The sequence below is a fragment of the Pelophylax lessonae genome (assembly GCF_965119305.1).
Source record: "Pelophylax lessonae genome assembly, chromosome: 9".
NCBI classification, from domain to species: Eukaryota; Metazoa; Chordata; class Amphibia; order Anura; family Ranidae; genus Pelophylax; species Pelophylax lessonae.
This window is the reverse complement of record NC_138776.1, coordinates 233,217,608-233,289,696: the sequence shown is the minus strand read 5'-3', so window position 1 is coordinate 233,289,696 and position 72,089 is coordinate 233,217,608. Positions and strand designations below refer to the sequence as shown.

At 43.6% G+C, this 72,089-nt stretch overlaps 1 long non-coding RNA gene across 1 annotated transcript; it reads right to left on the bottom strand.

The window, feature by feature from the left end:
* Nucleotides 1–16,265: 16,265 nt before the first annotated feature.
* Nucleotides 16,266–63,073, bottom strand: LOC309563653. The gene is made up of 3 exons (XR_014225724.1): nt 62,991–63,073; nt 31,974–32,026; nt 16,266–16,898 (listed from the first exon to the last, which is right to left on the bottom strand). It is a non-coding gene; the product is annotated as an uncharacterized lncRNA (long non-coding RNA).
* Nucleotides 63,074–72,089: the final 9,016 nt, after the last annotated feature.

The window sequence follows — 72,089 nt, the reverse complement described above, 5'->3', positions numbered from 1 at the left end:
CCACTGCAGAGTGCATTAACATCATGGGAAATGTAGTCCCAAAACATCTGGGGTGTCAAGGTTCACCATCACTGGCCTAGGCCATCTTTTTTCAGATCCTCAGAGTTCTTTGCCATGAGGTGCCATGTTGAACTTCCAGTGAAATTTAACACACCTGCTCCCAATTCTCACCTGAGACCTTGTAACACTAATAAGTCACAAAACGGCTAACTGGGCCCAATTTAGACCTTTCCATTTAGGGGTATACTCCCATTTGTTGCCAGTGGTTTAGACATTAATGGCTGTGTGTTCAGTTATATTGAGGGGACAGCAAATTTACACTGTTATACAAGCTGTACACTCACTACTTTTACTTTACATTTTTGCACACTCACTACTTTTACTTTACATTGTAGCACACTCACTACTTTTACATTGTAGCACACTCACTACTTTTACATTGTAGCACACTCACTACTTTTACATTGTAGCACACTCACTACTTTTTACTTTACATTGTAGCAACGTGTCATTTGTTCAGTGTTGTCACATGAAAGGATATAATAAAATCTTTACAAAAATGTGAGGGATGTACTCACTTTTGTGAGATACCGTGTGTGTGTGCCTGTGTGTGTGTGTATACAAATATATATTAGTGTGTGTGTGTGTGTGTGTGTGTGTGTGTGTGTGTGTGTGTGTGTGTAAATTTGAATGGAATGGCCTTCTTGCTCAACAAAATTGGAGTTTCTCTTAACTAGATTGGGGATGGTGAATTTTATAATTCTTTTTGCTATATTATATTGCCCTTTACCTTACTGCATAGGCCCAAAAGGCTACAGGGATTACACAATGCATCAGCCAGCAACCAGGCCCAGCCAAGCAGCTTTTTTTTTAACTTTTAGGTATACAGAATGCAACACTCAGGGAAATAACCGACTGCTTTACTTCGCAGTATTATTACCATTAACCTATTACAGAGAGTTTATTACAAACTCACCACCAAGTCGTTTCTTTATTTCCTAATATGTTAAAGAACATGGACTCTAGTTTAACTAAATATCACGATTTTGTTTTGTCTGAAGTGATGCAGATGACTAAATGCAACCAGATTATTATTTTACTTTCGCTAGAGTAGAAAAAAAAAAACTAAAATGCAGTCCTGTACCCAACATACATACAATCTGTGACTTCCCCACTACTCCACGCCATACTGGATGAGGGCATACCTCATGCAAAAGTGTAGGGAAAACCACTTTGCATCATGAGCATCAAAAGCATATTCTTGTTGGGTAGCCAAACAAGTTATGCAAAATATACCTCTCACTTATTTATTTTTCTGTTATCTTTAAATTATTTTAGTCATAAGCTAGAACATTTATTAAGCAAATATGTTACCTATTGCTCTTTATTCCTGCGTTCAGGAAAAAAAAATTACATATTTGAGTTTACGAAATGCATAACACAAAGCTTATTAAGGGCTCATTCACTCAAGCCCCTTTGGGCAGCATTGCCCTACACAGTCCCAATGCAAAAGCAAGAAAGAAAAAGCCTTGTTTTTTTTATAGGGCTTGTTTACATCAATGCATCAGAGCCGGTTCACATAGGGGCAACCCGACTTGCCGGGGCGACCTGTGAAGTCGCGGTGCACAGCGCGCACCGCGACCTCGGAGCGACATGCACGGACTTCATATCATTGAAGTCAATGCAGGTCGCTCCAGGTCACCTCAAAGTAGTACAGGACCCTTTTTCTAAGTCGGAGCGACTTGTGTCGCTCCTATTAGAACGGGTCCTGTGCTAATCTATGGCAGGCGACTTGTCAGGCGACCAGGTCGCCTGACAAGTCGCCCCAGTGTGAACCGGCTCTTAAAGTGATGCAGGTATGGATGTTATCACAACGTAGTGTGTTATAACACACGGAAATGTATTGCAGTGGAGTCACTTAAATCTTATTTAAATAAAGTTTACAGAAAAATGCAAGCACTGGGATGCGTTATAACATCACACATGTGCCCAACTTACACCAGTGCCTACATGGTATGAATGGGGCCATACAGTATTTCAGGTAATAAAGATGTTTAGTTATGAATAAGAAAAAGCTGTTCTGTGCCCATGCAGGGCAAGGGAATGTTTGTGTTAGTGCCGGTTTACACTAATACGACTTGGTCAGCCTGGCAAGTCGTGCACCTTCGCGGTCATTGAGTAGTACAGGATCGGTTCTAATAGGAGCGACACAAGTCGCTCCGACTTAGAAAAAGGGTCCTGTACTACTTCGGGGCGACCTTGAGGCGACTTGCACTTCACAGTTTGCCCCCTAAGTCGGAGCGACCTAGTGTGAACCGGCACTTAAGTCCCCCCCCCCCAAACCCCTGTTGCTTCCCTCTCTGCTCCTACCTCTATCGCAGTTTTGCGTTAAAATACCTTGTGCTAGCTGAGGTCAGGGGCTAAGGGAAGCGGTGATGTCACTTCCTCGGTCATTTGTCAGCGCATGGGATTATTGATTCATTATGGAAGGAGGTCACATGCTCCCCCCCAAAGGTAGAAGCACCAGCTAATGTCACCAGCTGCAACAGAGGCATCTAAAGCATCTCTTTACACTTTAGGACCTTTAACATACAAAAATTCCTAAATATTAACCATGTTCAATTATGCAGATTTTTTTTTTTTTGTAAGCAGAGTGCCAAGAAAATCTAAATTCCTAGAATACAATTATGTATTTACTAAAATAAAAATATTGTACAGTGCTGAAGGAGAAGTTTACAGTAGGAGAGTGCAGAGAGAACCTCAGCTGTGTTATTTCATTTTCATGTTCTTGCAAATCTGTAATGCTAAAACAGAGCTCTCACCGACCACTAATCTACATTGTTTTAAAAATGTCAGGTACAAGCAACTCCCACAGTTGAAGCTTGGGTTTTGTAGGTCAAGCCAAGTGTCAGATATACAGGTTTTTACAATAGAAGGGGACCTTGTGCTTATGGGTGACCCTACCACTATTTCACTTAATACACTGGTGAACACCTACCTAAAATCCCATACAGGAAAAGGATAATGTCGATGTGTTTATAATCGTGCAGCGCTGAGAAACAGAAGGTGAAAGAACTCTTATCAATATTATACCATTAAGTGCAAATTATGTAAATAAATGCATGTATATCACTTAAAATCACATCCCATAAAGTGATTCTTAATTCAATTCTAATTTAATGAATAAAGTGCTGACAACTATGTCTGAATGATATTTGTGCCACAAAAAACAGCATTCAAAACTTGGATTCTAAAGTGCTCGTAGTGCAATGTCCATTTATTGTGTTCTAATCATGCCATGTAGAGGTCATCCTAATCTACATGCCAAAAGCATTATACAACAATCCCTTCTAGCGCCATCTTGTAGATCAGGGGTGTCAAACTTGATCGCGGGCCGCATCAGCATTATGATTGCCCTCAAAAGGGCCAGTTGTATCTGTAAGACTAGAGGTCGAGAGCATCCCCTACCCTTACACAAGACGTCAAGAGCCTCTCCACCATCAAAAGTTGAGTCCCCCACCCTCCCTTACATCAAAGTGCACCTCCCTTACTTTGTGGTGCCGCTGGGAAGAAGCTGGAGGCATTTCTGGAAAGCAGAAAGTATAAGGTCTGGAAGAGGACTGGAGCTCTCCTGCAGCTACAGGAGAGGTGCGAGGGCCACATAAAATGGCCTGGAGGGCCGGATTCGGCCCGCGGGCCTTGTGTTTGATACCTGTGTTGTAGATGAATAATATATTACATTTTTAGTTTGTGCATTAAATATAGTATATTAATCATCTACAAGACGGCACTAGAGCATGATTTTGGAAAATTCCCATAAGGATCATTTTAAGGCGGAAACCTGGTAGAGTGGGGGTGTATAATATAAAGCCTTTGGGACCTTCTTAGTCACGTGTCAAGAGGTCACATAAAATCTGGGGAGTGTAACTCACACAAGGTGAAATGAGTAACACCTAGATACATGGACACTCATTTTATTAGTGGAAAGCACCTTTGAGTGGCTCTTTATTGCACATGAAAAAAAGGTTTGTTGGGTGCCTCCACTGGAAAAATCAGTCCTCCAATATAACGTCTTGGTGGGGGGAAGGAAAACCAGACTGGTGGTTGGTGCATAAATGTACCACGCTGACTCTTAAGGGCAGCTCTTGAGAGGCAGAAGCAAATCCAACCATTATTTCAGGTTAGTCTATACATTCCATACACATAAAGGGACATTTTATTTTAAAAAAGGAAGGACCATTAATGTAAACTGATGGTAATATGTCATACAATATATGAAGTCCACATAAGGAGGCACTAGAATCAGTAGCTTCTCCTGTTGGTCCGGAGGAAACACAAGAACTCTTTATTGCACATTTTGCACAGGAAGATTTGTATGATTACTCTGTGGACTATAACAAAGGTAATGGAGATCGCAGTGGGAGCACTTTAGAGTCACAGTTTTTAATGTTTTTTTGTGGCACAAATATCATTTAGACATAGTTGTCAGAACTTAATTTATCAAATTAGAATTGTTTTTAGAATCTTTTTGAGAATTACTTTATGGGTTGTGATTTTAGGTGTATATATGCATTTATTTATTTACAGATAGAAATGGCACCTTTATCCTATAATGCAATGGCACCTTATCCTATAATGCTAACAGTTCATTTATCTTATGTGTCTTAGCACTGCATCAATATAAACACATATATACACTCAGATTTTTACTGAGCTGCCAGCAGTGAATAGAAATAATAGACATAGAGAAGCCCGAAAATGGGATTTGAGATGAAAAATCTGAAGTTTACACACTATAGTCAACTGTGGAAATAGTATTGAGATGTCATTTTTGGAAAGGATAGAAAGAAAGCAATACTGACCGCTCCCCCGTTTTCTGTTTCCCAGCTGTTGAACAGCAGGATACAAGATTTAGCCTGCTTTGGAAATCTGTAGGCCTTTGTAGGGAGGCCAAGATCACCGATGAAAGCAAAGCAGTGTCAAAGTTAGGCTTCTTTCACACGGTCCGCCTCCGCAGGCGGATCCGTGTTGCTCAGCGGGGATCGATCCGCGATCCCCGCTGAGCCCGGCAGATGACAGCTCCGTCTCCGCTTGCAGAGTGGAGAGGGAGGTGTCTCAGCACCCGCTGCCCTCTATGGGGGATCGGAGGAGAGCGGACATCAGATCCGCTCCGCTCCGATTACTGAACGGATGGAAAAATAGGGTTTCCATCCGTCCAGATTTCAGCACAGGATCGGATGCGGATGGCAGCGGGTGTCAGCGGAGGTGACCTCCGCTGACACCCGCTGCCCCATAGAGCTGCATGGAGGATCCGATCAGATCCGCCTAAAAAACTGACAGGCGGATCTGATCGGACCGCCCGTGTGAAAGAGCCCTTACAGTGGCAGTTGGGTTGCTCATCAGAGCAGTGCTTTAAGTGGCCCAAAAGAGGTGCCGGTACTCTATTATAGCCTATAAATTCCCCCCACCCCACCCCACATCAGGGTCCCCATAGAGCACCCACCCTGGCTTGGGCTGGGATTCCGGAGCAGGGGGACTCACTGGTGGTGACTGGTCTGGCTCTGGAGTGGGAAATATTCTTGGGGGGGGGGCAATTGAGGGCGCAGATGTCCAAAATGAGCGTACTGGTACGCTAAGGTGCAAGGAGAGGTGGCGGTATGCTCAAGAGCCATATTTGGAAGTGGCGGTACTGAGTACCAGTGCATACCGGACCACTTAAAGCACTGCATCAGAGCCAATAAATCAGCTGATTGGGTTCCAAGTGGGGTGTCTCAGCAGAACATTTGTGAACTAGCAGTGAGAGGGGCACTGAAAATTAAACACTTTTCATGTGACCCAACTAAAGATATCTACTTTGGAACTAAACTACATAGTATGCATTTGTTTTCAGGCTGTATGTGACTGTTAATACAGACTTTAAAAACTGACACTGGTTTTAATAATCTCCTTCAAATTTGTTACTGGCATGATGAAGTGTTGTGTATGTATATGAAAGCAAATAAAGTTGCACAAAAGAGGAACGATCATCTCTTGAGTTTTTATTAAATGTGGGTGAATTGGAATGCGTAATACACGTTTAATTTATGCCTGGCTGTTTTTTTTTTTTTTTCTTGTATATATTGGTTGATGGAACATGGAATTTCACTTTTTTGCTTATTTAAAGCAGAGTTGAACTAAAAAAAAAAAAAGAAAAGAAACTCGCAGGAAGGGTTTATATGACAGACGAGACCCTTTTGGTCCCAATTGTCATAAATGCTTTTCCCTGCCCATCAGCATTAACCACTTGCCGACTGCCTAAAGACTATCTACGTCGGCAGTCAGCCCCTCACAGGCAAAGTGATGTAGATCTACGTCGCTAGCCTGTGAGGCTCTGGGGAGCGAGCGCGTGCCGCCTGGAGGTGCGCTACTGCTCGCTCACAGACCCCCCCCCCCCGTGCCTGTGAGCGGCGGACCCGATGTCACTCACTCGTGATCGTCGGTTACACCGGGAGAAAGGCAGGCGGCTAATGTAAACAAAGCCGCCTGTCAATCTCCCCAGTATAACTGCAGAGATCATACGGTCCTGCTATGTAGAACCGTAGATCTCTGCTGTTGCATCACAAGCCACATCCAATCACAGTTAGAATCACACCCCTAGGGACACACTTAACCCCTCCTTCTCAAATAAAGTTAACCCATTCCCTGCCAGTGTCATTTTTACAGTAACAGTGCATATGTATAGCACTGATTACTGTAGTAATGTCACTGGTACTCCCAAAAGTGTCAAAAATGTCAGTCAAGGGTCGGATCTGTCCGACGTAATGTCGCAGTCCCGCAAAAAAAAATCGCAGATCACCGCCATTACTCGTTAAAAAAAAAAAAAAAAACAGTAAAAATGACAAAAATCTTTCCCTTAGTTAGTAAACGCAATAACTTTTGCGCAAACCAATCAAAATACGCTTTTTGCGTTTTTTTTTTTTTTAACCAAACATATGTAGCAGAAAACAAATTGGTCTAAAATGTTAAATTTAGATTTTTAAATTTTTTTGGGGGGGAATTTCATATAAAAAAAATGTGAAAAATATTGTTATTTTTGCAAAATTGTTACTCCTTTTTTTTGTTTATAGCGCATGATCAAAAAATCGCACAGGTGATCAAATACCACCAAAAGAAAGCTCTGTTTGTGGGAAAAAAAAGGACGTCAATTTAATTTGGGTACAGCGTCGCACCTGAAAGAGGAAAGTGACCGCTTTTTAATGCGCTTTTCAGGTGCTCTCCATGGGGCCAAAAATCAATGATTTTGCCCCAATTAAATTTCATGTACTTTTTTGAGTTTACGTAATAAGTGACCTATGTCTCAGATGTGAATGGGCCCATTGAGAATAGTTTTCGATTCTCTATCTTGAGCACTGGCATGCTTCAGGACTTGTGTGACAAGCTCAGGCATTGAATAGGGTCTCAGGAAGCTGAGCATTTCCATACATGTGACAGTGCTTAGATAAACACAGTTCTTCTAGTTTTACTGGAGCCTATTAGGAGTTTATCCTGTCCAACCATGCTTCCGATTACTAGATTACATTAATGGTGTCATTAGGGGACAGGGTCTAGGAATAGAAAGCATTGTTTCACAGAGACACTCTGAAAAAGTGGAGATGGGCAAAAGAGCAGCTTATTGTAAGTGCGAGGATAAGTGTGCCAGAAAATACAGTGGGGTTAATTTTACTAAAACTGCAGAGTGCAAAATATGGTGCAGCTGTGCATGGTAGCCAATCAGCTTTTAACTTCAGCTTTTTCAAATAAACTTTTAACCACTTAAGCCCCGGAAGATTTTACCCCCTTCCTGACCAGGGCCTATTTTGCGATTCGGCACTGCGTGACTTTAACGGACAATTGCGCGGTCGTGCAACGCTGTACCTAAACAAATTTTACGTCCTTTTTTTCCCACAAACAGAGCTTTCTTTTGGTGGTATTTGATCACCTGTGCGATTTTTTGATCATGCGTTATAAACAAAAAAAAGGAGCGACAATTTTGCAAAAATAACTATTTTTCACATTTTTTTATATGAAATTCCCCCCCAAAAAAATGGAAAAATCAAAATTTAACATTTTAGGCCAATTTGTTTTCTGCTACATATGTTTTTTTTTTTTTTTATTGCGGTACTGCGACATTGCGGTGGACAGATCGGACCCTTGACTGATATTTTTGACACTTTTGGGGTTACCAGTGACATTACTACAGTAATCGATGCTATACATATGCACTGTTACTGTAAAAATGACATTGCAGTGAAGGGGTTAACTTTTTTTGAGAGAGAGGGGTTTAGTGTGTCCCTAGGGGCGTGCTTCTAACTGTGATTGGCTGTGGCTTGAGGTGTAGGAACAGTGATCTCGGTCCTACATAGTAGAACCATGTGATCACTATTCTTACACAGGGGAGAATGACAGGCGGCTTGTTTACATTAGCCGCCTGCCTTTTTCCCACTCTAACGGACGATCGCAAGTGACCGGCGGACGGGGGGTTGGGGGGGGTCTGTGACCGAGCGGGAGCGCGCATCCGGTGGCATGCGCTCGCTCCCCAGAGCCTCACAGGCTAGTGGCGTACCCCTACGTCACTTTGCCTGTGAGGGGCTGACCGCCGCAGCATATGTATTTGCGGCGGTCGGCAAGTGGTAAAAAAAAAAACCTGGAAGCTTATTGGTTTGTATGCAGAGCTGCACCAGATGTTACACTCTCCAGTTTTAGTAAATCAAACCCACTATGTCCACTTTAAAAGATAACTGATTTTTAAAACTTTTTTGCCGTAAAGCTTGCACTGAGAGCAGAGAAGCCCAAATTTACTCTCCTTTCGAAAATGCCAGCTGCTGAGGTGCCAGGCTAATCCCAATAAATTCCAAAGTTTAAATCACTGAAAAACTACTACCCACGGTAGACCTTTTTTCTGCATCCTTGTTTTGTGTAAATTAAATAGAAAGTATTGAAGCCAGGTAACTGGCTTTTTTGGGAAGTAGACTGTCTTCTTTTCCCGGTTTCCTGTAACGGGTGCTTATTCATATAGGTTAAATTGTAAGTTATCATTTGTTTTAAGTTAAAAAAACAAATTTGTCTTTTAGTTTAAAAAAAAATGGTATTAGTGGCTTGCTCTAATAAATTCTAACATGAAAAATGATACCTCACATATTTTTACTGTTGGCTGCAGATGTCACTCATCAGGAATAAGGTGCACAAGAGCGTGGGGGTGCCTGCATTTCATTCATTTTGGCACTTTGTAACGCTCCTGCGTTTTATGTATGATGTGGATTTACAGCTGCAGAAATATTCCACTTCAGTAGTCATGTAGAGAAACGCTGAGACACCAATCCCAACTCCCAAAGATTCATCATGTGTGGATGATCTCAATTCAGCAAGTAAATACACACACTCAATAAGATGTTTCCTAGAGTGACTTATGTATATAGTAACACAGTGATGATAGGCTGAAGAGACAGGTTGGGTAGAGATGGTAGATGACAGACACTTGAAAGGAAATGTTCTTGAAAGTAAGATAGTAGCAGATGGGATGCAGATAGGTTAGCAATCATGTATGGTAGCAGATGATAGAGTAGCAGGTGAACATACAGGAGAGACCAACCCAGTGCAAGAGCAGATGGTAGTAGGCTCAAGAGCTAGCAATCTTAGATAATGCAGATGTAATAATAGTCCTTAGTATGCAGAGCTAGATAGTGTAAGCTTTAGTATGAAGGTTATAGAGGTTTCCCCTGTGGGGTACTTATCACTAATAGCAATGTAGCCGAGGAGAGGTTCGGCAAGAGCGGATGATCCGGTAGCGGGATACAGGGATCAGCGCAGCGTGGTTCCGACAGCGAGGTATGCTTGCAAGTATGAGAGCTTCAAGACAGGTTAGCATCAAGGCACAAAGCAGGTTGAACGAACACATGTGAGTGAAAGCCGGCGATTTAAACAGCTGCTCAGTCCGGCGCCCTTATGATGATGTCAGCACTCTTAGATGAAGCACATATAGGTGTGTTTCCCTTTATCTAGGTAGATGCAACGCACCCGGAAATGATGTGATAGGAGGCACTGAGAGTGCCAGAACCTTACACACTTAAGTGTCCCTGTTGCTTCCTTTTTTAAATAAAAATAAAAGTATCCAGCAAAAGAAGAAGAGGAATAATCCACTCTCCAACAGGGGGCGTGTTAGCATTTTGCTGTAGTTTGTTGTAAGTTTGTTGTAAGTCTCGGATCCCCAAATCCTCAGAATTCACAAATAACTCCTTGTCACAATGGGGGGGGGGGGGCAAAAGTGGAGTCAGAGTAGTGAGCTACCTCAGGACATTTTATATTTTTGGGTCCAGAATTATGTATTATTAGGTCTCGGTTTCTTGCTGACAGGCATGCTATCATCCCCTTAAAGATTGTAAGAGAAATCTCTATGCTGCACCATCACAGCTTCTCTTACAAGGAGTCCTAGCCATTGTTGTTTTTTTTTTTAAAGAAAAGACTTTAGAGTTTCCATTTAAACCTGCTCACTCTCTGCCAAATGGGGCATCTGCCCTATACTGGATCCTAAGATTATCAACATTTTCCCCTGGCTAAAAAAAATTCCACATGGAATAAACCAGGTCGGTCATTGCTTCCCTCCATGCTGGGGACTTTCCTGGCCTCTGTGGACATCAAGGATGCCTACTTGTATGTCCCCATCTTCCTAGCACATAAATGAGACCTGTATTTCGCTGTGGGCTTATCAACGTTACCAATTTATTAATCTTACAAAAAATAGTGCGCTGTCCCTCTAAATTATTACATAATACCCAGAATTATAAACAAAATATGTGTAAGAAAACAAATTAAAAATTGCATAAAATATGTATCAACTGAATAATAATGTGAAAATTACGAAGTGCAAAAAGGTTTACTAAGTACAATTCCTATTCCATAAAGATGCTATGTGCAATGATAGTACATTTGCTGAATATACAGTGAAAAGGTGCTTTCTGTGCACTCCATTTCCAAAGTGCAGAGTGAGCAAAGGTGCTCCTTTTTTAAAAAAGTGAGTCGCTTACGTGGATCCCAAATTACAGGGATCATATAAGCCTGCATTCCATCCAACAATGCGTGTCACCAATACAACAAAGCCATCCTGAATCACATACACCATATATACAAATGACAAGGAATGGCTCTGTCTTCCTTCAGGTGCTCATTATAAGTTTTTACACAAAACAAACACGGAGAATCTCATAGTGTAAAACAGCATATATAGTTATTTATCTTAGATATCTTGATACTTTGCATTTATTTGTGATATGTACATACCTGTCGGATCCTGAAGAAGCTTTACCAGCGAAACGCGTCAGTGAACCACATTGTATATATTCCAATTATTTGATGTTTTTGTGCGTATGTATCAACAATCCGGTTGTATGTGTTTTATTGATTTAAACATAATTTTTTGTACAAATAAAATATTGTTTTTTTATTAAATCCTTTCTAGTGGATATGTGGCACACTCAAATCCCCATTGCCCAGGTTTGGTAGATTATATCCCCAACAGTGCCCCCACTCCCCTTTTTCCTTGTTTCTCACTACCATTCCTGGACCCTTTTTTACCTCCCATTTTCATTTCGGGGACGGCGCCTGTGGTTGCCTAGCCTACTGTTCTCTATACAATTTCCATTCACACGCTCAGAGTTCAACGCAGGAGGACCCAAAAGCCACTCCTTGGGGTTGGAGGTGAAGGCTGTCGGCTTCTTGCAGCGGCAATCCAAGAGAGGGATACAGATTTACATTCCACACTCTTTAAATGCTCAATTTGTACTTCTAAATGTGGGTTGTATTTTAACAAGCTTCCTGCTTCTTCTTAATAAAAATAGTATTATGCTAGGGTGGCCGTGCGCTCGTCTCTCTTTTTACCTTGTACAGATCTTCTTGTGCGCCGCCCAGTGGAGATTTAGGAGTGCTGCAACCCTCCCTCTTAAAGGACTATCGGCCTATTGTGATGTGAATTATGGATCAGCGCGTGAACTGGTGATTTTTATTGTTTTTGATCTCCCAGGTCTGCCCACCTGCCATGGCAGTTATAAAGGAATTCTCCTCCTTTCTCTGTTGGATTTTTTTTCATTTAAAAAAATGTATATGCAGGTGGAGTAGGAACACATGGAGGAACTTCTTCTGTCCTCAGAAAACATTAGAAATCAAAGGGTAACTTGGTCCACCAGACTTTAAACCGTAACTAAATGTATACAATTTTATTTTATTTTTTTTCATGAACAGTTAGCAGTTTTCTGGTAGAAAAGCAAGTTTCCTGGGGGGGGGAGAGAGCTGTAATTGCTTGTTTATGTTTGAAGTATTAAGTTTTCCCTCAGGAACCCTTAGTCCCCATTCACACTAGCGCGACTTCGTCGCCTGACAAATCGCGGTGGGTTTGCTCCCCATTGATTAGCACAGGACCCGTTCTAATAGGAGCGACACATGTTGCTCCGACTTAGAAAAAGGGTCCTGTACTACTTTGGGGCGACCTGGAGGCGACTTGCATTGACTTCAATGATATGAAGTCCGTGCAAGTCGCTGTGCACCGCGACTTCACAGGTCGCCCCATCAAGTCGTGTCGCCCCTGTCTGAACGGGGTCTTAATGCCGGTTCACACTAGCAAGGCATGACTTCGGGGGCGACCTGTGAAGTCGCGTGCATTGCGACTTGCACGAACTTCATATAATGAATGTCTATGCAAGTCGCTCTGAGGTCGCCCCGAAGTAGTACAGGACCCTTTTTCTAAGTCAGAGCGACTTGTGTCGCTCCTATTAGAACGGCTCCTGTACTACACAATGGGAGCGTGAGGACCGCGACTTGTCAGGCTGACAAGTCACGGTCCAAGTTGGATCAGTGTGAACCGACACTTAGCTTTCTAGTTGCAGGTCAAAACTCTAATTCTCATTATTGGACACATTTAAATAGATTATACAAATTAGTGCAGCGCTATATTCCCTACAAAACACAGATGAATAAATAAATGAGACAGGGCTATTCAAACAAGTCCATGCAGGAGGTGCCCATGCAGATGGAAGTGTTCTATGTCTATGACACAGGCAGAAATCTATGAGACTTGATGTGAAGGCAAGCGTGTGCAAATCCACCACCAAGCAGACTGGCATCTCACCTTAGTATTAGACCCCTGAGCTAACAGTGGGTCATATGCGCTTTAAGATTTCCACACCAGGAAAGGAGAAACCCGGATGATTCAGGATAACTTCCAGTGGAATCCCTCTGATCCAGATACAAAAAGGCAATCCACTCACCCCTCAGTATATAGCTCAAACAAAACATACAAGGCGGCACATAGTGAAGTATTGCAAAACACCAATTTATTAAATAAATAGTAGCGCCTCTTACTTTAAAAGCACTGAACCCAGTGTTAGGTCAGATAGCACGCCTTGCCAAGAGATGCAGCTTGTACATCTGAGTCCTCTGTGAGACAGCGGGTGATGCCACGACTCCTCCTACCCTCCGTACGCGTATCGTCCCAAGGGGAGGGACTTCATCAGTGGCGTTAAATAGATGATCCTATTACACATATATTGCTGAATGGTATGTTTTTTGTAAGTTCTTCTTTATCGGAGCCTTTTTTTTTTTTAGTTATGCCCCCCTTTTTAATAAGATCACATTGTAATGAATCTGGTATGTATAAAACACGTTAACTCCTTTATTAAATTATAACAAACTAAGTAGGTTTGCAAATATAACATTTTTTCCAGGTTGTCCTTTTTAAAGCAATCATAAAAGGTTAAACTAGATAACTTTTCTTGCCACATAGCTTAGATTTAGACACATAAAGGAAGCAATAATGCATTGGCAATATTGTTGGTTATGTTTCAAATATAAACAGCACAGTGTTAAAAATGGGCTTCCATTAACACACTTGTAAAGAAATATGGGAGATGACAATGGTGGCTTGTTTTAAAAGGTGCAGGCTTTGAGGCGGTCATCTTTATCATACTCAACCACTGAGTCCCTAATATGGAGCGGGTATGTAGCTGATCAAACCCCTGATATACATGTTTTTTCCATTTTAGTGACTCACAAAGTAGTATAGCAAGTATTAGGATGATAGCCCCCCTAGTCTACACGTTTACAAGCAAGTGACCATGGCATATTTATATTCTCATAAGTACCCTTTAAATAAGAACAGTCTGTGTTGCCCACCCTACCAAATTAAAACCTCCAGATACTAACTGTCAAGCCATAGTTCCTGTATCGTCTAGCACAGTACCTATACAGCAGATGTAGCTAACTAATGTCCAAATGTAATTATGAATTCTACACTGTATTTGGAAACACCTTTTACAAATGTTACTATGCTTAAAAAATTATCTACATTGGATTTATAACCTTGCCCTTGTCTTTTTTTTTTTGATATACCGTGTATACTCAAGTATAAGCCGACCCGAATATAATTTTACCTAAAAAAACTGGGAAAAACGTATTGACTCGAGTATAAGCCTGGGGTGGGAAATGCAGCAGCTACTGGACCCAACTGGACCACCACGAGACCCAAAACAGGGGCTGGGGGCATGGTGCAGGGGCTGCGGATATGGTACAGGAGATGCAGGGCTGTGGGCATGGTACAGGAGATGGTTCAGGCATGGTACAGGCATGGCACATAAGATGGTACACAGACATGGCACAGGAGATGGTGCACAGGCATGGCCCAGGAGATGCAGTGCTGCGGGCATGGTATAGGAGAATCACCTGTACCACGCCCGCAGCACTGCATTTCCTGAGGAGATGCAGGGGCTGCAAAGGAGTCTCACTTACCTTTCCGCCTTACATTTAAAAATGGCACCGCCCGGCGCCAGCACGTCACAACGCATGCGCCGTCTGCCCAGGAATAGCCGTACGTGTACAGGCTTTCCCAAGCGGCGGTGGGGCATGCGCACTGACCGGGGAAAAGGTAAGTGAGACCGTGACTCGAGTATAAGCCGAGGAGGGCTTTTTCAGCATAAAAAACATGCTGAAAAAAGTTGGCTTATACTTGAGTATATACGGTACATCCCTCCCAATTAATATTACATGAAAAGTAAGTTTAGAAAAAGCTTGCTTCTGGAATCTTTGTAATACCAATCTACCACAACAGAGCCTAGGTGGTCTCTGAGAAAAGGCAATGTTTGGGCCTGAACATCCCTACCTCTAGCCTCTTAGCAGAAACCTCATTATCAGTGTTGATGCAAGAATTTCAGTAAAAATGCAAGAAAGCTATTATAGGTTCCCATGAGGAGAAAAGCGCACCAAAAGAGAAATGCCTCCATCCCCAAATCTGCCGTATATACAAAAAAAAGAATACATTGGTGATGGGACTTTGTGTGAGGCACATCACTTGTACAAGGTTAATTTTCAGTATACATGATTTGAAATGTATTAAAGCAACTAAAATTAGACATTTCATAGTCATGCAAATGCACGGCCACAGATTTGCAAATATGATATATAAATACATTAAAATGAGCTGATGCATACACATGAGGGCAATATAAATACAAAAAATCCTGTAAATATAAATATAATGTTTGCAAATAAAGATGCATGATTTCACAAGTTGTAACAGATAACATTTCTTGACATACTATGACTATGCGTTTCAGGGTTCCCTGTCCACTTCATCAGGAGTTGATGCAAGAAGGGTATGAATCAGCTCAAAAAGTAAGCCCAGCATCTCAGTGAGCCAGGGGCACTGGCAAACGTCTACCATGAGGTCTGTGGCAAGGTGACCCCCCGCCCCCAGGCCAGAGGAACAACATTAGAGAAGGCCAAGATTCCAGACAGTGCAGATCCATGGGGTATAAAGATTTATAATGCACCTCTAACAAACACTGGTATATTTTGTTCCATATTAGAAAAAGCAATCCTCAATAACTCACCAAGCAGAAGAGAGTTATTCGCTCCCTTCCACTCGCTGGGTTATTGTAGACTGCTTTATCTACTATGGAACATAATATCCCAGGGCTTGCTCTCCTGCTGTCCCTCTGGCCTGGGGGGGGGGGATCACCTTGCCACGTACAGATGTTGCCAGCACCACAGCCTCACTAAGATGCTGGGCTTTTTGAGCTGATTTATACTTTTCTTGCATCAACTCCTGATGAAGTGGACAGGGATCTACGAAACGCGTAGGGTCATAGGATGCCAAGAAATTGTATCTGCTAAAACTTGTGCTCTCGTGCTTCTTTACTTGCAAACATTATGTATACTGTATACATAATGCATAATTACCAGGATTTTATGGATTTATATTGCCCTCATGTGTATGCCTCAGCTCATTTTAATGTGTTTATATAACATATTTGCAAATTTATCACCATGTGTTTGCAGGACTATTTAATGTCTAATTCTAATTGCTTTAATAAATTTGCAATCATGTGTACCGAATATTACTATTGTACAAGTGATTTGCTTCACACAAAGTCCCATGACCAAATATATTTTCTTTTTTTTTTTATATATATAGATTCTTATTAAAAAAGTAATAATCAATGTAATGTTTGGCTGCATCCTATTCGGTGTTTTTAGCAGATGCCCAGCCTGAGTTTCGATCACAAAGCTGTGATGTCTGGTTCTTCCCCCTGTAGATCAGTCCCCTCCTCTTCGTCTTCTTGATCTTCTCCAATACTCCCCTCTTCATCTTCACTGGTCCATCTGTTCTTCACACTCTGCACCTTCTCCTGGGCTCTCTGCCACAGCTCCCCTGGATGGTAAGCCTCTCCACCTTCAGTGTGAACAAGTTTTTTCCAGGCAAGGACAAGGGCGATGCAGATCACTATCAAAAGCAGAAAAAGTAACACAACTGTGGTGGTGCTGCCCTGCTGTTTGGATGCAGCTAGTGCAACTGGTAGCATCAGGAGCAAACTGGTCCATGATCTCAAAACTGGAGTCATCTGAGGGAACAGGAAACATAGTTGAGTGGAACACTTGTTAATGTAATCAAAATTTTTAGAGCCGCTAAAAATTACTACATTTTCTTTTAAATTATCTATATTAATAAAATCCAAATGTCTCTGCATCCTGTCCCTGTGTCCGCATGTAACCCACGGACAGCCGTTGGGCATGCAGAGACTTCGCCCCGCCCTAATTCAGTCAGTTAGGTCAGGACTTCCCAAACTGTGGGTGGCAACCCACAACCTCTTCTGAGTGAATAGCCCGCAGTCACTGCTGCCAGCATAACAACTGCCTTTTCACATTACGGTGATGAATTCTGTCATGAATAATAAAAGCCATTTAAATGTTGTATTCAATGTACTTCATAATGCACATATATATTAAAGACTTTACATTTCATTCTGCACAATATATATATATATATATATATATATATATATATATATATATATATATATATATATTAGAAAAGAATAAATACAGCATGGCACTTCAGCATGTGATCAGCTCTGCAGTTCTGTGGGTAATTTGCATAAACCACTCCCACCTACCAACCAGACAGTAGAAGTTATCTGCTCAGCAGCACACATAGGCTCTGTGTACACCATCGGGGTTACATAGCAGATAAGTAGAGAGAGAGAGAGTAGGAGGCGTCTCATTACTCTGTGAAGCTGACATTTTGTACTGTGTATATTATATATGGGAATATTGTCTGATTAGAGAACACAAACACAGCTCTTATTGGGGACACTGATGTAAGGGAGCACTTCGATGGGGACGCTGATGTAAGGGAGCACTACGATGGGGACACTGATGTAAGGGAGCACTCCGATGGGGACACTGATGTAAGGGAGCACTCCGATGGGGACACTGATGTAAGGGAGCACTCCGATGGGGACACTGATGTAAGGGAGCACTCCGATGGGGACACTGATGTAAGGAAGCACTCCGATGGGGACACTGATGTAAGGGAGCACTCTCCAGTGGGGACACTGATGTAAGGGAGCACTCTCCAGTGGGGACACTGATGTAGGGAGGCACTCCGATGGGGACACTGATGTAAGGAGGCACTCCGATGGGGACACTAATGTAAGGGAGCACTCCGATGGGGACACTGATGTAAGGAGGCACTCTGATGGGGACACTGATGTAAGGAGGCACTCCGATGGGGACACTGATGTAAGGGAGCACTCCGATGGGGACACTAATATAAGGAGGCACTCCAATGGGGACACTAATGTAAGGAGTCACTCCAATGGGGACACTGATGTAAGGAGGCACTCCGATGGGGACACTAGATTGGATTGCTAGATTGCTAGAGCAACAGGGACGCAGTGCACAGTGCGTGACAGGTCGGACAAGGAGGCTGATGAGGGAGAGACTTAAAGATATTAAAAGGACATTGTATGAGGAAACTTATACTTGGCAAACCCTTTGACTGTAATTATTGTGGTGAAAAAAGAGAATAGAGCCATGATTAATTTTTAAAGGAAAAAATCTGTTGCTGTCAGGAAAAGGCTCATTTAAACAGAGGAAAAAAACCTGTCACACTCAGCAAAGCAAATCTGCGACTGTAGAAACGCTGTTAAAGGCACATGGACTGATTGAAATCTACCACTGTAAGTGCATTACTGTAAAAAAAAAAAACGCAAAACATAGATACGCTATTAAAGGGACATTTATAAGCAAACTGACTTTAGTAGTAAAGTACACCTTACTGGAACAAGTCTGTTTTTACACATGTTTGACCACATATGTTCTAGCGCCCGTTAATTTAACTGGCTTAATGTCTAGTTTAATATAATCACTTTCCTCACAGACCAGCATACAATGTCCCTGACTTGCCAATGAAAAATTCACAGTGGTTTCCATAAGTTGTTGCTGAGTATTGTCAGTAAATATAACATTTTTAGTAAAGTGAAATTTACTCCAGGCAGAAACACATACAGTATGTCTTTCACAGTCCAAAAAGGTTGAAAATATAGAATAGCCACAATACCGTCTATATAATGATTTTATTTTGCTACAAAAGCCAACACGTTTCCGGGGCTCAACATTCCTCCCTCATCAGGGCTTGTAAAGTAATATTCATAGGATGAGGTATACCATCCTGGACTGTAAGTTGACTCCCAGGTAGGCCTGTTCAGATCATGGCACTTGGACAAAGATTTTCAGGCCAAAGAATTTTTTAATTTTGTTCAGTCACTCATTTATACATAGTAGGTGAGGTTGAATAAAGACAATAGTCCATCCAGTTCAACCTGTGTAGGTGTGTATGGCCGTAATCATTTCCCATACCCCTGAATGTTTTGATCTTTAAGATGTACGTCCAAGAGTAATTTAAAAGTTCCCATACTCCCCGCAGTTACCACCATTGGTGGTAGAGAGTTCCACAAACTTGTAGCCCTTACTGTAAAAAAAACCCTGAGTAGCCTGAGGTTAAATCGCTTCTCCTCTAATTGCATTGTATGGCCTCGTGTCCTCTTGCATTCGTTGCGACTGAATAGTTTTTTTTCTATGCCGAGATCCCCGTTGAGGTATTTGTAAATCACTATCATGTCCCCTCTCAGGGGGTCTCTTTTCCAGGGAGAATAAATCAAGCGCTTGTAAGCGCTCTTCATAATTAAGGTCCTCCAATCCCCTAATTAGTTTAGTTGCCCTTCTCTGGACTCTCTCCAGCTGCAACACATTCCTTCTGAGGACTGGCGACCAGAACTGGACAGAATACTCCAGATGTGGTCAGACCAGGGTTTTATAAAGTAGTAGGAATATAGTTTTATCTCTGGAATACATCCCCTTCCTTATGCATGCCAATATTCTGCCGGCTTTGGCAACTGCAGCTTGACATTGCATGCTATTGCTAAGTCTATCTTCTACTAAGACTCCCAGATCTTTCTCCATTTTTTGATTCCCCCCTAAAGTGTATTATGCTTTTGATTTACACACCTCTGCTACAATGTGCAGTCCCTGTACTGCTGCCTGGATGACATTTCTGTTACTTGAATTGAGGTAATGCTGATGATTTTTTCGTCCAGTGAGTAGGTGGGACAGAGCTGGGACAAGGCCATCCAGCGCCCAGGGCGAAGACACCAAACTGCGCCCCCCCAAGATGTAGGAACATAATGTTTTAGCAATATAAAAAAGAGAATTGAGCACTAATTGGCACACTTAGCCCTAAGCAGATATTCCCTTTCCAAGCCAAATATTTCCACAAACAAATATCCTCCCTCCTCCCAGTACACATCTCTCCCTGCTGAAATTCCCCTCCCTGCACAAATCTTTCCCCCCATCCTCTCTAAGCTCAAAGCCTCTCTCTTCCCAAATGTTCCCTGCTAGCACAACTATCACTACTCAAAAAAGCTCTGTTAGCACACATTCTCACCCCTCAAATTTCCCCTCCAAACACAAATTCTCCCCTCTCCAAATCCCCCCTCCCAGCACAAATCTTCTCCTCCCCCAAATGTCCCCTCCTAACACAAATACCCATCAATTTTCCTACTAGCACAAATCCTCTCCCCCAAATCCCCCCCCCCCCCTCCAAAAAAAATGTTTTCCCTTCTTGCACGAATCCCCCCTCCTAGCACAAATCCTCTTCCCCATCCCCCCAGCACAAACCCCCCAAATTCCTCCTCCTAGCCCATCCCACCAAATCCCCCATCCTAGCACAAATCCCCCCTCTTAGCACAAATCCTCTTCCCCCATCCCCCCAGCACAAACCCCCCAAATTCCTCCTCCTAGCACATCCCACCAAATTCCCCCTCCTAGCACAAATCCTACCCCCAAATTTCCCCTCTAGCACAAATACCCCCAATCATCCCTACTAGCATAAATCCCCCCCTTTCCCATTTCTAACAGCCCAAAAACTCCCCATCCTGGCACAAATACCCCATCACCTCTTCTAGCCAAACCCCCCAAATACCCTCTTAGCCCAAACCCCCCCCATCCCCCCAGCACAAATCCCCCCTCCTGGCACAAATCCTCTTCCCTCCATCCCCACAGCAAAAATACCCCCTCCTGGCACAAATCCTCTGCCCCCCCTTCCCACAGCACAAATATCCCTCCTGGCACAAATTCTCTTCCCTCCATCCACACAGCAAAAATCCCCCCTCCTGGCACAAATCCTCTCCCCCCCCCCCATCCCAGCAGCACAAATCCCCCCTCCTAGCACAAACCCTCTTCCCCCATCTACCCAGCACATATCCCCCCTCCTGGCACAAATCCTCTTCCCCCAACCCCACCGCATAAGTCCCCCCCTCCTGGCACAAATCCTCCCCCCCCCATCTCCCTAAATCACCCTCCTAGTACCCCCCAAATGTTCCCCTTCTAGAACAAGTCTTAATTTCCCCCTAGCACAAATCCCCCCATCATTCCTACTGGCACAACCCCCCCCCCCAAATACCCCTTTTTAACAGCCCCAAGACTTCCTGTTCTGGCACAAATCCCCCCACCCCATCCCAATAATCTCTTCAAAGACAATCCCCAAGTCCCCCCTCCTGGCACAAATCCTCTAGCACCCTCCCCCCAATTTCCCTGCTAGAAGAAATCTTATCTTGTCATCTCTCAAATTCCCCATCCCAGCACATCCCCCCCCCCCCCATATCGATCCCACCTAGAAGTAATCATCTTCTCCCCACCCCTCCTAGTACAAATACTTTTGGGGGGATTGTCCTGGGGGGGGGGAATAAGAGAATTTGTACTAGGAGGGGTGGGGAGGAGATGATTACTTCATGGTGGGATCGATATGGGAGAGGGGGGGGGGGGATTGTGCTGAGATGGTGGAATTTGAGAGGTGACAGGATAAGATTTGTGCCCCCGGTGCAGACAGTTCACCCTTTCCTCCAGACCTCAGATACAGCGCGGCACATCAATCTGTGATCCTCCTCTTCTGACTGGCTCCTTCTCATCTTCATATGTCAGAGCGGAGGAGGAGCCTAGGAGAAGACAATTCCTCAAGCTTTGCACGGAGAGATGCGGCTGCAGAAGGGGAGAAGATTGCGGCTCAGGAATGACACTGGATGTCAGATCGGGACTATACAGAGTTTGTTATCCCCTCTCCTCCCAGCAAAAAATGTGGAAAGGGGGCGGGTAACAAACTCTGTATAGTCCCGATCTGACATCCAGTGTCATTCCTGAGCCGCAATCTTCTTCCCCTTCTGAAGCCGCATCTCTCCGCTAGCCCAGCTGTCCGTGCAAAGGTTTAGGAAATGTCTTCTCCTAGGCTCCTCCTCCGCTCTGACATATGAGGATGAGAAGGAAAAGCCGAAGTCCCGATCTGACGACCGCTACAGTGATAGGAGTCAGTGTGAAGCCTGGCGAGAAGAGAGAGAGAGAGTACATCCCGCTCTCTCCTCTCAACTAATAGCCACAGAAACACTCTTGGCAGCGCCCCCTCCACCTCCCATGCTAACGACGCCCAGGGCAGCCGACCCTGCCGCCCACCCCTTGTACCGGCCCTGAGGTGGGAGGTAAGGTTGAGAAGTGGCCAATGCTGCACTATACAAACAAACATGGTTTTGAAAACCCTAAAGTTGAACCATGACCTCCCATCATAAAAAATATGTGTTGCAGCACTTTATTACAGGTGTATCTGCACTTAGGGCCAGTTTACAACATAGAAACGCAGCTTGGATGCATTCCGCATGCGCGTTTTTGGTGTATTTTTGATGCAGTTCAGTGCATTTTTTCCCCCCTATTTTTTTCTTAACCTTAACCACTTCCATACCGCGTGATTTCTGGCACTCCGCTCCTACATGTAAAAATCATAATTTTTTTGCTAGAAATTACTCGGAACCCCCAAACATTTTATATATATATTTTTTAGCAGAGACCTTAGGGAATAAAATGGCAGTCATAACAACTTTTTATGTCACACGGTATTTGAGCAGAAATTTTTCAAACGCGTTTTTTGGGGAAAAATAAACTTTTATGAATTAAAAAAAAAAAAAACACTAAGGTTAGCCCAATTTTTTTGTATAATTTGAAAGATGATGTTACACTGAGTAAATAGATACCTAACACGTCAAGCTTTAAAATTGCTCACACTCGTGGAATGACGTCAAAAAAATTAAAAATCTCTATAGGCGATGCTTTAAATTTTTTTACAGGTTACCAGTTTAGAGTTACAGAGGAGGTCTTAGACTAGAATTGTTGCTCTTGCTATAACGTTCACAGCGATACCTCACATGTAGGGATTGAACGCCGTTTACATATGTGGCCACGACGAACGCATGCGTTCGCATCCACATGCGGGGACAGCTGCACTTTACATTTTTTTTCATTGTTTTTATTTTATTTTTATTTTTTCACTTTCCCTTTAATTTTTTTTTTTATCACTTTTATTCCTATTACAAGGAATGTAAACATCCCTTGTAATTGGAATAGTGAATGACAGATCCTCTTTATAGGGAGATCTGGGGTCAATAAGAGCTCAGATCTCGCCTACAGGCTAGAAAGCCTGAAATAAAAAAAAAATATAAAAAAAAACAATCTCAGCTATTCAGCTGAGATCAGTGCAATATTGAAAGCTGCCAGGCTGGGCATGACGTAATCATGTCACACCCGGGCCTCCTAGAGTCATAGAGACTGCTGGGGACCATCTGGTCCTCGCAGTCTCTATGGTGACACTTCCGCCGGCAGCCGATTCTGGCTCACCGATCGCAAGGGTGAGCGGGTAGAAGCACCAGAGGGCGGGAGGGCGGGGTGTCCCGCCCCGCCACCTGTAAGAATGATCAAGCGGCTGAACGTGAAATGTACGTTTTTCTTTACATTTTTCAAACTTTTTGCTGCGTGTCTCAATGTTAGCAATGAAAAAAATAATTTAAAAAAAGGCATAGGGTCCCCCCAAAAATTTGTACCAGATGCATTGGGTCTGTTATGGATTTTGAGGGGAACCTCACGCCAAAGTTTTAAAAAATACAGTGTGAGATCCCCCCAAAAACCCTGCATGCAGCCTGGCAGGTTAGGAAAGGGGGGGGGGGGACGAGCGAGTATCCCCTGCACACCAACATGGGGACAAGGGCCTCTTCCCCACAACCCTGGGTGTTGGTTGTGGGATTCTGCAGGCCAGCACCCCCATGTGAATAAGTATAGGGTACCCATTCAAAAAAAACAGGAGGCAGTTTTTGACAAGTTCGTTATTAATAATGTCCCCTGTGGTAGCTCCAACGTCAATTACGATGGCTGCTGCCCCCTTGTGACATCATGCACCCATCAGGCCTGGGGCAGTAGTGTCACAAGGAGGTGGGGTCCCCAATGATGTCACCTGATGGCCACACGCCATAGTTATTTAGGTACTGTCAGACACCGGAGCTGCCGATGGCGGGAGGCTTCATCAGGGGAGGCTACCACAGGGGACATTATTTATTTAAAAAAAAAAAAACTTGTCAAAAACTGCCTCCTGATTTTTTCTTTTCTTTTTCCCCACACTGTTTTTTTTCTTCTTGCCCCATACTCATTTACACGGGGAGGGGGAGCTTTCTTAAAGGGGGCTTCCAGATTGCGATAAAGCTCTCACCCACAGACCCCCACAATCACTGCCCTAGGTTGTAGGAAAGAGGCCCTTGCCCCCATCGACAAGGTGCTTTGGGGTGGGGGGGCTTGTTGAGGGCATGTGGCCCGGTATGGTTCAGGGGGGGTTCCTTTCCTGGCTGCATGCTCAGATAAAGGGTCTGGTATGGATTTTGGGGGCGGGGGGGTCCCACGCCTTTTTTTTTTTTTTCTAGACACATTCCAATCCAATTGTTAGGTTAGTTACATAGTTAGTCAGGTTGAAAAAAGACACTAATCCATCTGATTCAACAAAAAAAAGAAAAAACGGTATTGAAAACCCAACCATACAATCCCACATACACAATCCTATACCCGCAGTTGATCCAGAGGAAGGTGAAAAAACCCCAGGATCGAAGAAAGCTTAAACCATGTGCAGCTTTCCATAATCTTTTTTAGAATAAATCAAATAAAAATCAGTTGGATAAATTACCCAATTTTGTTGTCAATGCATATGTACCATGTTGGACATAATTAAATGTATTTGTTTTTTATTTGAAAAAAACGTGTAAATGCAATTTATTAGAAATGTATTTTCCTCTGATTTCTCATTTAAATTTTGAGCAACATGAAAATAAAAAAAAAAAGGTGTGGTGGCTTTTGAAAGAAAATAGCCCGAAATAGGATAAAATATCTCCTTGAAATATTAAAAGCAACGTTCATGTATCCTTAAGACTGAAGCTGTGACATCACAATTTTAAGCCACTGGGGAAGTGCTTAGACAGCATACATATAAATAAGATATGGGTGCAGGAAACACTGAACAATAAATGTGGTTTCAATGTCATCTCACTCTTCACAGCAATGTCAAGTTTTTGCAAGAATGGAAATATTTTATTTGCTTAAGGAAACTTTTACTGAACATTTTCATTTTTCATTTAAAGGAAATGTCCATCCAAAAAGTGCAGCTGAACAAAATGAAATACCTAATGCAGCGCAGCCCTGCAATCTATGCACATTTTCCTGTATTTGTACAGAAAAATGCCCATTGGTCAACCAAAAATACAGAAAGCCCGTAACTATATAGTTATCTGACATCGCTGCCTCTGCTGCACTGATATCCTGAACGGTGTTGTCAACCATGTCTAAGTTTTCTTCTGCTGGACTACAGAATGCCCCCATATGTTACAAGATGAGGAGAGGGGTTGGTCTGTAGACCATCAGGGGAGAACTGGGAAGTGCTGACAATACTGCTTGGGATTTCAGTGCAGCACAGCAGGGCTGTCTTTCCAAGTGGGCACACTGGGCAGTTGCCCAGGGGCCCCACGCATGGTGGCAATTTCCCCAGATCGAATCCCCCCAGAAAAGCCCGCCGCAGCAGCTCAATTTAATTTAGCTGTTGGCCGGCCCCCGAGAGCCGTCTGTTCCTCCACCTGCTGCTGTAGTCTGCGGTAGACGGGTTGCTAGGATCAGAAGCCGACTGGCGTCTAGCAACCAGTGATGTCCCGAGGACGAAAGCTAGGCCGAGGAGAGGACCCAGCATTCTCTCTCTCTCTTTTTTTTTTCTCCCTCCATCCCTCTCCCTTCATCCCTTTTCTCTCTCTCTCCCTCCATCCCTCTTTCATTTTCTCTCCCTCCATCCCTCTTTCTTTTTCTCTCCCTTCATTCCTCTTTCTTTTTCTCTCTCTCCATCCCTCTTTCTTTTTTTCTTTCATCCTTTCTTTCTCCATTCCTCTTTCTCTATTACACTCTTTCCCTCTCCCTCCATCCCACTTTCTTTCTCTCTCCCTCCCATCCCTCTTTTTTTATCTCCCTCCATCCCTCTTCCTTCATCCCTTTCTCTCTCTCTCTCTCTCCATCCCTCTTTCATTTTCTCCCCCTCTATCCCTTTTTCTTTCTCTCTCTCTCTCTCTCCATCCCTCTTTCTTTCTCTATCTCATTCTCCATCCCTCTTTCTTTTTATCTCCCTCCATCCCTCTTCCTTCATCCCTTTTTTTCTCTCTCTCTCTCCCCCCATCCCTCTTTTTTTACTCTCCCTCCATCCCTCTTTCTTTTTCTATCCCTCCATCCCTCTTTCTTTTTATATCCCTCTTCCTTCATCCCTTTTTTTCTCTCTTTCTCTCTCTTCTCTCTCCATCCCTCTTTCTTTTTCTCTCCCTCCATCCCTTTTTCTTTTTTTCTCTCTCTCTCTCCATCCATCTTTCTTTCTCTCTCTTACCCTCCATCTCTCTTTCTTTTTCCCTCCCTCCATCCCTCTTCCATTCTCTTTCTCTCTCTCTCTCTCAATCGATCCCTCCTTCTCTCTCCCTCCACCCCTCAGAAGTATCGCAAGTACTGCGCCATTTCAGTCTGTCATTTCTTGTTTTTTAAGCTCGTGTTATATTGTCCAAATGTTGTGTTCATGTTTAAACACAGATTTTGTTGGAGGTAACAATAAATATAGTCTTATCGATAATTTGCATTTTTATTCTCGTGGGCGATTGTGTGTAGGCGGGGCCCCAGTGCACTGCGTTGCCCGGGGGCCTAAAATGCTCCTAAGATGGCACTGCAGCACAGACAGCATTGCTTACTACAGGTAGATCAGCAGATATTTGTCTGTACCTGTAGAATTGTTAAAGAGACAAGAAATGGAGAAACATGCATGAATTGTAGTATATTACTTTTTTTTTTGGCCTGATATTAACTGCTATTTTAGTTCTAATTGATGCTGGTGGCCTGAAAACACAGGTTAACCACATTTGGACCGGAAGATTTTCCCCCCTAATGACCAGGCCATATTTTGCGATTCGGCACTGCGTTGCTACGGACAATTGCGCGGTTGTGCGACGCTGTACCCAAATAAAATTGATGTCCTTTTTTTCTACAAATAGAGCTTTCTTTCAGTTGTATTTGATCACCTGTGCGATTTTTATTGTTTGCGCTATAAACAAAAAAAGAACGGAAAAAAAAACAATATTTTTCACATTCTGCTATATAACATTCCCCAAAAAAATGTAAAAATCAAATTCTTTTAACATTTTAGGCAAATTTGTTTTCTGCTACATATTTTTGGTAAAAAAAAAAAAAAAATCGCAATAAGCGTATGACCTGTGTTCCTATATAGAAGGATCACAGGAGCTCTGTGATCATTCCAAAGAGAAGAACGGCAGCTGTGTTTACAACAGCTGACCGTTCTTCTCTCTCAGCGGGGAACGATCGTGGGTGGCAGGCGGCAATCAGAGCCGCCTGCCTCATGCATCGGAGTCCCCGCTGCCGAGTGGGGGCGGGAGCGCGCCGCCGATGGCGCATGCTCCCCCTAGCTGCAGGTAGAATAGTAGAACTGTATGATCACTATTTCTACACAGGGGAGAATGACAGGTGGCTTGTTTACATCAGCCGTCTGCCTTTCTCCCTCTGCACCAACGATCGCGAGTGAAACACGCGCGGGGGGGTCCGTGACCGAGCGGGAGCGCGCCTCCATCGACGCATGCTCGCTCGTGAGACCCTCACAGCCTAGCGACGTAGTACTACGTCGCTTTGCCTGTGAGGGGCTGACCGCGCGCAGTAAATAGTCGTGCGGCGGTCGGCAAGCGGTTAATGGAGGCTGGTTGTGACTCCTTGCAGCTTCATAGCTGGTTTCCCACTTTGCATGTGCGAGTCGAGCTGCGTTGTGTGAATGCAGCCTTCTGGAACCTGTGGTGTGTCCCACAAGGCTGCAGGCCAAAGGGGGGGGGGGGGGGGGGCGAACTTCTACTTACATTACCTTGGCGGTCCCTGTCAAAACCAGGTACCCGCTCCCCAATAAAAAATAAAATGTAGCCAAAAGTGATAGAGGAGGAAGTGAAAAAGCAGAATTTCCCCTTTTGAGTGAAGTTCCTCTTTAAACCGACAGCTTAAATCTGTAACTTTCTCAGACACAGGACCCTGTTTTGTGAGAATGTTAGTCCATGTTCCGTTTGACAGCTAGGAGCATGCACTTGTGTCATTGACAGCACACGGTCCTAACTAATAGTTGGGAACCAATCATCATAATATTTGATCATGTGATCACCATGACAGCTGTCACATGGCTATAACTTAAGGTTTGTTGGTGAAAAAAAACCTCTTTGCCCTCTCTAGCTAGATATTTTTGTTACATTTGTCAGCCTATAATAAAAGAAACTGAGCAAGATATTCATTAAAACCATGTACCAAATAATATTTAGGTAGGCAATTAGACTTAGGGGCATATTCATAAAAATAATCGATGTGACATTTTTTGTAGGTTAAAGATAAAAAAAACAAAAAAATACATACACGGCTCAAAAAATGTAAAGGAACACTTTGAAAACACATCAGATCTCAATGGGGAAAAATCTCATGCTGGATATCTATACTGATATGGACTGGGTAATGTGTTAGGAACAAAAGGATGACACATTGTTTGATGGAAATGAAAATTGTCAACCTACAGAGGGCTGAATTCAAAGACCCCGAAAATCAAAGTGAAAAAAATGATGTAGCAGGCTAGTCCATTTTGCTGAAATTTCATTGCAGCAAATCAAAATGGTACTCAGTAGTTTGTATGGCCCTTGCGTGCTTGAATGTATGCCTGACAATGTCGGAGCATGCTCCTAATGAGACGACAAATGGTGTCCTGGGGTATTTCCTCCCAGATCTGGACCAGGGCATCTCTGAGTCCTAAACCAGTGGTTTTCAACCCTCCTAATGCCGCGACCCTTTAATACAGTTCCTCATGTTGTGGTGACCCCCAACCATGAAATTATTTTTGTTGCTACTTCATAACTGTAATTTTGCTACTGTTATAAATTGTAATGTAAATTTTGATATTCTGATATAAAATTCTGATATTCAGGATGTATTTTTATTGTTACAAATTGATGCAGGGGCTGCGTGCATGGTGCAGGAGATGCAGGAGCTGCGGGCATGGTGCAGGGGCTGCGGGTATGATACAGGAGATGCAGGGGCTGTGGGCATGGTGCAGGAGATGCAGAGGCTGCAGACATGATGCAGGGGCTGCGGGCATGGTGCAAGAGATGCAGGGGCTACAGGCATGGTGCAGGAATTGCAGGGGCTGCGGGTATGGTGCAGGAGATGCAGGGGCTGTGGGCATGGTGCAGGAGATGCAGAGGTTGCAGACATGATGCAGGGGCTGTGGGCATGGTGCAGGAGATGCAGGGGCTGTGGGCATGGTGCAGGAGATGCAGAGGCTGCGGACATGATGCAGGGGCTGCGGTCATGGTGCAGGATATGCAGGGGCTGTGGGCATGGTGCAGGAATTGCAGTGGCTGCGGGTATGGTGTAGGAAATGCAGGGCTGTGGGCATGGTACATGCAGAGCTGTGGGCATGGTGCAGGAGAGGCAGCGCTGCAGAAATAGTACAGGAGATGCAGTGCTGCATTCTCCTGGAAAATCTCCTGTACCATGCCCACAGCACTGCATCTCCTGAGGAGATGCAGGGGCTGCGGAAGGGTCTCACTTACCGTTTGGCGAGGTGCCTTGTATTTAAAAATGGCGCCGCCCGGCGCCAACATGTCACCGTGCATGCACCGTCTGCCCGAGAATAGCCAAGCGTGTACGGGCTTTCCCGAGCGGCGGCGGCGCATTGCGCAGTGTACCTGTCAAGCTGGCGGCGGACCTTTTTTTTATCTGGTGCCTGTGCCGCGGTTCGTTCCCTGCCTAAGACCATCAGAAATATGTGTTTTCCGATGGTCTTAGGCGTGAAAGGGTCGTTTGATCCCCAAAGGGGTCGCGACCCACAGGTTGAGGACCCCTGTCCTAAACAGACTGAGATGCAACCTGGCAGTGTCAAATGGACCAAATCATAATGACCCAGAGATGTTCTATTGGATTTAGGTAAGGCGACCGTGGGGGCCATTCAATGGTATCAACTTCCTCCAGGAACTGGCTGCAAACTCTCGCCACATGAGACAAGGCATAGTCGTCCACCAGGAGGAACTCAGGACCCACTGCACCAGTGTAGGGTCTGACAGTGGGTCCAAAGATTTCATCCCAATTCCTAATGGCAGTCAGGGTGCCATTGTCTAGCCCGTAGAGGTCTGTGCATCCCTACATGGATATACCTCCCCAGACCATCACTGACCCACCACCAAACTGGTCATGCTTAACGATGTTACAGGCAGCATAATGTTCTCCACAGCTTCCCCACACCCTTTCACGTCTGTCACATGTGCTTAGGGTGAACTTGCTCTTGTGTTAAAAGCAAAGGGTGCCAGTGGCAGACCTGCTGTCAAGGTGTCAGGAAACCAGACCAGACAGGGATGCAGTTAAAATAAAGCAGTTTATTTGGATCAAACAACATCAACTGCACAGCAAGAGTGAGGAAGTGAGAGCAGGAACAAGTCGGGGTCAAGTCCAAAAGCCGGTAGTAATCCAAGCTGGGGGTCGAGTTCAAAAGTGGGTAGTCTACTGATGCCGGACGGTCTGCCAATGCGGGGTCAAGAGCCAGGAGAGTCATCAGCCAAGCCAGGTCATACATGGAGGAACACGGACAACAGAAGCCTGCTAGCAGAAATGCACCTTGGAGTACAAACACAAGGGCAAGGACTGCAACCCATCAGGTGATAGATATATTCAGGTGTTCAGCATCATCACTGTGCAACGCCCAGGCAGCAGGCAAGTGATGATGCAATCAGAGTCTATAAGAGGCAGCAGTCTGCACATGTCCAAGATGGCTGCCAACAGGAGGGTAAGGTAAGACCTTGACACCTGCCAATTCTGGTGTTCAATGGCAAATGCCAATCAAGCTCCAAGGTTCTGGGCAGTGAGCACAGGGCCCACTAGAGAATGTCGGCAGGCCACCCTCATGAAGTCTATTTCTGATAATTCATATCAGAGACATTAACACCAGTGGCCTGCTGGAGGTCTTATTGTATGGCTCTGGCAGTGCTCATCCTGTTCCTGCTTGCACAAAGGAGCAGATACCGGTCCTGCTGATGGGTTAAGGACCTTCTACGACCCTGTTTAGCTATTCTAGAGTAACTGCCTGTCTCCTGGAATCTCCTCCATGTTCTTCTGACTGTGCTGAGAGACACAGCAAACCTGGCAATGGCACGTATTGATGTGCCATCCTGGAGGAGTTGGACTGCCTGTGCAACCTCTATAGGCTCCAGGTATTGCCTCATGCTACCAGTAGTGACACTGACACTAGCCAAATGCAAAACTAGTCATAAAAGATGAGTAGGAAAAAAAATGGCGGTGGCCTCAACCTGTAAAAACATTCCTATTTTGGAGGTTTTCTCATTGTTGCCCATCTAGTGCACCTGTTAATTTCATTAACACGGAAGCAGCTGAAACTGATTAACGACCCCCTCTGCTAATTAACTGACCAGATCAATATCCCAGTAGTTTACTTGAATTTACTTGAATTTATGCTATACTCTGATTATAAAGTGTTCCTTTCATTTTTTTTTGAGCAGTGTATATATAAACCACCAAGAAGATTCACCTGCTCTGAAAGACTGGTGAATGTCACATTCACTGCTTTACAAATATGCATTATAAATATGCTTCATTTGGTGTAGGTATCTACAGATCGATCATCTCTGGTCATTAACATTAATACAGTTACAACACCATAAACATCTTACCTTATTACTGATTTGACAGTACATCATAGAAGGTCTGTATTTTCGTATTAAACCTGTTAGAAGAATTAAAATAAGTAAAAAAACAAAACAAAAAAACAATTATACAGAACAGATTGATACAGTTAACGTGGCTAATTAATTGTAATTGATAAGAAAGCATGGGTCTGATTGACTAAATCAGCCTTTCTCAACCTTTTCAACACAGAGGAACCCTTGAAATAAATTTCTGGTCTTGGGAAACCCCTGCCAAAAAAAAAACTTAGTGTGACAGTCAGTGGGAAGAATGCTCCTTACTCTTGTCATCATTGGGAAGAATTACCCCCTTACAGATAGCTAAAAGGAACAATGGTGTCATTGGGAACATATCGTAGAGGCAGAAATTGCCCATTGCTTAAGGAACCCCTAGCAACCTCAGGAGGAACCCTAGGGTTCCACAGAACCCTGGTTGGGAAACCCTGGACAAAATAGAAAAAAAAGTTGCTCTATGTATAAAGTTTCATACATAGGATAGCTTTATAATACTTAGGCTCATTTCACACCTATGCATGTTGCTTTTGAGCGTTTCTGTAATGCTTTTTGCTGTGCTTTCCACGTTTTTTTTTTTTGCCGTGACTTTACTGCAATTTTACTATGATTTGCGTTTTTTATGCTTTTTTTTTTTTTTTTTTGAGGGATAAATTTGTTGGGCAGATTTCAAATTGCTGCAAAATCACTGTAAAAAGGCACTACATGCTTTTCTGCAGCTTCTCCATCCAAAAATCCAGAGGCACAAAAATGCATTGATGTGAACGTGTTTCATAGGATCTCTATGTTAAAAAAATGCAGTATGGGATAGAGGGAGAGGCATGGTCTGGATTATCCCCAATTATACTACAAACCCAATTCCAAAAAAGTTGGGACACTGTACAAATTGTGAGTAAAAAAGGAATGGACTAATTTACAAATCTCATAAACTTATATTTTATTCACAATATAATATAGATAACATATCAGATGTTGAAAGTGAGACATTTTGAAATGTAATGCCAAATATTGGCTCATTTGGATTTCATGAGAGCTACATATTCCAAAAAAGTTGGGGCAGGTAGCAATAAGAGGCTGGAAATGTTAAATGTACATATAAAGAACAGCTGGAGGACCAATTTGCAACTTATTCGGTCAATTGGCAACATGATTGAGTATAAAAAGAGCCTCTCAGAGTGGCAGTGTCCCTCAGAAGTCAAGATGGGCAGAGGATCAACAATTCTCCCAATGCTGCGGCAAAAAATAGTGGAGCAATATCAGAAAGGAGTTACTCAGAGAAAAATTGCAAAGAGTTTGAAGTTATCATCATCTACAGTGCATAATATCATCCAAAGATTCAGAGAATCTGGAACAATCTCTGTGAGTAAGGGTCAAGGCCAAACCATACTGGATGGCGGTGATCTTCGGGCCCTTAGACGACACTGCATCACATACAGGAATGCTACTGTAATGGAAATCACAACATGGGCTCAGGAATACTTCCAGAAAACATTGTCGGTGAACACAATCCACCGTGTCATTCACCGTTGCCGGCTAAAACTCTATAGGTCAAAAAAGAAGCCATATCTAAAAATGATCCAGAAGAGCAGGCGTTTTCTCTGGGCCAAGGCTCATTTAAAATGGTCTGTGGCAAAGTGGAAAACTGTTCTGTGGTCAGACGAATCTAAATTTTAAGTTCTTTTTGGAAAACTGGGACGCCATGTCATCTGGACTAAAGAGGACAAGGACAACCCAAGTTGTCATCAGCACTCAGTTCAGAAGCCTGCATCTCTGATGGTATGGGGTTGCATGAGTGCGTGTGGCATGGACAGCTTACACATCTGGAAAGGCACCATCAATGCTGAAAGGTATATCCAAGTTCTAGAACAACATATGCTCCCATCCAGATGTCGTCTCTTTCAGGGAAGACCTTGCATTTTCCAACATGACAATGCCGGACCACATACTGCATCAATTACAACATCATGGCTGCGTAGAAGAAGGATCCGGGTACTGAAATGGCCAGCCTGCAGTCCAGATCTTTCACCCATAGAAAACAATTGGCACATCATAAAGAGGAAAATGCGACAAAGAAGACCTAAGACAGATGAGCAACTAAAAACCTGTATTAGACAAGAATGGGACAAAATTCCTATTCCTAAACTTGAGCAGCTTGTCTCCTCAGTCCCCAGACGTTTGCAGACTGTTATAAAAAGAAGAGGGGATGCCACACAGTGGTAAACATGGCTTGGTCCCAACTTTTTTGAGATGTGTTGATGCCATGAAATATAAAATCAACCTATTTTTCCCTTAAAATGATACATTTTCTCAGTTTAAACATTTGATATTTCATCGATGTGGTATTCTGAATAAAATATTGAAATTTGAAACTTCCACATCATTGCATTCTGTTTTTATTCACAATTTGTACAGTGTCCCAACTTTTTTGGAATCGGGTTTGTAGATTTCCAACATTAGACTAGGCCCTAAGCCCTTCTAGATCTCTCAAAAGCTTAGATCATGGGTGTCCAAAATGCGGCCCTCCAGCTGTTGCCGAACTTCAAGTCTCATGAGGCATTGCAAGGCTGACAGTTGCAAACATGACTCCCAATGGCAGAGGCATGATGGGGCTTGTAGTTCTGCAACAGGTTGGACACCCATGGCTTAGATGGTTACGTACAAATCACAAACTGTGCTGGCTGGACGCCTGCAGTCCTCGGGCATCCTAGAAAATGAGATTTGAGTTGTATCTCAATCTTCACTTCCAGGTAAGAACCGTGTGGAAAGGTTTCTTTGTATAACTTTGCACTCAGCAGATACCGCTCTTCATCCAGCAGCCAACACCTTCAGGAGTTCCTCCCAACCCTTGCTGGAGCAAGCTCAAACAGCATGTGGCAGAGAATATGCACTCTGATTGGAGAAACACTGTAAAGGTATTGTAATGCCTCGTACGATTATCGGCCGACCGGTCATCCGACTTTTGTCCAGAGTTGTGTTTTGTTGGTTGGAATGTCCCTAGACTGCACACGAATTTTCTCGGCCAACAAAAATCTACTTCTGAAGTGATGTCATGTGCTGGTTTACTTTCCGTGTGTTTTTACTTCTCTGAGCATGCCCAGTCTTGCTCATCAGATTTTTGTCTGCCGAAATCTGTACTGACTGACGGAAAATCGGCCGTTGCGTTGACGGCCAACAAAAATTTTATAGCCTGCACACCAAATTTATTTCAGCCGAAAAGTCAGAGTCGGTTGTCGGAAGCATCATACTAACAAGCCGAAAATAGGCCGATCGGACGTTGGCCGAAAATTCCCAGCCAATAATCGATGTGTGTGTACGAAGCATAACTATAGCCCACTGCTGACAACAAAAATACAAAAGTGAATTTAAAAAAGCACCACATCCCCACATTTACATGCAAATTCGGTTCACCAGTAGCTCACCAGTGATCTCACAAAAAGCTGGTTTCTATTTATGCAGAGAAAAAAAAAGACCAAATTTAACCCTGGCGTTTCAGACCATTAGGTCTTAAATAAAGTACTAGCTTACAAAAAATAGGAAGCATTATCGTAAAGTTTTTTTTCCATTTTGTATAGAGTAAGAGAGGTTTATAACCCCATCCTGGTTGTCACCAGGGTCCCCATAACTAGTGTCCCCATTGGAAGATGTCCCCTCTATTTTTTCAGGTGATTACTCTCTGTGATAACCGTAAATAGGACAAATAGAGATGGTGAATCTCCCTAACGAGGTACAGACAGCAATAAAAACCTTACAGGTGTTCTATTCCCTGTTATCCTAATTTAACCGATTGCCGACTGCTTACAGTATATTTACTGCGGCAGTCAGCCCCTCACAGGTAGAGCGACGTAGGTCTACGTCGCTAGCCTGTGAGGCTCTGGGGAGCGAGCGCGCGCCGCCGGAGGCGCGCTCCCGCTCGGTCACGGACCCCCCCGCGCGTGTGACCGCACGGACCCCCACTCGGCGATCGTCGGGGGAGAGGGAGAAAGTCAGGCGGCTTATGTAAACAAGCCACCTGTCATTCTCCCTGGTGTAAAAACACTGATCACACGGTTCTACAATGTAGGACCATTGATCATTGTTCCTACAGCTCAAGCCACAGCCAATCACAGTTAGAATCACGCCCCTAGGGACACACACAGCCCCTCCCTCTCCAATAAAGTTAACCCCTTCACTACCAGTGTATTTTTACAGTAACAGTGCATATGTATAGCACTGATTACTGTAGAAATGTCACTGGTACCCCCAAAAGTGTCAAAAATGTCAGTCAAGGGTCCGATCTGTCCGCCACAATATCGCAGTACCGCAAAAAAAAACGCAGATCGCAGCCATTACGCAAACCAATCAAAATACGCTTTTTGCGATTTTTTTTACCAAACATATGTAGCATAAAACAAATTGGCCGAAAATGTTAAAAAATTTTGATTTTTACATTTTTTTGGGGGGGAATTTCATATAAAAAAATGTGAAAAATATTGTTATTTTTGCAAAATTTACGCTCTTTTTTTGTTTATAGCGCATGATCAAAAAATCGCACAGGTGATCAAATACCACCAAAAGAAAGCTCTGTTTGTGGGAAAAAAAGGACGTCAAATTCGTTTAGGTACAGCATCGCACGACCGCGCAATTGTCCGTTAAAGTCACTCAGTAAAAAATCGCAAAAAACCCCCTGGTCTTTTAGCAGCCAAATCCTCCGGGGCTTAAGTGGTTAAGGAAAATTGAACTTAAAATATCATCTTTTTGGGCAGCATTGTTGAAAGCGTGTGAACAACTGAATGGATAGCTACTTTATGCTTTGTTGCATGTGCAGAACATATAATTGCACTAGGACAGGTAGTGTGCCACTTGTAAAATAACAAAATAAAGGAAAAAATATTTAAAATGCAGCTGACAGGTGCAATATTTTACATTTTGGTTTGAAGGCTAAGATACACGTTAACTTTTGAAAAGTTTGCTAACCACTTCTGGACCGGAAGATTTTCCCCCTTAATGACCAGGCCATATTTTGCGATTCGGCTGCATTATTTTAACGGACAGTTGCGCAGTTGTGCAACGCTGTACCCAAAAAAAAAAAAAAAATGATGTTCTTTTTTCCCCCCCACAAATAGAGCTTTCTTTTGGTGGTATTTGATCACCTGTGCGATTTTTATTTTTTGCGCTATAAACAAAAAAAGAGCGACAATTCTGAAAAAAATATATATACATTTTTCACTTTCTACTTTCAAACTCAGGATTCTGTAAAAAAAAAAAAATAATAAATATTTTCAAACTCAGAAATCTTTGAATTTTTTATTATAATGGCCCCAGGGCTCTTCCATACTTTCTGCTATATAACATTCTCAAAAAAGAAAAAAAAAAAATTAAAAATCAAAATGTAACATTTTAGGCCAATTTATTTTCTGCTACATATTTTTTGTTAAAAAAAAAAAAAGCAATAAGCGTATTTTGCTTGCTTTGCGCAAACGTTATCGCGTCTACAAACTACGGGAAAGATTTATGTCATTTTTATAGTTTTTTTTTTTTTTACTAGTAATGGTGGCGATCTGCGATTTTTAGCAGGACTGCGACATTGCGACGGACAGATAGGACCCCTAACTGACATTTTTGACACTTTTGAGGGGACGAGTGACATTACTTCGGTAATCATTGCTAAAAATATGCACTGTTACTGTAATAATGACACTGGCAGGGAAGGGGTTAACAATGTGGGTGATCAAGGGGTTAAATGTGAGCCTAGGGGAGTGATTCTAACCGTGGGGGGAGGGGCTTGTGAAATGATCACAGAGACCTGTGTTCCTATATAGAAGGATCACAGGGGCTCTGTGATCACTTTAGAGAGAAGAACGGTCAGATGTGTTTACAACAGCTGACCGTTTTCCTCTCTCAGCGGGGAACGATTGTGGGTGTCAGGTGGCAATCGGAGCCGCCGGCCCCGTGCATCGGAGTCCCCGCTGCTGAGTGGGGGTGGGAGCGCGCCGCCGGTGGGGTGAGCTCACCCCCTAGCTGCAGGCAAGCGACCGACGTAGGTCTACGTTGTTTCGCGCAGGAGAGCCGAACTGCCGCAGTAAATCGACGGCGGCGGGCGGTCGGGAACCGGTTCAAAAGCAGAATGCCAGCCAAAAATTTAAAAACGCAGTGGATACAATAAAGTTAACCTTTAAAAAAAAAATAAAAAAATGCAGTGGAAAATACTTCTCAGCCACTCTTTTGATTCACACACCTCTGCCACACTGTATTGTAAGGTAAAGAGTTCAGCAATTGCATGTATCTGCAGCTCTCACATTGATCAAAAATTGAAAAAAAAAAATTAAATAAAAATAAGGGTTTATTCCTCAATGTAAGGTAGTGGGAAGAGTCATGCTAATCATTCTTATATTCCCACCTCTGATGATGTCACTTCCTTGACGACACGCGTCAGGTGATCCGGATCGAGCAGCACGCCACCAATACCGCGGTTTTATTGTATTATGCTTGTATACATCCACCGTTGTGTATGTTTTTATACATCCATTAAAACTAGAGTCTGTACAGTCTACACTATGTCCTGCCCCTTTCTTTTGAGGTGAATTGATTATTGCTGGGACCATATATTCAGTCTGGTGGTTCGTTTTGAGCCTTCATTGCCCTGTTACCATGATCTGCTGAGGCATTGGGAATTGATGATATTGATCCGTTGGCACTGTCTGTGATTGATGGCCCAATTTGAGTTTAGTTCATCGCCTATATCCACCTAACATCTGGTAAGCAGTTGGCATATCTCCACGCTTGGGTGTTGGCTTCTTTTCATCCGCACGGCTCTGAAACTGGGAATTGGTCTCCACTACTTTCATCTTTCTTGAACTGTTGGGACTTTCTGTGGACACTCCACATTGACAAATCTAGTTTTATCAGTTTAGTGTTTGGCGCTACTACACTTTTTTATCTATAATCATTCTTATATTGCCCCTGGGCCAGCACTGTCCCCAGAACTATTGTGTACAGATGGAGCCTAATATCACAGAGCCATTTATTCAAACTGCATACAGCTGCCTTAATCCTTTAATCTTGTTGGCAAAGTTGGCCAGGGGCCCAAAAAGAATTATTAGCATGGGTCTGCCCATTTAAAAAGAAAAAGAAAAATAAACTCCTTTATGTTTTGCATTTGTGATAGAAGTGAAAAGAAAAACACCTAGATATGTCCTGTTTTAAGAAGGCTCTACTGTACTTGGTACTGGTTTTATGGAAGGCTTTTTGGTTTCTACAAACCTAAGGTCCGGGCACACAAACTGTCATGTTCAAGAAACCAGTGGTGAGATGATTTGAGCTTTGTGACATGGGGCATTATCCTGCTATAAGGAACCATCAGAAGATGGGTACAATGTATTTATAAAGGGATGAACATGGTCAGCAACAATACTCCAGTAAGGCTATTGGATGGACTATTGTCTTTATTCATCCTCAACTACTATGTAACTATGTAACTATCTATGTAAGACCACACCATTACACAACCACCACCAGTCTGAACCATTAATACAAGGCAGGATGGATCCATGCTTTCATGTTGTTAATGCCAAATTCTGACCCTACCATCTGAATGTCGCAGCTGAAATCTAGACTCTTCAGACCAGGTAACATTTTTTCCAATCTTCTATTGTCCAATTTTGTTGAGCCCAGTGGTGGTTGGTGCCCAAAATGTTTTTTTTTGGGGGGGGGGGGACGCAAACAGAAAAATGTAATAGGCATTGCTTTGCGGCAAAAAACGCTGTAAAAAATTGCGTGACTTTGAGGTCGCAAAAGTGTGAAAGGGGCCTTAAGTAATTAAGGTATAGTGTGCCCCCTTTCAACACAGAGAGACCAGCGTGCCCCCTTTCAATGCAGAGTGACAAGCGTGCCCCCTTTCAATGCAGAGAGACCAGCGTGCCCCCTTTCAATGCAGACAGACCAGCGTGCCCCCTTTCAAAGCAGATAGACCAGCGTGCCCCCTTTCAATGCAGAGACACCAGCGTGCCCCCTTTCAAAGCAGAGACCAGCGTGCCCCCTTTCAATGCATAGAGACCAGCGTGCCTCCTTTCAATGCACAGTGACCAGTGTGCCCCCTTCAAAACACTGACCAGCGTGCCCCCTTCAATGCAGTGACCAGCATACATGCCCCTTCAATGCAGTGACCAGCGTACGTGCCCCCTTCAATGCAGTGACCAGCGTGCGTGCCCCCTTCAATGCAGTGACCAGCGCGCATGCCCCCTTCAATGCAGAGACCAGCTTGCGTGCCGCCCTTAAATGCAGTGACCAGCATACATCCCCCCTTCAATGCAGTGACCAGCGTACATGCCCTCTTCAATGCAGTGACCAGCGTGCGTGCCCCCTTCAATGCAGAGACCAGCGTACATGCCCCCTTCAATGCAGAGACCAGGGTACATGCCCCCTTCAATGCAGTGACCAGCGTACGTGCCCCCTTCAATGCAGAGACCAGGGTTCATGCCCCCTTCAATGCAGTGACCAGCGTACGTGCCCCCTTCAATGCAGTGACCTACATGAGACCTACCTTCCATCCCATACAGGCTTTGGTTTTCCCTCTATGGGTTGTATTTCTTCCTAATGACTCTGATAAAATTGATTTTATACGTGTTGTTTGTATGATAAATATGTGCTCAATTGCCCATGTTTTTTAGTCTTAAAATTAATAAAATGTTGAAGTTTTATATACTGGTTTTGGTGTGATCCTTCTCCTCCCACCGGCCCGCAAAGCCCCACTTTTTTCTCTCCTCCTGTTAATGTATGCAACCAGGGATAAGGGCCTCATTACAAGGTACCTCTTTTGTTTCCATTACTAATGAAGTCCTTGTCACCTGCAAGACCACCTAAACACTTTATTTTCAATAACAACATTTCAATTTTCAATATGATTTGTGGTTTGCAGGGAATTATGCTAGCAGTATTTTAGGTGTATTATGTTTTTTGTTTTGGATAGAGTAGGGAGGGGCAAAACCCCATGTCAGTAGATTTTTTGTCATTTGTGTCCTGTTGGGGCAATTTACTTTCACTTCCTCTCTCAGAGATCTAAAGTAAGAAAAATCCCTTAAACAGCCACCAGAACAGATGGCCGACTACAGGATTTACCTTCACCTTTATTTCTAGTGGCAACTGTAAAAATTTGGATTTCCCACCACTTTTTGCTTCAGTAAAAATGTGAAGTAGTGTAGCCCACTCCTAGATAGGTGCTAGGTAAGTAGTGTACTTTTGCTCTGCCTGCTTATCAGGAGAGTGACAGGTAAAACCTAGTGGCTCCTTCTGCTTATCAGGGAGCAGGATTCGTAGTTAGGCCTGTTACAGGTGTCCAGGGTGTGATTTATCTGGGCTGAGGGAGTGTCCCCACTTTATCCAATAGGGAGGCCTTTTGGACAGTGGAGGAAACCCTGCCAGTGACACACAGGCTTTTGTGGTTATCCCAGTGGGTTGGTGCATCCAGGGATAGGCTATAAAGGCCAAGGGCACATGTGACAGGGTGTCTTTGGGCGGGAAGCCAAGTCCCAGAAGGAGGGTGACGGCTGTCTTCTCTTCTGAAGCTGTGAAGGTGGTCATAGGCAGTCGGCCTAGTGAACCAGTGAGGTGTGGCTGAACCCAGAGGTCCAGTGGAAGCTGACTGTGGAGGTGAAGGCAGAGCAACTCTGGAAAAACAGTGTCCGTGAGTACAGGGGAGCTTGCCAATGGGGTCTGCCCAGGACGGGGACCACTCCAGTGGCTAGAGCCAGCGGACGGGTGTCAGCACACAGGCAGTGAGAGTAAAGGGGATGCCAAGTTATTAACCCTGAAGAGAATAACCAAGCGGGAATAGTTAAAATATCTTCACTTCAGTGGCAAGGAGAAATAGCGGCCTTGCCGCATTCTACAGTCAGTTGTCCTTAGAATTGTGCATAGTTACTAGCTGGAGGATCCCACTCATCCCTTCTCCTATCCAAGTTCTAAAATAAAACACAAAACAACATCCCTGGACTGATTATTGACTGAACCAAGAACTTTCAATGCTGTTTATCTGCTATCAGTTGCCAAGGTAACCCAGGGGAATCCATAAAGTGTCATTCTCAGCAGTCCTCTAGGGGGCAGTGCTACAGTAGTATGAATAGTGAGGGTAAATTCCCCCAACAAGGGCACAGACAATTTGTAAAAACCTGAAAGTGGTTCTAATCTTTCCATATTATATCCAAAGCTTTAAAAAAAATGTAATGCTTTGCTGGAGTAAATGGACCGTGGGTATAACATTCTGTATATGTAGGTTTTCTGTTTTTTTTTTCTACCTATGTAACTAAGCAACTTGTGAAATTTAATTAAAGGTTTAAAGGTGTGGGAAAAGCTATCTATCAGTGGTCCCCAAAGACTGATAGGGGAAGTACTGCTAGTTTGAATTTGCAAACAAGAAAACCTACCATATGTGTAGATGTGTGACTCTGTGCTAAATGCAGAGGAGTAGATGTTTTCCACTGCTGATTAATTTCGAAACCACATACCCTAAAAGCAAAACACTTACAGAAAACACATGCAAGTTATGTTTTCCGTAAGGTTGGGTAGAGGTTGAGCTAAATTGTTCATAATTATCCTGCTTTTGGACTTAAATTTCTCTCTCCTTGATGCATTCATTTATTGTCCCTGTTGGTCCTAAAGTATATATACTGTATGTATAAGTTACATCCTGTTTAGTAAAATTGTGTTTATATTGTTCTTAAAGTGGAACTGTATTCACTGCTGGTGCCCAGGGCTCTTGCCATGGGATGCAAGTATGCATGGATTATTAACCTCCTAGTGTTTACTCTTTCAGCAATGCAACATCCATGGGGAGGCTCTGAGGACGTCACCGGAAGTGACGAAACGCGTCAGCTTGGACCGCACAGCGTCACTACGTCACGATAGAGGTGGAACGCAAGCCGGAAGTGAGTCTGTTGCTCCGCGAGGAGGACGAGCAACTCGCACCGCTAGACCACCAGTGATGTGTAACAGCTTTTAACCTACTTTACCCGAATTATGGGGAAATAAAGACTGCTTCTTTTAAACCTTATCACACTATTTGGAGCCTTCTTTCTCCCCCACATGCTACCACTGATCGAGTACCCCGGAGCATAGAGGAATTTCAGCATTCCGGAGGACCACACAGAGGGGAAAATCTATTACGCCCAGTGGGCTTTGCAAGCGTGAATGGTTCTAGTGCCATATGGCATATAGAACCCATCTCATCTGGTAAGTGATTCACTTCACCTATTCACAAGGGATTTGTTTGTCACGGCCAGAGCATTTGCACTTTTGAATTGAAGATATATTTGCCATCAAGGACATTTTTATTAATTTGGAGCACTGAAGTCACTTTATATGTTTTTGGACAATTTTTTCCGGCTATTTATGTACATATATATCTTTTAGTGATTTTTACTCCTCACATACAAATTGATTCTGTTTTTACATTTTTATGCTTATTTATCTTGCACCAATTTGCACAATCAATCAATTGACGGAGTCTACCTTGATTTTTTTTTTGATATTTGATTTTTGACATTTGTTATATATAATTTTTCACTGGTAATACACATACCACATATAGAGCAATATAGATATTGGCATCTATGGTTCATATATGGGTCATAGCAAGCGCTGTATTTGATCTTCTATGAGATCTTCTATGAGATCATATATATCCAATGCAACATCCATGCTCTATGCAGATATCATCTTCTCTGGGTCTTCTTCTTGGTCTAGAGTCTTCTTTACTGATTGAACAGGGATGATGCAGTTCCCAACCATATGCACAGGAGCTACATTGTTTCCGTTCCAAGCTTTTGTTTGGAATTGTACAAAGCATTGGGCATGCACCATGGTTAGTACATATTTTTTTATTTTTGAGGGAAAGATTAGAAGTTTCATGGCAGAAGAGCCATACAGAGTCTAATTTGATTACTAGGATTCCCCCAGGATTAGTGGCACCAGAAGTGGTTTGCCCTTCCCTATTTTTCACTCCATTTTATATGTGGGTAAGCTCAGACAAGCCTAGAATATGGTTTATGTGTGTAGCAAGGTTTCCAGGCCTGTGGCCTGATGTGGGTCTGCGATTAGTACCGGAATCCTCTCCAGCCCATGTGAGCGGAGTCCCCAGGTATGATAATTGAAACAGTGACAACTCCGGCATCTTTGTTTGTGGTTTTTATTATAAATTAAGGGGATGGGAGAAGGGAATGAGTGGGATACTCCTTTAGGCTTGAACTAATTACAATTGGGACTTTGATCCTGGAAAAATGCCGTTGGGGCTTCCTTGATGCTAGCCAGCGCCAGCCAACGCTCACTGACTCTGAGAACACTCTGTAAAATAGAGGAAGTGTTGAATCCCCAACCTATAGTCCAGTATATACAAGACTGAGAACTGTAGAACTCCTGACACTGCTTCACTGTGTAAGTCTTTGAATACTTTCCCCTGCCTGGCACAGCTTGAGGTAGTATTTTGTAGAACTCCAGATAGCTAACACTGTAACTGGCACACGCAATACAATTCAGGGCCCAGACTGACCCCTTTGCTCCTTGAACTCTTCAGGGTCCAATGACTATGTACCCCCTTTACACTTCAGGGTCCTCAACCTAGGCACCCCCTTTACAGCTAGCTGACCTTGGATCCCTGAACCTCTTTCGGAGTGGTCCCCTCTGACACTAGGCAGACCCCCAGGGGCAATCCGCAGTACTCACGACCTGCGTAGGCTTTCCTGGGACTGGACCTCTCTCTCCGCAGGTTCTCGGCACATCGGATCCCCCTCAGCTCAGCTCAGCACTCTCTGGATTCTCAGGCGACCCCCCGAGACATCCACCTTCCTCAGACAGGAGGAGAGACAGCCGCACTCTCCTTCCTGGAACTCTGCTCCCGCCAAAGACACCTTGCCACGCACTTCCCCCCCAAACTTATACCCACTCCCAGAATCCCTTGCAGCGTAATCTGCCTTCTGGGGTAGTTACAAGCTGGGATGTGTCCCCTGATTGGGCTTCCCACACTGCCCTATGAGAATCCTCTCACAGGAGCCAGTGGGGATACTTCTCCCCTCAGCAGGCACATCTGGAAGCCATGACACCCTGACTAGATAAATCACAGCCCTGGTGTTAGGCAGACAAGGCCCACTATAGTTTTACCTAGCACCTATTTGTAGGGTGCTACACCCACACCAAAATGAGTCAGGTCCCTTTGACTCGGAGGCAGCTGCCTCCTATCAAAAACTCTGCCAAAAAATCAGGAGTATCCCACAAACCTGGAAAGGGGGGAAAAAGGGAAAAAGGAATTTACAGAATAAATTAACGTTAAAAAAATATATTTTTACATCTGCTGTACATGTATATACACGTTTTTAAGGTGCATGAAAACTGATGCACCCCCCACCAAATGAATGCACCTGGTGGAGAACAACAAGGAAAAATATAATGCAAACATTCTGACTGCCGGTCCCACCTGTATGAAGAAAGGAAGCAAAAGTTAGTCAATCTCACACATCACATGGAAATCACATTACAATGCTATATAACTGAACAGTTGAATGGAAAGACCCTCCTTCAATATTGCAAGGGCGACCTTCCCATTCCCTCCCTGACTACCTCTGCCAACCAGTGTCTTGACACGCCGGGGTCCTCCTTTAACTTGGAAGAGCTGATCCCCTTACACTAGCTGTCTAAACAGAGTCCTCTTTACTGAAGTGAAACACAGCGTCCCCTGCTGTCTCTTTGAGCACTTCAGAAAGGAGACAGGGCAGGCCACAGTCTCTCATGGCCTACAGTCCTGCTGAGTCAGGCAAGCATCTCAGGGGTCCAGCAGGGGACCCCACACCAAAGCTCTTGGTCCTCACGAGCTTTGCAGCTATTTTTTCTTCTGTGTAGACTGTGGGTGAAATCGCACACAGCCATTTGTAATCCACAACAGACCCCGACCTGATGGTCTAAGAAGGTCTAACGATGCAACACTTGACTTTCCCAAAGACCCTGGCCCAATGGCCCAAGGGGTCTATTTCACTTTAACAGATGCAACTTGAATTCAGCACTCTATTGTTGTATGAACAAAGATTTCCTTGGTCAGTTGTGGTAGCCGGCCGGCCACACAAATTTTTTTGTTGAGTCTCTCCTTTCTCCTCTAGCCACTGGATACTGATAAATTGGATTTCTCTCAGATATAGTACTCCGGATGAGGTACTTGAACATAGTCCCCATTTTCATTTTTGACCCGGATGGACCAGGCTTGTCTGGAACCATATGGGTGCCGGACCTCCAACCTATCGATGTAGATGGAGCGTCCATAGTACCACTGAACCTTGACCTTTTTAAATTTCTCCTTCAATCCTTCCTCTGGAGAATCTCAGTACCACTTAGGGACAAAGAGATAGTCCCAGATAAGTTCATCGCACCACCAGTCTCTGTATTTTTCCACTAGTAGCATGACCTCCCTTGGAGCATATGGGTAGTCATAGCTATACTCCAAGGCAACTTTCTTTTGCATCCACCTCTGCATCCTTGACAGTCTGGGGAGGGTTTTCCGGTTACCTCTCCCTGGTGCAGAAAATGGGGTATGCACTTTTTGGATCATCTCCTCATAAGCAGTGTTCTGATCCCTGGCCCGAGCAATATTTCCTGGTGGGGTGAGGTCTGGAACCCTTGTAACATAGGCCTCACAGAACCCCAATTGCTGAGCCAGTTCCCCCCTCTCAAGAGCCTCCTTGACTTCCTGGTCTAGGGGTGCAACAACTTCGGGACCTGGGGAGCTATTTCCAGTCTCCGATCCCCACTACCAGTCAGTCTCCTAAATGGATTCCCAGTCATCCATGCCTTCTTCCACAAAACCATACTTCAGATAGAAGGATGGGGAGTCCACTCGATCAGGGCAATTCTCACCCTCACTGCTGACGGGGGAGGAAGACACCCGGGCAACTTTGGTCTGAACAGGCTGAGGAATACTTATAGGGGCGGACTCCGTGATGGCCCTGACCGACCGTGCTTCGGACTAGGCCCCTACTGTTTGAGTGGCCACGGATCCCCTCCCTAGGGGGCTCTGCGACCGAAACCCCTCCCGCAGACTGGAAGCCCACTGACTGCAGGCAAGGCCTCCATCTGCATCATCAGCCTGAAGATGCCTCTCCCTGCTCCGCGGAGGAACTTTGATTCGCTTCGCGTCACCTCCTGAGTGAGGACTGTCTCCCACATAACTGCAAGCTTATTGGGACAGCCCTCGCTCTTCTCTGCTCTGAGCAGCAAATCTCTGCATTGCCCACATTGAACCCACGCCTGCACCCTCAGAATAATAGTGGCACATTGAGGACATACCACTCCCAGGAACTCCCGACCTCCGGTGCATAACGTGAGTCCGTCGTCCGGCACCATCCGGATACCGGTATCCCAGAGTAGCGGGGGATCGGGCGGGTAGATCTGCTCTCGGCTCTCCGCAGAGTTTCGGCCACGGTGGTAGCCATAGCGGGAACACTCCTCGTTCCTCTGGTGAACAACATATCTTCTCCTCCACGTGTCTCCAGAGGAAGGGTTATTAATAGGGTCCCCTGGGTCGCTCCGGATTCGCCAGAAGTTCCCGCTATCTCCACCCATTCTCCATGTTGGGCGGTGACTCCTCCGTTTTGACAGATCCCGGACAAGCCCCCAAATGACTTTGAGAACAGTGTTGAATCCCCGACCTATAGTCCAGTAGATCCAAAACTGAGAACTGTAGAACTCCTGACACTGCTTCACTGTGTAAGTCTTTGAATACTTTCCCCCGCCTGGCACAGCTTGAGGTAGTATTTTGTAGAACTCCAGATAGCTAACACTGTAACTGGCACACACAATACAATTCAGGGCACCAGACTGCAGGTGCCCCCTTTGCTCCTTGAACTCTTCAGGGTCCACTGACTATGTACCCCTTTACACTTTAGGGTCCTCAAACTAGGCACCCCTTTACAGATAGCTGACCTTGGATCCTCAAACCTCTCCCAGAGTGGTCCCCTCTGACACTAGGCAGACCCCCAGGGGCAATCCGCAGTACTCACGACCTGTGTAGGCTTTCCTGGGACTGGACACCTCTCTCTCTCCGCAGGTTCTCGGCACATCGGATCCCCCTCAGCTCAGCTCAGCACTCTCTGGATTCTCAGGCGACCCCCCGAGACATCCACCTTCCTCAGACAGGAGGAGAGACAGCCGCACTCTCCTTCCTGGGATTCTGCTCCCACCAAAGACACTTTGCCACGCACTTCCCCCCAAACTTATACCCACTCCCAGAATCCCTTGCAGCGTAATCTGCCTTCTGGGGTGGTTACAAGCTGGGATGTGTCCCCTGATTGAGCTTCCCACACTGCCCTATGAGAATCCTCTCACAGGAGCCAGTGGGGATACTTCTCCCCTCAGCAGGCACATCTGGAAGCCATGACAACCTGACTAGATAAATCACAGCCCTGCTGTTAGGCAAACAAGGCCCACTATAGTTTTACCTAGCACCTATTTGTAGGGTGCTACATGTGAAAGTCATGTGATTGAAAAATTTGCACATAATTGACTACCCTTACATACTTATGACTACCATTCCTCCACAATCATGAGGGATGTGGTTGGATAAACACAAATTTCCTTTTTTTAATCACACCATTGTGCTAGGCTAATTTTAGTTTTTTGTGTTATCAGTTTTTTTCTTACCAATGTTGTTACTTGATCTTGTGATGATGCACACCAATCTCACTCATCAGCTCACCTATTGTAGAAGGTGCACGGCAACACTTCCTTAAAGGTGCATACAGCCCTATTAGGCCAGAACCCACTATGATTTTTATTAATCACATATGTTTATTAGAAATAGGCCAAACACCCCCCGTTCGGTTCTCAGCAGAGCTCCCGAATGGGGGAAAAGTTCTGACTGCCGCGGACGCGAGTCACCCTACTGGGTCTGCGGCCAAGCACCCTGCGTGCTCAGACAGTGAAGATGTTTCCTTTGCTCCTCTAGCCATGCATGAAAAGGCGCTGGTGGATGCACTGATTGTGTCAGAGCGTGAAATTTTAAACATGGCAGAAATGCGTCGGAGGCACCGGTCCCTTTTGGCACCACAGGTCCCCCACTGTGGCCGGGGTGTTCCCCTTTCCCGCTTACTTTGACAACATTGTCACATAACAGTGGGGTTGTCCAAAACGCACTCTTGTGGTCCCTAAGCGTTTTTGCCTACTCCTGTAGGGGCAGTATAACTCAATGGTTAAGAAGAATCAGGAGCTGTGTTCGTCAATGAACATCAGAGAAATGGATTTTACAGTAAATCAAAAATACAATTTTTTAGCATTTCCAGCAAGATTAAAAAGGCATTTTCTGTACTTGCTTAAATGGTTTTACCATGAAAAAATGGGTAAAGGCCTGGTTCACACCAATGCATGGTTTACTTGGGACCTGTTCACATCTATACATTTTTTTAGCCGCAGCATTTTTGGAAGGGGCTAGGGACTTTTATAAATGCAGTTAATTTTTACATTTTGGTTCAATAGACTTCAATGGACACTCTGCAGAAATGCATGTAGTGTAGTGTCTTTCCAGTGGCACACAGGAGGGGTTTCAAACCATTCCCTACCCTATTCCCTATCTAAAACTAAAAGAAAAGTATTGGCTTTAAATACACTTAAACCATGCGGGGGGGGGGGGGGGGGAAGCAATGTAGCAAATTGTTGGTAAAGGAAATCTTAATGAAAATGTTTAAATTCTCCCTTACAAAAAAATAAAAATAAAAAATCTGCCTATGCAGGTAAGGGATGCATGTAGATAAAAACAAACTGTGCAGATTTAACCAAAGTTGAATAGTTCACTTGCTATAAACCATTTACATACCTCCTGAATCCTGACTGAAAAAACATAGCTAGGGCATTATTCAACTTTGATCAGAGCTGCACAGTTTTTTATCTACAGGTGCCCCTTACCTGCACAGGAAGTTTTTTGGCAAAGTTGATGACATCATCATGTACGGCAGCTTTTGGATGATGTCATCATGCACAGTACCGTATGTATACTGACTTTGGAGGTTTGACAGCTTGTGTTTACAATTGCCCAATATACAGTGCCTTGAAAAAGTATACATACCCCTTGAAATGTTCCACATTTTGTCATGTTACAAATGATTTTTTGTGATAGACCAACACAAAGTGTCACATAATTGTGAAGTGGAAGGAAAATGATAAACGGTTTTAACATTTTTTACAAATAAATATCCAAAAAGTGTGGCATGCATTTGTATTCAGACCCTTTAATCTGATACCCCAAACTAAAATCTAGTGGAACCAATTGTCTTCAGAAGTCACCTAATTAGTAAATAGAGTCCACCTGTGTGTATTTTAATCTTAGTATAAATACAGCTAATTTGTGAAGCCCTCAGAGGTTTGTTAGAGAACCTTAGTGAACAAACAACATCATGAAGGCCAAGGAACACACCAGATTGGTCAGGTATAAAGTTGTGAGACAGTTTAAAGCAGGGTTAGGTTATAAAAAAATATCCCAAGCTTTGAACATCTCACAGAGCACTGTTCAATCCATCATCTCAAAATGGAAAGAGTATGGCACAAATGCAAACCTACCAAGACATGGCCGTCCACCTAAACTGACAGGACGGTCAAGGAGAGCATTAATCAGAGAAGCAGCCAAGAGGCCTATGGTATGTCTGGAGGAGCTGCAGAGACCCACAGCTCAGATGGTAGAATGTGCCCAGAGGACAACTATTAGTCTGCACTCCACAAATCTTGCCTTTATAGAAGAGTGGTAAGAAGAAAGCCATTGTTGAAGGCAAGCCATAAGAAGTCCTGTTTGCAGTTTGCGAGAAGCCATGTGGGGGACACTGAAAACATGTGGAAGAAGGTGCTCTGGTCAGATGAGACCAAAATTGAACTTTTTGGCCTAAAAGCAAAACACTATGTGTGACGGAAAACTAACTCTGCACATCACTCTGAACACACCATCCCCACCGTGAAATATGGTGGTGGAAGCATCGTGTTGTGAGGATGCTTTTCTTCAGCAGGGACAGGGAAGCTGGTCAGAGTTGATGGGGAGAGGAATGGAGCCAAATACAGGACAATCTTAGGAAAAACCCTGTTAAGCCTCGTACACACGAGTCGAAATTCGGCTGGGAATTTTCGTCCGACGAACCGATCTGCCAATTTTCGGCTTGTTAGTAGGGTGCTCTTGACAACCGACACCGACTTTTCAGCCGAAAAAATTCTGGTGTGCAAGCTATAAAATTTTTGTCCTCCGTCAAAACACGTCCGATTTTCGTGCAGTCAGTACAGATTTCGATGGGGAAAAATCGAATGAGCAAGACTAGGCATGCTCAGAGATGAAAGAACATAAAGAAAGCAATCCAACACGACATCACTTCTGAAGTAGAATTCTGTCCTGCGGGAAAGTTTGTGTGCAGTCTAGAGCACATTGCAACCAACAGACACCACTCTGGACAAAAGATGGACGACCGGTCGGCGGAAATTCGTTGCGTGTGTACGAGGCTTTAGAGTCTGCAAAAGATTTGAGATTGGGACGGAGGGTCACCTTCCAACAGGACAGCAACCCTAAACATACAGCCAGAGCTACAATGGAATGGTTTAGATCAAAGCTTATTCATGTGTTAGAATGGCCCAGACAAAGTCCAGACCTAAATCCAATTGAGAATCTGTGGCAAGACTTGAAAATTGCTGTTCACAGATGCTCTCCAACCAATCTGACAGGGCTTGAGCTATTTTGCAAAAAAGAATGGGCAAAAATGTTACTCTCTACATGTGCTAGAGCTGGTAGAGACATCCCCAAAAAGAGTTGCAGCTGTAATTGCAGCGAAAGTTGGTTCCACAAAGTATTGACTCAGGGGCTGAATACAAATGCAGGTCACACTTTTCAGATATTTGTAAAAGAATTTAAAAAACATTTATCATTTTTCTTCCACTTCACAATTATGTTCCACTTTGTGTTGGTTTATCACAAAAAAAACCAATAAAATACATTTACATTTTTGGTTGTAACATGACAAAATGTGGAAAATTTCAGTTTTAGTTTCAAATTTTAGTTTACAGCTGATCATTGAAGAGGAACTGCAGTCTGCTCACATAATTTGTAATAAAAGCATCTTTGCCATTCTGAAGCTTCCCTTCAACCACTTTGCATATTATTTTATACAGTATCTCACCAAAATGAGTACACCCCTCACATTTGTGAAAATATTTTATTATATCTTTTCATGTGACAAAACTGAAGAAATTACACTTTGCTACAATGTAAATTAGTGAGTGTACAGCTTGTATAACAGTGTAAATTTGCTGTCCCCTCAAAATAACTCAACACACATCCATTAATGTCTAAACCGCTGGCAACAAAAGTGAGTACACCCCTATGAGAAAATGTCCAAATTGGGCCCAATTAGCCATTTTCCCTCCCCAGTGTCATGTGACTCGTTAGTGTTACAAGGACACAGGTTTCATGGGGGAGCAGGTGTGGTAAAGTGGGTGTTATCACTCTCACTCTCTCATACTGGTCACTGGAAGTTCAACATGGCACCTCATGGCAAAGAACTCTCTGAGGATCTGAAAAAAAGAATTGTTACTCTACATAAAGATGGCCTAGGCTATAAGAAGATCGCCAAAACCATGAAACTGAATTGCAGCATGGTGGCCAAGACCATACAGTGGTTTAACAGGACAGGGCCAATCAGAACAGGTCTCGCCATGGTCGACCAAAGAAGTTGAGTGCACATGCTCAGCGTCATATCCAGTGGTTATCTTTGGGAAATAGACGTATGGTCAGCTGCAAGTTGACCATACGCTGCACACTGCATCAAACTGGTCTGCATTGCTGCCGTCTCAGAAGGAAGCCTCTTCTAAAGATTATGCACAAGAAAGCCCGCAAACAGTTTGCTGAAGACAAGCAGACTAAGGACATGGGTTACTTGAACCACGTCCTGTGGTCTGATGAGACCAAGATAAACTTATTTGGTTCAGATGTTGTCAAGGGTGTGTGGTGGCAACCAGGTGATGAGTACAAAGACAAGTGTGTTTTGCATACAGTCATACAGTGGTGGGAGTGTCATGGTCTGGGGCTGCATGAGTGCTGCCGGAACTGGGGATCTACAGTTCATTGAGGGAACCATGAATGCCAACATGTACTGTGACATACTGAAGCAGAGCCCGATTTCCCTCCCTTTGGAGACTGGGCCGCAGGGCAGTATTCCAACATGATAATGACCCCGAACACACTTCCAAGATGACTACAGCCTTGCTAAAGAAGCTGAGGTGATGGACTGGCCAAGCATGTCTCCAGACGTAAACCTTATTGAGCATCTGTGGGGCATCCTCAAACAGAAGGTGGAGGAGTGCAAAGTCTCTAACATCCACCAGCTCTGTGACGTCATCATGGAGGAGTGGAAGAGGACTGTGAAGCTCTGGTGAACTCCATGCCCAAGAGGTTTAAGGCACTGCTGGAAAATAATGAAGGCCACACAAAGTATTGACACTTTGGACCCAATTTTGAAATTTTTACTTAGGGGTGTACTCACTTTTGTTGCCAGCGGTTTAGACATTAATGGCTGTGTGTTGAATTATTTTGAGGGGACAGCAAATTTACACTGTTATACATGCTGTACACTCACTACTTTACATTGTAGCAAAGTGTCATTTCTTCAGTGTAAAGAAAAGATGAAATAAAATAAAATAAAATACATGAAAAGATATAATAAAATATTTACAAAAATGTGAGGGGTGTATTCACTTTTGTGAGATACTGTATGAATACTTTTTCAAGGCACTGTCTACTGAATACAATGTGAGTGGGTTTTTTTTTTTCTAATTCTTTTTATTTTTGGATTTTGGTGTAGTTCAACATACATAAGAACATACAACACAACAAAACCTTCCAGTCTCAGGCATTGAGCCCACGCAGGGGCGCAAAGGTAGAGAAGGCAGAATATTTAATACACAGAGGCCTTGAGGACTGTAATAATATACATAAAAAAAAAAAAGAAAACTAGAAGACCTGTGTACAACTAACCACCCTAGTCACAAAAGTTTCTAAAACCCAGGAGATCTTATGCACTCGCTGAGTTAGAAAGATTAAGCTATAAATAACTTGTGCCAGTGTCAACCACTTACCGCAAAGTGACGTAGGACTACGTCGGCAAACTTTGCAGTAGTATACCGGGATGATGCCTCTAGCTAGAGACACCATCCCGGTACCGTACTGTGGTTTACACATTCGCCGGCTGGATGGAGTCCGGATAAATGCCGGAAACGGTTTTGATCGGGTCTCCGATGACGTAACCCGGAGGCGGCGTCCATGACGTCACTTCCGAGTTACTGTGCTGCAAAAGGCGGCAAATTTAAAAAACGGCTGTATGCAAAAACGCCATTTTCGGCGTTTTGCATACATGGAAGTGTAGTGGAGGGGTCGAGGGTCTTTTAGACCCTCGATCCCTCCATAAAAAGTACCTGTCACTGCATATTGGTGTCATAAGGGATGTTTACATTGCTTGTGACAGCAATAAAAGTGATCAGATTTTTTTTTTTTAAAAACCTGTAATAAAGTTTAAAAAAAATAAAATAAATAGGAAAAAAAAAATTTTAGCCACCCCCGTCACCGTTAGCTCGCGCACAAAAAAAAACGTATACGGAAGTCGAGCCGCGAATTAAATCACTGTTCAAACCACACATGTGAGGTATCGCTGCGAACGCCAGAGTGTGGGCAATAATTAAAAAAAAAAGAGCTACACTCTAACTCTAAACTGGTAACCGTTAAAAAAAATTAAAGCGTCGCTTATTGAGATCTCTATTGACCGTAGTTTGTCGCCATCCCACGGGGGGCGCAATTTTAAACCGTAACATGTTGGGTATCTATTTACTCGGCGTGACATCATCTTTCACAATATACAAAAAAAAATGAGCTAACTTTACGGTTTTGTATATAAAATTGCGTTTTAAAGACCGCTGCGCAAATACCGCGTGACAAAAAATATTGCAATGACCGACATTTTATTCTCCAGAGTCTTTGCTAAAAAAAAATATATATATATATATATATATATATATATATATATATATATATATATAATGTTTGGGGGTTCTAAGTAGTTTTCTAGGAAAAAATACTGGTTTTAAATTGTAAACAAAAAGTGTCCGAAATAGGGCTGGGGCTTAAGTGGTTAATTATCCACAGCTGTAAAAGGTTCCACTAGCCATTTGGCCCAGACTCTGTCATACTTCCTGGGGCAACCTCTGTGAGACTTTATCCACATATTTTGGGCTTGTCAGGGAATAACATTATACTGGACGCAGGTGCTCTCTGTTATTCAGTTGGTGACCGGCGTCACCATCCCCCCCCCCTCCCCAAGGGTGTGCCTGCTAGATCTGGTAGAGGATCTGGCTCCCAAAGTGGCAGAGAGAACCCGGATTGGTCTCCTCTTTTTTTATGCCAAGAAAGCTATTACGGTATGCTGGAAAACTCTCTTTCCGGAAACAACTAGTTAATAAAGCACTCCCCTATTACAAGGACACATATGCTCACAGTGTGAGTGGATTTTTAGTGGTGGGAGTTCCATAACAAATTTGTTAAAATGGTAAAAAAATAAGAAGTGTTTTCTTGTCTTTGTGGAAGGAAGAGTGGAGGAAGGTAAATAGGATCCTGCTTAATGAGAACCATTGTCCTGAGGAAGGAGCGCATGCTCCGAGAACGCGTCGCCTGCGCCATTACATCACACCCGGAAGTGACGGCGGGAGAGCTCTGAGTGCGTCCCCAACAACCAGGAAGTGTCGTTTTTCACCGAGCTACGTCCTGAAGATTGTGACCGCTCGAGCCACCCTGAACATTTCACCGGAATGATGGGCTTTTTACACCCCCATGTATTTTCCCATGCCTATTTGCATTTTTCTTTGTGAGTACCTTTTTACATGGTTTTATATGAATAAATCCTTATACTGCACTTAGAGTGGCGCCTGTGTTTCTCCTACTGCTTAATGAGAACACATGCAATTGTATGACCTGACATTGAAGGTGAGCGCATATCTGGTGTTTGTGTTGCATGAAAGATGGAGGAAGGGTTGATGTGAACACATTTGTAATACTGGGAGGTGCTTGGGAAGAGGCATTAATAAAAATGGCACAAACTGTAATGTTATTTATGCACAAGAATACATACATGCTATGTGATATGTTTTTGGATATGTGAAGTAACTCTGCACTATATTTTTTGTGTTTTCGAGTTTCATGTATGTTCACATGCCATTGTCATTAGGTGCAAGCAGCTGCTGTAATTGATTTGAATTTGATTTATTTTAATTTTGTGTTTGATGGGGAAAAGGGAACAGCCATTTTAGTTATAAACAAAATATATATATAAAATATATTTGTAATGAAGCAGATTGTCTAACATCTTGAATTTTTTGTGCCTGAGACCACCAGTTTCATACCAGTTGCCCAGCCCTTCATTTGCAAGATTGCTATCTCAAGTCTTTGAATATCTAACGAACCTTGGAAATGACATGTCTATGTGAATGACCATCCGCATATCAAAGAATGTCACCAAAGACTCAAATGGGACTTCAAAACAATTTAGTTAGCTAGGTGCCACCCACTTCAGAATGTATAAATTGTAATAGAAAATCCATAGTCAGTAGAGCAGCCATTTTTTTCAAACAATGCTCTGTATTGCTTGTTGCTCTCCCTGCATGCTTGTAAAATACATTTTTCTTTTAATTCAGCTTCAGCAGTCAATGTTACTGAAACCCCTTGAGTTTTAGGGTTTCTCAATCATGTTCATCATACTGTATTGAATATAACACTATTTATTGGTGATTTGGAGGCATGGCAGGGCAAAGGTATATTTGGGTATTTATTAGTTATTAGAAGGGCTACCTGTGCCTAGAAGATGCCACATGCCCACCAGTTAAGGGTTGAGCTTGACATTAACAATCACGCCCAATAAGAAAAAACCCAATTCCTACAAAGCCTAAAGAGAAGGCCAATGTCCTTAACAGGGTATGGCGCCACTGACTGGGTAAGTATAAGGACAAAATTATAATTTCCTATCCTTCTCTCTCTTGAGTCCATGCATCTATTTGTATACAATAAAATATACTTTCTAGCTTAGAAGCTAGACGATTGTAAAGCTAGGAGATTGAAATTGAATTAGCACACTAATCCTGCTCCAACATTGAAGAGTACATGTAATTTTAGGGACTTTTTAGTGCTGTAATAAGGCTGGTACAAATAGACAGAGTTGACATCATACACTCACTTGAGGGGGAAAATTGTATCACTGCATTGCATAGCCAGCTCAGCAAATCAGAGTTAGCTCCATAAGATGAGTACTGACCACATAGTTAGGAGTTTTTAGTTTTTAGGGATAATTAGGTTAAGGGACAGTTAGACTTATGAACGCAATGGTTACATTAAAAAAATAAGAGTAAAGGATAAGTGGAGGGATAGGATAAAGTGTTGGGATGAGGTAAAGTGTTAAGGGTTAACTTCCAGAGTTAGGTTTGGTTAAGAGTTAGCTGTTATTATAGGTTAGGTGTTAAGAGTTAGAGAAAGAGTTAATTTTATGTTTTAATTTTAAGATAAGTTTAGTGTTTAGGGTTAATTTTAAGTGTTAAATGTTAAGGTTGGGTAAGGTTTAGTGCTGGGGTGAAGATAGGTGTTATGGATAGATAATAGTTGAGGGGCCCACGGATAGGTGATCATTTTGGTAACCAAGGGTGATAAGAGGGCAATTTAGGTTAGAGTTTTTATATACGTTTCAGGCATAGAAAAAAAAAACAAAAAAAACAACATACACTATATTGTCAAAAGTATTGGGACACCTGCCTTTACCCGCATATGAACTTTAATGGCATCCCAGTCTTAGACGGTAGGGTTCAAAATTGACTTGGCCCACCCTTTGCACCTATAACAGCTCCAACTCTTCTGGGAAAGCTGTCCACAAGGTTTAGAAATGTGTCTACGGAAATTTTTGACCATTCTTCCAGAAGTGCATTTGTGAGGTTAGGCACTGGTTTTGGACGAGAAGGTCTGGTTCGCAGTCTCTTCTCTAATTCATCCCAAAGGTGTTCTATCGGGCCAGTCAAGTTCTTCCACCCCAAACTTGCTCATCCATGTCTTTATGGACCTTGCTTTGAGCACTGGTCCACTCCAAATCATTAGTTGGAAGGGGGATTATGGTGTGGGGTTGTTTTCCAGGGGTTTGGCTTGGCCCCTTAGTTCCAATTCTCTTAAGGCGTCAGCATACCAAAATATTTTGGACAATTTCATGGGGAACTTTCAACTTTATGAGAACAGTTTGGGGATGGCCCCTTCCTTTCCAACATGACTGCGCACCAGTGCACAAAGCAAGGTCCATAAAGACATGGATGAGTGAGTTTGGAGGAATTTTACCGGCCTGCACAGAGACCTGACCTTATCCCGACAGAACACCTTTGAGATGAACTAGAGCGGAGATTGCAAGCCAGGCCTTCTAACCCAACATCAGTGCCTGACCCCATACATGGTCAAGCATTTCCATTGACACACTCTTAAATCTTGTGGACAGCCTTCCCAGGAGAGTTGAAGCTATTATTGCTGCAAAGGGTGGGCCAACTCAATATTGAACCCTACAAACTAAGACTGGGATGCCATTAAAGTTTATGTGCGTGTATTGGCAGGCATCCCAATACTTTTGACAACATAGTGTATATTCATTAGGGAACGTTTGGGCAGAAAGGAGAATAAAAAGGCACCTGACTCTGTTTTATAATGCCCCTGTAGGATCTATTTAATCTTGCTGCTAGCAGTGTAATAAGCTTCAAAGGTTCATGCAGGAGGATTTGGGGCTTTAATACAGAATAGTAAAGGGAAAGAAAACAATCATTCAAAAAGTTCACTGGCTCTGATTAGGCTTACATATGCAAGCAGGGCTACCCTCCAATATGCAACCAGCAACATTACCTAGAGCTCAAACCAAAAGAAGGGGCAGCAGACCAAATTCAAAAAAGGAGTCCAAAACAGCCTTAATGGTTCACAAGACAGTCTGCGTGTCTACAGGACAAATACCAAGATGTAAAAATATCAACCTAAGCAGTTACTACTAAAACTAGCATATTACGAAAAAGACCAACAAATGTTTTGCATAAAAGTGCCAAATGGATTTGTGAGCAGAATTGCTAACATTTTTGCACCACTTTTAAAATATATTTCTCATGTGCAATAGTTCCCCTCATATTCATATTTGATATGAATTACCATTTTAGTCAGTGTAATTTGTTGCAGTTTTTATCAGTGGTCTTGTTTTTACTAAACACCATTGATTGTAGTATACGTTGGTTTATGCTCTTATTTTTTATATATTTTGATACATTATAATATGATAATAAATTATTAGACTATTATATTGATATAAACTATTATTTATTCAACATTCTACGAGGAGGTGACCTGTGAACTAGATAGGAGGAGACCAGTGGATGTGGTGTATCTGGATTTCGCTAAGGCATTCGATACAGTCCCCCACAAACTCTTAATTTAAAAAATAAGGTGTGCAGGCATAGATCACATGGTTTGCTCTTGGATAGAAAACTGGTTAAAGGAGCGTGTCCAAAGGGTGGTAATAAATAACGTGTACTCAGACTGGACTGGAGTGGTAAATAGGGTCCCCCAAGGCTCAGTCCTGGGACCAATTTTGTTCAATTTATTCAAAAATAGCATTGAGGATGGGATCACTAGCTCAATCTCAGTTTTTGCAGATGACACAAAATTAAGCAGGATAATAACTTTACATCATGATGCAGAAATCTTACAGAATGACCTGAACAAAATAACAGAGTGGGCAACTACATGGCAAATGAGGTTTAATGTGGAGAAGTGCAAGGTATTGCACTTGGGGACTAAAAACAAATGCAAAATACACGTTAGGGGGGGAAGCTCTGGGGGAATCAAGAATAGAAAAAGATCTGGGAGCCTTAGTAGAAGATAGACTAAGCAATAGCATGCAATGTCAAGCTGCAGCTACCAAAGACAGCATGCATAGGGAAGGGGATGTATTCCAGAGATAAAACTATAATCCTACTACTTTATAAAACTCTGGTCCGGCCACATCTGGAGTACTCTGTCCAGTTCTGGTCACCGATCCTCAGAAAGGATGTGCTGGAACTGGAAAGAGTCCAAAGAAGGGCAACTAAGCTAGTTAGGGGATTAGAGGACCTAAATTATGAGGAGCGTATAAAAGCACTTGATTTATTCTCCCTAGAGAAGAGAGGCCTGAGAGGGGACATGATAGCGATTTACAAATACCTTAATGGTGATCTCAGCATAAAAAAAAACTTTTCAGTCACAAGGAATGTAATAGGATAGGAGGCCATACAATGCAACTACAGTAAACCCCCCTCCATTGCGGGGGTTACGTTCCGGACCCAGCCGCGAAAAGTGAAATTCCGCGAAATAGAAAAACCCTATTAAAATGCATTGTAGGCATGATTTTTTTACTGTCACTGTACGTGTAGAAGCATTTTAAGGTCTTTAAACACACTTTTAAAACAATAGAAACTCATTTAAACACATAAAAGATACTTAGAGACAGAGCAAGAGCTATGAAAAACACAAAAATCTTTCATTTTTAATGATTTATATAGTAAAATAACATTACAAAAAAAAAACGCGAATTACCGGGACCGCAAAAACTGAACCACGATGTAGCGGGGGATTACTGTAGTGGAGAAGCGATTTAACCTCAGGCTACGCAAGGGGTTTTTTACAGTGAGGTCAATAAGATTGTGGAACTCTCTTCCACAAATGGTGGTAACTGCCGGCAGTATGGCTACTTTTAAAAGACTCTTGGACATACATCTCCAAGATCAAAACACTCAGGGGTATGGGAAATGAATACGTTCACACGCACCTACACAGGTTGAACTGGATGGACTGTTGTATTTATTCAACCTCGTCTACTATGTAACTCTTACTGATACTTCTATGCAAGGCATTTTTTGGTCTTGTTCATAATATGCCGGGTTTAGGTTCTATGTATCAGTAGTTATCAATGCCATCATTGTTTGTATTTCCAATTTTTATATTTTTTTAATATATATTTTTTTCATCTTTGTATTTCTCTTGCATTTTTATAATGACAGGGGGTATATTTTGTCATTCCAATGCCCTGAAAATGTGTTGGCCATCTTGTGAATAATTAAAGCTGTTTTGGTCCAGTGCCCCTTCTTTTGATTTAAGCTCTGAGCAGTGCAAAGAAAGATACCATAATAAATCACACAAAACAATAACTAACTTCAAAAGAATACTTTTATGTCAATTAGATGTAAATTTAGACATCTGGAAAAAAACTGGGAGCATGAATTAGGTTGCACAATAACACTTGCAAAAAAAAAAAAAAAAAAAAATGCTAATCACAGCTTTAACTTATAGAATTTCAGACCTTACGAAAATTTCAAGAACTACAGTACACGATCCTTCACAGCTGGTATCTAATGCCCGTAGACATATCTAAATTCAGTCCTGATTATACTGCGGAATGTTGAAGATGTTCAGCTAAGGCACATACACCAAACATATGGTTACATATCCTAAACCTAATAATTTCTGTGAATATCTGTTTTAATACATATCAGAGATATTAAAAAAATATATATTTTTAAAATGAAGAGTTTATATTCCATATCCCCATAGACAATTGTACATCATTGACCAAATACTACTTGTGGGTAAGTTACTAACAGCCAATGTAAAATATCTACCCATTAGAGAATGATAGGAAATGTTTTACAGTTCTTCTGTCTATATTCAATTATATACAACTGAAAAAGGTTGAATATAGATCTTTATTTCTGTATTGTGTAAACCTAATGTTTGATACTTTTTTTTAATTCTATCTGTATCTACCACTGCGAATTTGAATTCACTTAACCACTTGCCGACTGCCGCACGACTATGTCGGCAGTCAGCCCCTCACAGGCAGAGTGACGTAGATCTATGTCGCTAGCCTGTGAGGGTCTAGGGAGCGAGCGCGTGCCCCCGTAGGCGTGCTCCCGCGTGGTCACGCACCCCCCCGCGCGTGTGACTGGCGGACCCGATGTCCGCCGGTCACTCGGCGATCGTCGCTGCAGAGGGAGAAAGGCAGGCGGCTAATGTAAACAAGCCGCCTGTCATTCTCCCCTGTGTAGAAACAGTGATCATACGGTTCTACTATGTAGGACCGTTGATCATTGTTCCTACACCTCAAGCCACAGCCAATCACAGTTAGAATCACGCCCCTAGGGACACACATAACCCCTCCCTCTCAAAAAAAGTTAACCCCTTCACTGCCAGTGTAATTTTACCGTAACAGTGCATATGTATAGCACTGATTACTGTAGAAATGTCACTGGTAACCCCAAAAGTGTAAAAAATGTCAGTCAAGGGTCCGATCTGTATGCCGCAATGTCGCAGTACCGCAAAAAAAATCGCAGATCGCCGCCATTACGCGTTAAAAAAACAACAAAAATTACAAAAATCTCTCCCTTTGTTAGTAAACGCGATAACTTTTGCGCAAACCAATCAAAATACGCTTTTTGCGATTTTTTTTACCAAACATATGTAGCATAAAACAAATTGGCCGAAAATGTTAAAAAATTTAGATTTTTACATTTTTTTTTGGGGGAATTTCATATAAAAAAATTTGAAAAATATTGTTATTTTTGCAAAATTGACGCTCTTTTTTTGTTTATAGCGCATGATCAAAAAAATCGCACAGGTGATCAAATACCGCCAAAAGAAAGCTCTGTTCGTGGGAAAAAAAGGACGTCAATTTCGTTTGGGTACAGCGTCGCACGACCGCGCAATTGTCCGTTAAAGTCACGCAGTGCCGAATCGCAAAATAGGCCCTGATCAGGAAGGGGGTAAAATCTTCCGGGGCTTAAGTGGTTAAAAGAAAGGTTACAAAAAAGGGCTCTGGCAGCCCAAGAGTTGAAGAAAAGGCCCATGGATACAGCACTAAAGAGAGAACAGATGCATAATCAACAAAACAATGTACTGACCACTAGCTGTGAAAAGCACTTGTTACTCCAGCTCTGATGGTATCTTCACCGAAAATGATTTCAGTCTTCTGCTAACATTTATTTTATTATACTTCCTGTGGGTTTGAAGGCAAGACCACGCCTGAGCAAGTTTTGAGATAGGCAGAGGCGGGTGACAGAATATAGGCAGTGAGATATTTGGTAACACAATCAGAAGTGACAGTAATGCAAAAACTACTACAAAGACATGTAAAAAAAAAAAAAAAAAAAAATCTGTAAAATATATAATGCATATACTGTAAGCACAACAATATAATCTGTAGCCCGTGGGGGTTTACAAATTACATTAACTTCTTTAAGGCAGTATTAAACCCAAAAGCAAACATTTTGTAGCTTACCAATTCTAAGATGTGATAGCTGCATTTGTTTCCTTTTTAGGCTTTTTTCCTTTTAATTTCGTCTGGTGACCCAGCCAGCAAGTCTGTGGTTTTTCACAAACTCAAACTCTCTAGCAGAATGTGTCAATTCATATGGATGAGACAAACAGCTTAACACTGGCAAGGGTACTTAAAATAATCAGCTTTTATTTATTCATGCAATACTTTTATCCTAAAAGGTAAAAAACTGTTTGCTGCAACCACTTATAAAGTGTAAACTGGGGTTTTGGCTTCAATTTGTTAGTGCATCCAAATCTGCTAATACATTTAAAACTACCCTACTCCCCAGACTGACAATGCAGCCCCTTCTGTGCCTCCTGTGCTAATGTATCCAGAGTTGTGTCTCACTAACACAGGAGTTGTGTTACTGGCAAGATCACCAGGTGAACACAGAAGAGTAAGCCCCCATTCTCACTACCGCGACTTGTCAGGCGACTTGTCAGCCTGACAAGTCGCGGTCCCTCGCGGTCCATTGACTGCTACAGGACCCGTTCTAATAGGAGCGACACAAGTCGCTCCGACTTAGAAAAAGGGTCCTGTACTACTTCGGGGCGACCTCGGAGCGACTTGCATAGACATTCATTATATGAAGTCCGTGCAAGTCGCGCCGAAGTCGCGGTGCACGGGACTTCACAAGTCGCCCCTGAAGTAGTACCGAGTCGTGCCGCGCTAGTGTGAATGGACTCTAAAAGCCAGAGAAAAGCCAATTGATACAGCCCTTACATCTAATGATTGGTAAACTGCAATATAATACATTTTTGGTTTGGGGTTTATTACTGCTCTAAATCAGACAAAAGACAAAGTGCAGTAGGTTTAGTCCCGGTTCACACTAGGGCGACCTGTGAGGCGACCTGGTCGTCTCCCATAGGGAAGCTGCGGACCCGTTCTAATAGGAGCGACACAAGTCGCTCCGACCTAGAAAAAGGGTCCGGAGCTTCTTTGGGGCGACCCGGAGGCGACCGCCATAGACTTCAATGTTATGAAGTCAGTGGCGGCCGCTCCGAGGTCGCGGCGCGCTGCTCGCACCGCGACCTCGGAGGTCGCGGTGCGAAGTAGCGTCGCCCCTATGTGAACGGGGCCTTAAACAACCAGCCAATAGGTCACTAAAGGAAAACACATAGGATAATAATGCTACTTTTGAAAATACTGTTTGGTTTGGCTGTTAAGGCTCGTACACACTTACCGAAAATCGGACGAAATATCCTCCGATTTTTCTCTCTCTTGCTGTTCATTAGTTCATCAGTTCATTACTGTTTTTAGTTGACAGTGTATAATGTTCATGAAATTTCTCGTCCGATTTTCTTTTTTTTTCTGTTGACGTTTGTTCATAGAGTGTGATGTAAGTACGTATACGTCTGACCCCCGAGGCCACGCCTTTGAGTTCCATCCTGCGGTTGTGACATGGCTTTTATTCTTGGATCCTTCTGATCGAATAATAATTAACCACTTGGCGACCGCTCACATGGAGCGTACTGCGGCAAAATGGGTTGTTATCGTCCAGCGACGTAGACCTACGTCGCTGGACTTCTCCCCTTGTGGGCGGCGCGCGCGCACCGCCGGAGGCTCGCCCCCGCTGTATTCGACACAGCGGGAGTCAGGCCAGGGGAAGAGAGGGGGTGATCACCGCCGCTCGTCGGGGATCGAGTGAGGAGATCCGCCCGCTTGTGTAAACGAAGCGGGCGTATCTCCTATGTGACAGGCAGGGACAGATTACAGGATTTAGCATAGCTGAACCTGCGATCTGTGCCTGTGTCACACAGTCCCCTCCCCCTACACACATCAGTAAGCACCAGGCATACATTAACCCCTTGATCACCAATAAAGTTAACCCCATCCCTGCCAGTGTCATTATTACAGTAACAGTGCATATTTATACCACTGATTACTGTAGTAATGTCACTGGTACCCCCAAAAGTGTAAAAAATGTCAGTTAGGGGTCTGATCTGTCCGCCGCAATGTCGCAGTCCCGCAAAAAAAAATCACAGATCGTCACCAGATCGCCGCCATTACTAGTTAAAAAAAAAAAACAATAAAAATGACATAAATTTCCCGTAGTTAGTAGCTGCGATAACTTTTGCGCAAACCAATCAAAATACGCTTATTGCGATTTTTTTTACCAAAAATATGTAGCAGAAAACAAATTGGCCTAAAATGTTAAAAAATTTAGATTTTTACATTTTTTTGGGGAATTTCATATAAAAAAATTTGAAAAATATTGTTATTTTTTCAAAATTGTCTCTGTTTGTGGGAGAAAAAGGACGTAAATTTCGTTTGGGTACGGCGTCGCACGACCGCGCAATTGTCAGTTAAATTCACACAGTGCCGAATCGCAAAAAGTGGCCTGGACGTAAAGCAGGAAAATCCTCCGGTCCTAAAGTGGTTAATTGCTATACACACACAAAGACAGTGGATATCTACAGTCTACACAACACTGTAGGTTTCTGTATTCTGACATATCAACATTGATGTATAGACTTTACATATCCCCTGTACACTGAATGTGTGGATAGATAGAGATAGATAGAGAGAGAGAATCGGTGCTCAGTTCATAGTGCAAAGAATATAGATACAAATTATCCATTTCTGTGGGGTTTTTTTTTATGATAAACTTCCGGGTCGTCAGCAACTTTCGATCATGCGTGGTCTTTCGTATCTGATTTTTCGTGGACATACTGCATACACATTAAACAAAAATTGGTCGTGCTGAGAACGGACGACGAAAGTTTTGGTGTTTGTCCCTCCGTTTTTTTTTCGTTGAAAATGTTGGCATTGGCTGCTGAAAGTTGTGTACACACTAGCCGAAAATCGTACTATTTTACCTCGGACGGGAATTTTTGGCAGATTTTCTACTAGTTTATGCTGAGTTTCTCATGTCAGTACTGATTTGTTGACTTGAAACCAAGATGGAGTTTAGAGGTTCTGACTTTACTTGGTGCCTATTGTTCCAAGTCAGTGACTTAGAAAGTACAGATACAAAAGGATCATCTGGACCAGTGGCGGCCCATCCATTGTGGGCGCAGGGGTGCCGCCCTCCCTATTCATGCGTCCGGCCCCCTAATCTACATGCAGGGCGCCGGACGCATGGATTCCAACAGGGGATTTTTTTTTTTTTAAGCACGTGATTGGAGCCAGAGGCTCTAATAGGCTTCTAAAAAGGGTGGGCTCGGGGCACCCATAGACAGGTGTGCTTTAAAGTTATGGTCAGGAAAGCAGTGACTCAGGACACAGAGATCAGCGGGTCAGAGGTGTGTCGGTGCATGTGCTGTGGAGAAAAATGTCTGCCGTGCAGTCAGTAACAGCAGGACAATTTCTAACAGTGGTGAGCGAGTTTGGTTTGCTTGTGGATGGAGAAGTGCAACCGGAGCTCAAGTCAAAACAGAAGAGGCAGATGTATGTGTATCTGTGGCAGGGAACACAATCTTCATTGCAGTACCACTCGTGCAGACTGAGAATCGTTATAGCAGCAGCGAAGGGGTTACTGCACCGCGCACAAAGAGAGTGCGCCAAAGAGATCTGCCTTGCAGGAGGAGACGCCGCCGGAAAGTCAGCTAGTCTAGGAACGTGGGCAGAGTCGTTGTCCGCGGGCCACCAATCCAAACAGAGTAAGGGAGCTGAGACATCACTTCTGCTGTTGGGTGTAGTTGAGGAGCAGACTGAATAACAGAATTTGACTCTATTGGACACAGGGGTCCGATTGTTGCCCAAGGGAAGTCTGGCATTGTGCAGCGGAGGGGACACGGAGCATCTTTGACTGGTATGTAGCAGATGCCTAAATGTGTCCATGCAGCTGCGAACGTGGGACCAGTGTGGGCATTGCGGTGGCATGTTGCTGAAGTTGGGGCAGAGTGATTGCCAGCAGAGAAGTGTAATGTTCCCTTTGGTACCCTTTGGTACCCTAAATTACACTTTCCACAAGTGTATGCGCCCCACCATTTACTTTTGGAAAAGGTGCGCATACACCTTTAAGACTGGAGCTGTCATCACCCAGCGCCGGACTAGATGGCTATTTAAAGCGCCGGTTCTCACTCACATGTGTTCGTTCAAACACCCTTACCTGGATGCTAACCTTGCTTGAAGCTTCCATGCTTGCAAGCTTACCTCGCTGACGGAACCTCGCCGCGCTGATCCCTGTATCCTGCTACTGGATCATCCGCCTCTCCTAAACCACCCTTCGGCTGTATCGCTAATAGTGCTAAGTACCCCGCAGGGGAATTCTCTATAATCTTATACTAAGCTTACACTACCTAGCTCTGCATAGTAAAGACTGTTTATCACATCTGCATAACTAGATTGCTAGCTCTTGAGACTACTGCTACTTTTCTGCACTGGGTTGATCTCTTTTGTATGTCCACCTGCTATTCTTTCATCTGCTATCATACAACATTGCTAAACCTTCCTGCATCCATCTGCTACTGTCTCACCTTCAAGTGTCTATCACCTACCACCTCCACTCAACCTATCCCTCAACCTTCATCATTGTGTTACCACATACATAAAGTCATTCTAGGAACCAGCTTGCTAATTGTGTGCATTTACTGGCTGAAATAAGACCTTCCACACATGATGAGTCATTGAGGTTGGGAATGGTATCTCAGCAAATCTCTTACATGACTACTGACGTGGAACTATTTCTGCAGCTGAAAATCCACACCATATAAGAAACGCAGGAGCGTTACAAGAAGATGGTATGTAAACTGAGAAGTAGGAATCACATCTGAACTGCTGACATCTATAGTGGCCATTCCCTTTGGAAGAGGATGGGCCGAGACCAGTGGTGCAAACCTGCATAGCCATCTGCCAAACCAGGGAGACCCACATCTCAGAGGTGCAATGCACACAAGTTGTAAGGGCCAAGCAGCAGTCATAAGGTGCAATGGTGGCAGTTACAGCAACCAACAGTCCAGCTCTTAAAGAAGCAGAGGGGCGACAATAGGCCCAGAAGTTGAAGTCCTCTGGTGAGGGGGAGGCAGGGGCCATTGATGTGGAGTCACCCAGTTTTTAGTATCATTATGGATTCCTGGAAGAGGGAATCGATGACTGGGGATCAGAAGGGGAGTGGGACTGGGGAACTGAAGGAAAAAAAAGTCCTGCAAGTTCCAGTTCACTTAGTGAAGAGACAGAGGCAGACATTCGGATGAAGTGTGCATGGAATCTTGGGTTCTGTGAGGCCTATGCTACTAAGGTCCCAGGCCAATCCCCACCCTGCACCTATGCCCGGGCTTGTGCACAGAACGATGCCTACTCCAAGCTGATCGAGAAAGTAGAGACCTCTTACGTCCCACCTGGGAGAGGAGACAGGCAGAAACTTCCCAGGTTCTCTCGTTTTCAACAACTTGTCCAGAGGAAGGTGGCCAAGGAGTACAATACAATTATTCATATGCCCCTCGGGAGAAAAGGAAGAAATTGAGAGCAAGCCTGGGGCTTGGTGTGAAAAGGCTATCTGGAACTTCCTATATGTCCCCAAGGCACATCAGAACCAATCCAGGCCTCAGTTACATAGTTACATAGTAGTTGAGGTTGAATAAAGACAACAGTCCATCCAGTTCAACCTGTGTAGGTGTGTGTGGCCGTAATAATTTCTCATATCCCTTAATGTTCTGAGCCTTGAGATGTACGTCCAAGAGTCTTTTGAAAGTAGCCATACTTCCTGCAGTAACCACCTCTTGTGGTAGAGAATTCCACAGTCTTGTAGCCCTAACAGTGAAGAACCCCCTACGTTGCCTGAAGTTAAAACACTTCTCCTCTAATCTCATTGTATGTCCTCGTGTCCTCATGCAATCCTTGCGACTGAATAGCTTTTTTTTCTATGCCGAGTTGTGTGACACCTTCCTGTCTTTTAAGGCAAACTGGAATCTGGGGCGGTTAATATACATTGACCAAGTTGAGGTCAACCGCCCAAATGGAATAGGCCAAACCTGAGCCATCAGTATCCTAAATCCTGACGGCAAGATCGTCCGCATACCTCATCCTGATCACTATTACTGAGGTGTACCTAGTTCTTGATTCAGCTAAGAGAATCTGAATTACCAAGGGGCTAGTGAGCCTGAAGAATTCTGTTGTTGCTACTGAGAGAGTTTGAATTACCAAGGGGCTAGTGTGCCCGAAGAGTTCTTTGTTACAATGTTGCTGTTAGGGCTAGGAGCCCTTTTCCATTATCCCCTTTCCCTTCTATTCTTGCAAAAGAAGATGGGATCATCAAAACTGTCATAGTATCATCATCTGGGAGAAAGAACTTCTGCCACAAAGGACTTCTCCTGTTAAAGCCAGGGGCTGCTACCTGGAGGGGGGTGAACCCCAAGTTCACAGAGATACCTTGCTACAGGACACTTTGTGAAGATCTTTTGGGCCATTGGTCACTACTGTTGCTAAAAAAAAGTACTGAGAAAGGACACTTTGTGAAGATAATTTATATAAAGGACAGTTTACAAAGATTCCTTTGGGCCAGTGAGCCAGAGTAATGTTGAAAAAACTTCAAGTTTCTACCTTGTGAGAGAAGGGTAGTGGCTCAATGTATTTTCAGAGAGAAGGATGCCAGAGTAAAGGATCCCATGAAGAGTTCTTACAGGCTCTCACAAGTAAGGCAAGCTTTGCTCAGGCTCCAGCATTAATAGCCTGCTGCCAGGAGAAGATGTGTTGCCTCAGTGTTACAGAGAGAAGGACACTGTGAGCACCAGTCGGGTGGACTCCGCACTTCTTCCTCCTAACTTTTGGGTCTGACTAGGATAGGAAAGAGTCGGCGCCCTGGTGATTCAGAGGGACTGTGCCTATTGCTAGTCATATGGTTCCCAAATTGAAGAAATGTTTAGTTAGATTAGCAGGTTGTTCTGTTTGTCTATTACAGGAACACAACAGGACGACGAGTCAAGCATGCCCTTAGGGGGTCGGATGTATCAGAAGTCTCTACGGCAGGGGTGGGGAACCTTTTTTCTGCTGAGGGCCATTTGGGTATTTTTAAAATCATTCGGGGGCCATACAAAATTATCAACTTAAAAATGTGCCTATTATATTTGGTCAAACATTTAATTAACTCACCCCTAAAGTGATGGCTGCAACTGCTTCTCTTTGGTGAGGTGTGTGATGTTAGCTGGTATTGATGATTTTGCTACTGGTAACTGGTTTTCCAGGTTTGCCCCCCTTAATGCAGAGGGATTAGTGCCTCCCATCAATGCAGAGGGATTAGTGCCCCCCATCAATGCAGAGGGATTAGTGCCCCCATCAATGCAGAGGGATTAGTGCCTCCCATCAATGCAGAGGGATTTGTGCCCCCCATCAATGCAGAGGGATTAGTGCCCCCCATCAATGCAGAGGGATTAGTGCCCCCCATCAATGCAGAGGGATTAGTGCCCCCCATCAATGCAGAGTGCATGGGGATTAGAGCACCTCCTGATTACACACAGAGCAGGGTTCTTCTACTTACCCGGCGCGGGTGCTCTCATACGAAATCCCGCCTCCTGGACCGACTCCTATAATAGACGTCACCACTGTGCTGTCTATCATAGGTAGGAGGCTTGACTTTGTATGACAGCGGCCGTGCCGGGTAAGCAGAGGAACCCGCTCTGTGTGTAATCAGGAGGCGCACCTCCCCTTCCCCTCTGGAGGCAGCCCAATGGCAGGGCCGGATCAGATGGCTTCGGGGGCCGCATACGGCCCGTGGGCTGTAGGTTCCCCACCCCTGCTCTACGGGAACATTAGTGTTAGAGATTCTGCAGGTGAGAAGGTCACCTCTGCGGAGAGGGCAGTCTCACTGTGAATATATAGAATGTAGAGTTGCTACATGCTCACCCTTTTTCTTTACAGGCTAGTAGGGGATCTCCATGCCTTTAAAAGGCTACCTACTGTCTATTTTGTGTATATATGTACAAAGCTGTTTGTCACGTAGGTCAGTCAGGTTGTTTAGCCTTCTCCTGTTGATGTTGAAATATTGTACAGCAGATGTCTATATTTTTTCACATAACCTATTGTATCTACTGGCCACATATGGGGAATGCCACATGGCCCTGTACATACAGTATCTCACAAAACTGAGTACACCCCTCACATTTTTGTAAATATTTTATTATATCTTTTCATGTGACACTGAAGAAATTACACTTTGCTACAGTGTATAGAAGTGAGTGTACAGCTTGTATAAGTGTAAATTTGCCGTCCCCTCAAAACAACTCAACACACAGCCATTAATATATAAACCGCTGGCAACAAAGGTGAGTACACCCCTAAGATAAAATATCCAAATAGGGCCCAAAGTGTCAATATTTTGTGTGGCCACCTGTCAGGAAAGGAATTGCCATTCAGCAACAATAGAACGCTGGAGGCAGATCAGGTGTGTCACCACGCCCATCTCCCCAGCCCTGGCCCTATATAAAGCACTCTCTGGCTGTGCTTCAGTGCTGGTTTATCATCAGCTCTAGTACCTGTGTCCTGTTTGTTTATCTGCGTTCCTGCTTTTGACCCGGCTTGCTCCTTGACCCATTTGCACTTCTCCTTGTTTGACCTCGGCTTGCCTGACGACTCTTTGCCTGAACCATACCTCTGCTGGATATTCTGTGTACCTACATCGGCCTGGATTCCACGGATTCTCTCCTTGTCTTACCCCTCTGTACCTCCATTTCCTCGGACTGATTCACTGTGTATGACCCTCGGCCTGGCATTAACCTTGTCTCTTTTCTCTGAGCATCTATAGATC